Source organism: Triticum aestivum, chromosome 2A (genome assembly GCF_018294505.1).
Source record: "Triticum aestivum cultivar Chinese Spring chromosome 2A, IWGSC CS RefSeq v2.1, whole genome shotgun sequence".
In the NCBI taxonomy this organism is placed as follows: Eukaryota; Viridiplantae; Streptophyta; class Magnoliopsida; order Poales; family Poaceae; genus Triticum; species Triticum aestivum.
The window spans coordinates 354,765,760-354,837,848 of record NC_057797.1 but is presented as its reverse complement, the minus strand read 5'-3'; the positions used below and the strand labels follow the sequence as shown (position 1 = coordinate 354,837,848).

General features: G+C 41.8%; 1 long non-coding RNA gene across 3 annotated transcripts; it reads left to right on the top strand.

The window, feature by feature from the left end:
• Window positions 1–61,000: 61,000 nt before the first annotated feature.
• LOC123185273 (uncharacterized) lies at window positions 61,001–65,039 on the top strand. Of its 3 annotated transcripts, none has more exons than XR_006493282.1 (4): window positions 61,001–61,307; window positions 61,682–61,797; window positions 61,967–62,208; window positions 63,593–65,039. It is a non-coding gene; the product is annotated as an uncharacterized lncRNA (long non-coding RNA). The 3 variants fall into 3 exon arrangements; XR_006493280.1 differs by having other exon boundaries at window positions 61,003–61,307; window positions 61,986–62,208; window positions 63,593–65,038; XR_006493281.1 differs by having other exon boundaries at window positions 61,003–61,307; window positions 61,986–62,208; window positions 63,668–65,036.
• The last annotated feature ends 7,050 nt before the right edge of the window (window positions 65,040–72,089 follow it).

The window sequence follows — 72,089 nt, the reverse complement described above, 5'->3', positions numbered from 1 at the left end:
ACCACACCTAGAGATTAATTATTTGCAACAATATGATCAGTGGCAAAGTAATATGACAGTATTGATAGTAATAGTAGTAGCAATTGTAACAGTAACGGTGATAACAATGATTTTGTAGCAATTGTAACAATAACAGCAGCAGTAGTAACTTAGCAAGAACAATATAAGAGAAATTCGTAGCCATTGGATCGGTGGATTCGTTGGATGATATTCATCATATAACAGTCATAACGTAGGGCGATACAAAACTAACTCCAGTTCATAAATATAATGTAGGCATGTATTCTATATAGTCATATGTGCTTATGGAAAGAACTTGCATGACATATTTTGTCCTACCCTCCCGTGGCAGCGGGGTCCATATGGAAACTAAGGGATATTAAGGCCTCCTTTTAATAGAGAACCGGAACAAGCCACTAACACATAGTGAATACATGAACTCCTCAAACTACGATCATCACCGGAAAGTATCCCGAATACTGTCACTCCAGGGTTTACGGATTCTGACACGTAATAGGTGAATATAACTTGCAAGTTCGGATCTAGAACATAGATATAATGGTGATAACATAAACGGTTCAGATATGAAATCAAGGCACCCGGGCCCAAAGTGACAAGCATTAAGCCTGGCAAAGTCATATCAACATCAATCTCAGAACATAGTGGATACTAGGGAGCAAACCCTAACAAAACTAACTCGATTACATGATGAATCTCATCCAAATCCTCACCAACTAGCAAGCCTACGAAGGAATTACTCACTCCCGGTGGAGATCATCATGGAATTGGCGATGAAGGAGGGTTGGTGATGACGAAGATCGAAGATGCCCCTCTCCGGAGCCCAAAACAGACTCCAGATCTGGCCTCCTGATGAAGAACATGAGGTGGCAGCGGCTCCGTATCGCGAAACGAGATAATTCTTCCTCCCTAATTTTTTTGGGGGAGAAATAGGTATCTATGGAGTTGGAATCAGGGTCTACGGGGCCACCAGGTGGGCACAACCCACCTGGGAGCGCCTGGGGGGCCCCTGGTGGGTTGAGCTCACCCAGGGGCCCCCTCTGGTGGTTTTTGGCTCCAATATTTTTCATTTATTATGAAATAATTCTCCCAAAAGTTCAATTCCAATCCGAGAACTTTTATTTCTGGACAAAAACAACACCACGGTAGTTCTGCTGAAAACAACGTCAGTCCGGGTTAGTTTCATTCAAATCATGCAAATTAGAGTCCAAAACAAGAGAAAAAACTTTAGGAAAAGTAGACACGACGGAGACGTATCAGCCCTCTGCACCATCACTCCGCCATCCTCGTCTGTGCCATGTCCATTCTCAGTGTTCCTCCTGATTGCACTGACGTCGTTGTTACAGTCACATGCTCGTCGCATATTTGCTTCTTGGGCGGGCGGTCGACACACAACAAAGTGAAAGCACAAGTGCTCCCTGGGTGATTTTGGCAATTAATGTCAACATATCTCTTGTTGGACTAATACTTCTATCTAGTATATTTCATATAAGTTCAATAGTGGAGTGGCTTGGATAAGAGGATGTGGAACCCCTTCAAAATGCTAAGGACAGAAGGTTGGAAAAAGCTCAAAAGCTCGTGACTCTACATTTTCATTTTAGTGATCCAAGATCATATTGAGTCCATAGGAAAATCCAATACTATTAAAAGGGGATGAGGTGTTGCGTAATGACTTGCTTGCTCAAAGTGCTTAGTGATATGCTCCAAAGCCCTCAATCACTTTCTCATTTCAATATGTCCCAAACCAAAAGTCAAACTCGCCCCCACCGATTTGATCTATCCAGCGCCACCGAGTTCATTTGACATAGCCATTGCCAGAAACCCTAATTAGTTCGGTCTCACCGATGGGATCTCGGTCTCACCGAGATGGGCTTGCAAACTCTCTGTTACATGTTCATAGAGGCAAAGGTGTCCCGTCTCTCGATGAGATGGTGGCTATCATTTTAGAGGAAGTCGACTTTAACAATCTGACTACGAACGTGCGAGGACGTCGCGCATTAGCAATCGCTAAACCAACTCCGAGGGGTTATTGACCATGCTGGAGCACGATCAACCTGACCACGAGGGCCTGTTTCCTGTGAGCAAACGAAGAACAAGCAAGAAACTGAGATTGCAATCTGGATATTGCGAATATAAGATGAAAGCTTTATTGATCAAGGTGGGGTTCTGTGACATCTTGGTCTGGTCGTTGGACACAAACGAAGTACGCGGAGTTGCAGCTATGGCGAACTTTTAATCTAAACAAAACCCAAAGTCTAAACGATGCCCTAAGGGCTGTATATATGGAGGAGAGAGGGGGAATTTCGTGGCCCTTGGTGGAGGGGTCCGAAACCAACCCTAACTCTTGTTTCCCCACACATACGGACTCTAAAAACAACCTATACTTAAGTATTTCGAAAATACATGGGCCTGGCCCAATAATAAGGTGACGCAGCACCTAGAATAGCCTCTGGACGAAATTTATGAAGTGGCATCTTGTATATTTCGTCCCATGCTTCATGCACTCATTATGGTGGCTTCAGAGTCCTGGAATCATCACTTGTAACTCCGTTCTTGTTCCCCTTGCGCATGCCATCATCTCCATGCTTGAACTTGCTCCAAGGTTCATCTTTCTTGTCCAAGCTAGGCCCTTCATTTGTAAGCAAAACAAATGTATCCAACTTAGGCAACATCATATTCACATGAACATTAGAATCATTACCAAGAAACGAAAGTACCTGATAATTCAATTGGCGTGCGCGAGCTCTAGTAATTGGTCCAGTATGTACAACAACAGGGGCTGTGGGTGTAACAATGGTATTGATGTCCTCGTCACATGTTGCAATAATTTCGGTCTCACCGAGATATGCAATCAGTCCCATCGAGTTTGCTTGACCAACTCTCTGTTTTGCTTATTACCAAAATCAGTCTCACCGAGTTTGTGTAATCGGTCAAATGGAGTTAAGGTTTTACCCTAACCCTAGCACATCGGTCCCACCGAGTTGATCATATCAGTCCCACCGAAAATCCAAACGTTCACATTTTGAACTAAATCGGTCTGACCGAGTTTCTCGATTCGGTCCCACCAAGTTTGGTGAATTGTGTGTAACGGCTAGATTTTGTGTGGAGGCTATATATACCCCTCCACCCATCCTCCATCCATGGAGAAAGCAATCAGAACATGCCCACACTTCTACCATACATTTTCTGAGAGAGAACCACCTACTCATGTGTTGAGACCAAGATATTCCATTCCAACCACAAGAATCTTGATCTCTAGCCTTCCCCAAGTTGTTTTCCACTCAAATCATCTTTCCACCAAATCCAAATTTGTGTGAGAGAGTTGAGTGTTGGGAATACTATCATTTGAAGCACAAGAGCAAGGAGTTCATCATCAACACACCATCTATTACCTTTTGGAGAGTGGTGTCTCCTAGATTGGTTAGGTGTCACTTAGGAGCCTCCGTCAAGATTGTGGAGTTGAACCAAGGGGTTTGTAAGGGCAAGGAGATCGCCTACTTCGTGAAGATCTACCCAAGTGAGGCAAGTCCTTCGTGGGCAATGGCCATGGTGGGATAAACAAGGTTGCTTCTTCGTGGACCCTTCGTGGGTGGAGCCCTCCATGGACTCGCGCAACCGTTACCCTTCGTGGGTTGAAGTCTCCATCAACGTGGATCTACGATAGCACCACCTATTGGAACCACGCCAAAAATCTTCGTGTCTCCAATTGTGTTTGCACACTCCAATCCCATCCCTTTACTCTCTTGCAACTTGCATGCTTTACTTTCCGCTGCTCATATACTCTTGCCATGCTTGCTTGAAATGTATTGTGAATGCTTAAACTTGTGCTAAAACTCCACCTTAACTTAAAGAAATTAAAAACTGCTACTTTTCTTTGTTGATGGTCTTATCACTCCCCTCTAGACACCTCTTCTCGATCCTACAATTGGTATCAGAGCATTGGTCTCCATTGCTTTGATTTAATCACCATTAGAGGAAGATGGATGAGTCTACGTTGGGGAGTCTTAGACGTAGAGTGCCTATACTTGATGGAGAGTTCTTTCATGAGTGGAAAATTGATATGCTTGAGATTTTCAATGAATATCACTTGAACAAGTACATTACTAGCCCTTGTGCACCCCTTCTTGACCCCTTGCATCCTACCCTTGATGAGTCTATTGACATGATCCGTAATCTTAGAACTGTCAATTTAATCACTAGAGGATTACCTAGAAACTTGATTGCTAGCTTGCCTGCCCTTGATTGTGCCTACACTATATGGAGATTTCTTGAGGAACAATTTCCAAACTATTCCTTGCAAAACTTAGATGAGATTATTTACAAGTCTATTGCTTTGAGTAAGATGAATTCCAATGATCCTAAGTTTGGTGATTGTTTATTTGAGCTTAGCAACCTCATGCGTGCCAAAGGATATGTCCGAATCATTAGCAATATCATCTCCGAAGCCATTAGAATTCATAAGAATGAAAATTGTGATGATCACTTATCTAATGAATCACTCTCTCTAGGAATTGATCAATAACAAGACGATGTTGAACATGGATACTATGATGAAGATGATGATAGTGACTTTGATCTCGATGAGTCTATGAGACACTTTGGTCTTATGGCTAATCTTCGCTGTACATGGCTGGAGGAAAGGAATGGGTTCTTGATAGTGGATGTACCGATCACATGACCGGAGACAAGGACATGTTTCGTGAGCTTGCTGAAAACAACGGCCCTCGAAAGCATGTTACTTTTGGTGACAACTCAAAGGGTAAGGTGGTTGGCCTTGGTAAGGTGGCCATCTCACATGATAGCTCCATACAAAATGTTATGCTCGTTGAATCTCTTGGCTATAATTTACTTTTCGTATCTAGACTTGCTGACTTTGGCTTCAATGTCCTATTTACTAAAGTATATTGCCAAGTGTTTTGTAGAGATAATCATAATATGGTCTTTACCAGTATACGTAGAGGTGATCTATACATTGTTGATTTCACTAAAAAGGCTCAACCTAGAACTTGCTTAATTGCTAAATCTTCTAAAGGTTGGTTGTGGCATAGAAGGTTAGGTCATGTGGGCATGCAAAATCTTGATAAGCTTATTAAAGGTGATCATATCCTTGGAGTAAAATATGTTATATTTGACAAGGATAGATTGTGTAGTGCTTGTCAAGCAGGAAAACAAGTTGGAGGAAGCCACCCCGTGAAGAACATCATGACCACGAGAAGACCGCTCGAGCTACTTCATATGGCTCTCTTTGGTCCCAATGCCTATAGAAGTCTCGATTGAAACTCATTTGGTCTAGTCATAATAGATGATTTTTCAAGATTTATGTGGGTGTTCTTTCTTGATGATAAATCGCATGTCCAAAAGATCTTCAAGAACTTCGCTAGGAAGGCACAAAATCAATTTGAAGTGAAGATCAAGAAGGTTCGCAGCGACAACGGAACGAAGTTCAAGAACGCAAATGTGGATATCTTTCTTGACGAAGAAGGGATTTCACACGAGTTCTCGGCTACATACATGCCTCAAGAAAATGGAGTTGTTGAGAGGAAGAACATGACTCTTATTGAGATGGTGAGAACGATGGTTGATGAGTACAAGACGCCAAAACACTTTTGGGCGGAAGCAGTTGAGATAGCTTGTCATGCAACAAATCGCTTATATCTTCACAAGTTACTCGGCAAGACGGCATATGAGCTTCTCATCGGTAACAAACCCCAAGTTGGATACTTTCGAGTATTCGGCTCCAAGTGTTACATTCTTGGTAAGCATCATCGTTCTAAATTTTCTCCTAAATCTCATGAGGGTTTCCTACTCGGTTATGGCTCAAACTCTCACACCTACCATGTCTACAACAATTTCACCTGAAAGGTTGAACAGACGGTAGATGTGAAGTTTGATGAATCTAACGGCTTGTAAGTAGAGCAACTGCCAATTGATGTAGGAAACAAAGACCCTTCGGAAGCAATCCAAGACTTGTTTATTAGCAAGATTCGTCCAACGGAGGTGAAGGAGAGTACCTCGTCCGTCGAAGTGGAAGCTTCTACCTCACGAAAAGGTGAACCAAGAGTTGACATGGAGGCATCCACAAGTGGGACATGCCAAGATGAAGAAAACGAGGAAGTAAACCAAGATGAACCTCATCAACCTCCTTCTACACCTCAACAAGAGAATGGCAATGTCAACAATGAAGAAGGCCAAGAGGAAGAACAAGATGATGAAGAAGATATTCCACCCGACCCAAACAAAATCTCTCACGAGTTAGAGCAAGAGTCACAAGATAGCATCTTGTCGAGCAAATCTTCAATGATATCCAAACCGGGAGAATCACTCCCTCTAAAACTCATTTGGAAAATTTTTGTGAACATTATTCATTCATATCTAGCATTGAACCTATGAAGGTTGAAGAAGCATTGGAAGATCCGGATTGGATAAATACCATGCATGAAGAGCTACACAACTTTGAGAGGAACCAAGTGTGGACATTGGTCGAGAAGCCCGACAACAACCACAACATCATCGGTACCAAATGGGTGTTTCGCAACAAGCAAGATGAAGATGGACAAGTCGTTCGCAACAAAGCATGACACATTACCCGAGGCTACACTCAAGTCGAAGGTATGGACTATGGTGAGACATATGCCCCCGTTGCTAGACTTGAGTCCATCCGCATCTTACTTGCCTATGCTAATCACCACAATATTATCTTGTACCAAATGGACCTTAAAAGTGCTTTTCTAAATGGTGAAATTGAGGAGGAAGTTTATGTTAAACAACCTCCCGGCTTTGTTAATCCTAAGAAACCCAACCATGTTTACAAACTTAACAAAGCTCTTTATGGTCTTAAACAAGCTCCTAGAGCATGGTATAAATGCTTGACCAAGTTCCTTATTGAAAAATGCTTTGAGATTGGAAAATTTTATTCTAATATTTTTACTAAAAGGGTTAATGGTGAATTATTTGTGTGCCAAATTTATGTTGATGATATCATATTTGGTTCAACTAACCCTCATTTTAGTGAAAATTTTGGAAAGCTAATGTCGGAGAAGTTTGAGATGTCTATGATGAGTGAACTCAAGTTCTTTCTTGGTTTCCAAATCAAGCACACTGAGGAGGGTACCTTTGTTTCCCAAACAAAGTATACCAAGGACCTATTCAAGAAGTTCAACATGCAAGAATGCAAAGGTATGAATACACCCATGCCTACTAGTGGACATCTTGACTTGACCAAGGATGGTGAGCCGGTTGACCAAAAGGTTTATCGCTCTATGATTGGTTCATTGTTATATCTATGTGCCTCCTGTCCTGATATTATGCTAAGTGTGTGCATGTGTGCACGAAATAAAGCGGCCCCCGAAGAATGTCATCTTAAGTCTGTGAAAAGGATAGTGATATACTTAATTCATACACCAAATTTTGGCATTTGGTATCCTAAGAGGTCTTCTTTTGATCTTTTTGGCAATTCCGACTCGGACTATGCCGGAGAAAAGGTTGATAGAAAGTCCACTTCGGGTACTTGTTAATTTCTTGGTAGATATCTTGTGTCTTGATCCTCCAAGAAACAAAACTCGGTGTCCTTATCTACCGTCGAAGCGGAATACATTGCTGCCGGTTCATGTTGTGCTCAGTTACTTTGGATGACCCAAACTCTTAAAGTTTATGGGATCTATGTGAAACATGTTCCATTGCTTTGTGACAATGAAAGTGCTATTAAGATTGCTCACAATCCCGTGCAATATCCTTGAACTAAGCATATTGAAGTTCATCATCATTTCATTCGAGATCATGTTGCAAAAGGGGACATTGATCTTAAGCATGTTCGTACCGATAAGCAATTGGCGGATATATTCACCAAACTGCTTGATGAGAAAGTATTTTGCCGTTTGAGAGGTGAATTGAACATCATTGATGCTTCAAACTTGGAGTAGAAACTCCATTTGGATACATGCAAGGCATGAGCCTTTGACTAATCCTTGATATTTGTCTTATGATGATGATCATATATCTTGGATATATTTGCACCCTTGCGTGCTATCTAACCCTTGTAGGTACTTGGATGAATCTAATTCTATGAGATTGCCGCTCACTCACATCTTAGGCAATCTCTACATCACCAAGTCTCTCAAATATGGTGGTTGAAGACAAGGAAGCATGAAACCTTTTCAACATATCCTTTGACAATTTCTCTATATCAACCTTCATTTGATATCAAATTTCACGATTGTCATTTTGGATACACAAGTGCTCTTCCTTGCAAGACTAACCCATGTAGGTAGATGAACTCAAAACTACGAGTGGTTCTCCCAACTCTTGATGAGATACATCAACCTTGAGCATCCCACACAAGTTCAACTAGATGATCAAGATCAACACCACCACCCAAGGTATGTTATTCCATCTTAGAGAAGCTTTACCCCAAGTCATGGGTCAAAGCGGCTCAACAAGATGTGAATACATCAAAATGCGTAAACGGAAAATGGTAACCCCATTTTGAGCTTAAACGACGAGTATGACCTACAATCAAGTGTTCTCACTTGAATCCTCAGTCAATATACTCTAACATAGGTGAATTTGTCGCCGACCAATTCTAGATGAAGTTCTCTAGTGTTTCTCTGAGTTCTTGCATTTGTCTCTTTCACATTTGTTCCCCTTCTTTAATAAAAAATTTTCATCTAGATTTCTTTAATTTCTCTGTTCATTTCTGCATTCCCTGCATCCAATTCATTGCAAATCTTTCAGTTAATTCCTTGCAAATCTTTGTGAGATCTTATTTGCCTAGTGAGCTTAGATGACAACTGTTTTCTCTCTATATTGAACTCGACTTCACCGGTTTCTCTTTTCGGTCTAACTGAACTACTTCGGTGCCACCGAAGAAAACAACACGGTGTTACCGATTTCAATGCCGAGGAGACACTTTGACATTTGCATCCTGCATATTTGTTCCAGCTCCACTCAATGATTCTTGTCCTCTACCCGCATCACATTCTATATGTTGGTTTGTCATGTGACTCAAGGACCAAACCTATTCGACTCACACTCCAGAAGATCCCTTCTTGGAAACTGATGTCAAAGGGGGAGAGAGAGATCACATCAAAGCTTAATCACATTGAAGGGGGAGAGTGCTCAATCACATCAAAGGGAGAGAGACCCCAGATGCCTGGTATTCAAGAGGAGAGAAGTCACATGTCTTTAAGAGGGGAAAGGCATGTTAGTATGTGTTATGACTGTGTCGATTGTTATGTTTTTCTTGTTTTGCTCTGATTTTCTTTTTCCTATCTTCTCCCATTATCCATATAAGATTCATGGGGAGAAAGACATCCAAGGGAAGGAAACCTTCGAATTCATTGCATATCTTAATTCTTTGGGGACATGTCTATATGCTACCTCTTGAGCATGCGTTGGTTTTCCCTTGAAGAGGAAAGGATGATGTAGCAAGGTAGCGTAAGTATTTCCCTCAGTTTTGAGAACCAAGGTATCAATCCAGTAGGAGACAATGCACAAGTCACCTAGTACCTGCTCAAATAATCAAGAACCTTGCAACCAACGCGATAAAGGGGTTGCCAATCCCTTCACGGTCACTCGTAAAAGTGAGATCTAATAGAGATAGTAAAGTAAATATTTTTTGTATTTTTGTTGTATAGATTGGAAAGTAAAGATTGCAAAATAGTAAATGAGATATGATGTAAATAAAAGAGATGTAATATAATAGGAAAGAGACCCGAGGGCCATAGGTTTCACTAGTGGCTTCTCTCAAGATAGCATGTATTATGGTGGGTGAACAAATTACTGCCGAGCAATTGATAGAAAAGCGCATAGCTATGACGATATCTAAGGCAATGATCATGAATATAGGCATCACATCCGTGTCAAGTAGACCAAAACGATTCTGCATCTACTACTATTACTCCACACATTGACTGATATCCAGCATGCATCTAGAGTATTAAGTTCATAAGAACGGAGTAACACATTAAGCAAGATGACATGATGTAGAGGGATAAACTCAAGCAATATTATATACACCCCATCTTTTTATCCTCGATGGCAACAATACAATATGCGCCTTGCTGCCCCTACTGTCACTGGGAAAGGACACCACAAGATTGAACCCAAAGCTAAGCACTTCTCCCATTGCAAGAAAGATCAATCTAGTAGGCCAAACTAAACTGATAATTCAAAGAGACTTGCAAAGATATCAAATCATGCATATAAGAATTCAGAGAAGAAACAAATAATATTCATAGATAATCTTGTTCATAAATCCACAATTCATCGGATCTCGACAAACACACTGCAAAAGAGTATTACATCGAATAGATCTCCAAGAACATCGAGGAGAACTTTGTATTGAGAATCAAAGAGAGAGAGAGAAGAAGCCATCTAGCTAATAACTATGGACCCGAAGGTCTGTGGTAAACTACTCACGCTTCATCAGAGAGGCAATGGTGTTGATGTAGAAGCCCTCCGTGATCGATCCCCCCTCCAGCAAATCGTCGAAAAAGGCCCCAAGATGGGATCTCACGGGTACAAAAGGTTGCGGCAGTGGAAAAGTGGTTTCGTGGCTCTCCCTAATGTTTCTAGGGTATAAGAGTATATATAGGCGAAAGAAGTACGTCGGTGGAGCTACGAGGGGCCCACGAGTGTGGGGGCGCGCCCTCCTGCCTCGTGGCTTCCTCGTGGAGTTCCATACTTCGACTCCAAGTCTTCTGGATTGCTTTCGGTCCAAGAAATATCATCATGAATGTTTCATTCCGTCTGGACTCCGTTTTGTATTCCTTTTATGCAAAACTCTAAAATAGGAAAAAACAACAGAAACTGGCATTGGGCCTCCGGTTAATAGGTTAGTCCCAAAAATAATATATAAGAGCATATTAAAGCCCATTAAACATCCAAAACAGATAATATAATAGCATGGAACAATAAAAAATTATAGATACGTTGGAGACGTATCAAGCATCCCCAAACTTAATTCCTGCTCGTCCTCGAGTAGGTAAATGATAAAAAACAGAATTTTGATGTGGAATGCTACCTAACATAATTATCTATGTAATTTCCTTTATTATGGCATGAATGTTCAGATCTGAAAGATTCTAGACAAAAGTTTAATATTGACATAAAACAATAATACTTCAAGCATACTAACAAAGCAATCATGTCTTCTTAAAATAACATGGCCAAAGAAAACTATCCCTACAAAATCATATAGTCTGGCTATGCTCTATCTTCATCACAAAAAATATTTAATCATGCACAACCCTGATGACAAGCCAAGCAATTGTTTCATACTTTTGATGTTCTCAAACTTTTTCAATCTTCACGCAATACATGAGCGTGAGCCATGGATATAACACTACAGGTGGAATAGAGGGGTGGTTGTGGAGAAGACAAAATGGAGAAGATAGTCTCACATCAACTAGACGTATCAACGGGCTATGGAGATGCCCATCAATATATATCAATGTGAGTGAGTAGGGATTGCCATGCAACGGATGCACTAGAGCTATAAGTGTATGAAAGCTCAAAAAGAAACTAAGTGGGTGTGCATCCACCTTGCTTGCTCACGAAGACCTAGGGCATTTTGAGGAAGCCCATCATTGGAATATACAATCCAAGTTCTATAATTAAAAATTCCCACTAGTACATGAAAGTGACAAAATAAGAGACTCTCTATCATGAAGATCGTGGTGCTACTTTGAAGCACAAGTGTGGAAAAAGGATAATAGCATTGTCCCTTCTCTCTTTTTCTCTCATTTTTTGGGCCCTCTCTTTTTAGCCTCTTTTTTTATCTTTTTCGTCCGGAGTCTCATCCAGACTTGTGGGGGAATCATAGTCTCCATCATCCTTTCCATACTAGGACAATGCTCTAATAATGATGATCATCACACTTTTATTTATTTACAACTCAAGAATTACAACTCGATACTTAGAACAAAATATGACTCTATGTGAATGCCTCCGACGGTGTACCGAGATGTGCAATGAATCAAGAGTAACATGTATGAAAGAATTATGAATGGTGGCTTTGCCACAAATACAATGTAAACTACATGATCATGCAAGGCAATATGACAATGATGGAGCGTGTCATAATAAACGGAATGGTGGAAAGTTGCATGGCAATATATCTCGGAATGGCTATGGAAATGCCATAATAGGTAGGTATGGTGGCTGTTTTGAGGAAGGTAAATGGTGGGTTTATGGTACCGGCGAAAGTTGCGTGGTACTAGAGAGGCTAGCAATGGTGGAAGGGTGAGAGTGCGTATAATCCATGGACTCAACATTAGTCATAAAGAACTCACATACTTATTGCAAAAATCTATTAGTTATCGAAATGAAGTACTACGCGCATGCTCCTAGGGGGATAGATTGGTAAAAGACCATCGCTCGTTCCCGACCGCCACTCATAAGGAAGACAATCAATAAATAGATCATGCTCCAACTTCATCACATAACGGTTCACCATACGTGCATGCTACGGGAATCAAAAACTTTAACACAAGTATCTCTCAAATTCACAACTACTCTACTAGCATGACTCTAATATCACCATCTTCATATCTCAAAACAATCATAAAGAATCGAACTTCTCATATTATTCAATGCACTTTATATGAAAGTTTTTATTATACCCATCTTGGATGCCCATCATATTAGGACTAGTTTTATAGCCAAAGCAAATTACCATGCTGTTCTAAAAGACTCTCAAAATAATATAAGTGGAGCATGAGATATTAATAATTTCTATAAAATAAAACCACCACCGTGCTCTAAAAAGATATAAGTGAAGCACTAGAGCAAAATTATCTAGCTCAAAAGATATAAGTGAAGCACATAGAGTATTCTAATAAATTCCGATTCATGCATGTCTCTCCCAAAAGTTGTGTAAAGCAAGGATGATTGTGGTAAACTAAAAAGCAAAGACTCAAATCATACAAGACGCTCCAAGCAAAACACATATCATGTGGTGAATAAAAATATAGCCTCAAGTAAAGTTACAGATAGACGAAGACGAAAGAGGGGATGCCTTCTGGGGCATCCCCAAGCGTAGGCTTTTGGTTGTCCTTGAATTTTACCTTGGGGTGCCTTGGGCATCCCCAAGCTTAGGCTCTTGCCACTCCTTATTCCAAAATCCATCAAATCTTTACCCAAAAACTTGAAAACTTCACAACACAAAACTTCAACAGAAAATCTCATAAGCTTCGTTAGTATAAGAAAATAAACCACCACTTTAAGGTACTGTAATGAACTCATTCTTTATTTATATTGGTGTTAAACCTACTGTATTCCAACTTCTCTATGGTTCTTACCCCCCGATACTACTCATATATTCATCAAAATAAGCAAACAACACACGAAAAACAGAATCTATCAAAAACAGAACTATTTGTAGCAATCTGTAGCTTTCGAATACTTCTGTAACTCCAAAAATTCTGAAAACTTAGGACGGCTTGAGAAATTTGTATATTGATCTACTTCAAGTGGAGTAGGTATTTTATCGCTTTTTGGTAAAAAATTGAAAATTAATTTCGTGAGCGTAAAAGTTTTGTTTTCAGCAGGATCAAATCAACTATCACCGTAAGCTATCCCAAAGGTCTTACTTGGAACAAACACTAATTAAAACACAAAAAAATTATCTAACCAGAGGCTAGATGATTTATTCAAAGAAAAACTGACCAAAAAAGCAAGAACAAAAATAGAATTGGGTTGCCTCCCAACAAGCGTTATTCTTTAAAGCCATTAAGCTAGGCATCTTTAATTTTAATGATGCTCACATGAAAGATAGCAATTGAAACACGAAGGGAGCATCATGAAGCATATGAAAATCACATCTAAGTCTAACATACTTCCTATTCATAGGCATTATACAAGCAAACAAATTATCAAGACAAGCAAAAACTAGCATAACGAGAGGTAATTTAGTGACACGAAAATTTCTACAACCATATTTTCATCTCTCATAATAATTATATGTAGGATCATAACCAAATTCAACAATATAGCTATCACATAAAATTTTCTCTTCATGATCCACATGCATGCAAAGTTGACACTATTCAAAAATACTGGGATTATAATAAAATAAAGTCATGACCTCTCTGTACCCACTTTTATCAAAAACTTCATAACATTGAATGTTATCCAATGTGGGATCTAAAGTTGACACTCTTCCAAACTCACTTTCAATATTATTGCAAACATTATTATCAATCTCATATTCATCATGGGACTTAAATAAACTTTTAAAATTATAAGAAGAATCAACACAATCATGATCATTGCAACAAGTAGTAGACATAACAAAATTAGCATCCCCAAGCTTAGGGTTTTGCATATTATTACCACAATTGATATTAAAAGAATTTATAATAACATCATTGCAATCATGATTTTTATTCAAAGATCTATCGTGAACCACTTCATAAAGCACTTCATCACAATTTTCAGATTCATGGATTTCAAGCAAAACTTCATAAAGATAATCTAGTGCACTCAACTCACTAGCAATTGGTTCGACATAATTGGATCTCTTAAAAAGATTAGCAAGTGGACGAGGATCCATAAGTTTTGGTTCTGATTTGCAATAAACACACAATTATACCAAGCAAACGAGCAAACAATCCAAGTAAGACATAAGGGCAAACGAAAAAGACGAATGAAAGAGAGGCGAAGAAAATGCGAAGGTTTTCAAAAATCGTTTTAGAAGTGGGGGAGAGAAAAATGAGAGGCGAATGGCAGATAATGTAATGTGAGGGAGAAGAGTTTATGATGGGTACTTGGTATGTCTTGACTTGGCATAGATCTCCCCGGCAACGGCGCTAGAAATACTTCTTGCTACCTCTTGAGCATGCGTTGGTTTTCCCTTGAAGAGGAAAGGGTGATGCAGCAAAGTAGCGTAAGTATTTCCCTCAGTTTTGAGAACCAAGGTATCAATCCAGTAGGATACAACACACAAGTCACCTAGTACCTGCACAAACAATCAAGAACCATGCAACCAACGTGATAAAGGGGTTGTCAATCCCTTCACGGTCACTCGCAAAAGTGAGATCTAATAGAGATAGTAAAGTAAACATTTTTGGTATTTTTGTTGTATAGATTGCAAAATAGTAAACGAGATGCGATGTAAATGAAAGAGATGTAATATAATAGGAAAGAGACCCGGGGGCCATAGGTTTCACTAGTGGCTTCTCTCAAGATAGCATGTATTACGGTGGGTAAACAAATTACTGCTCATCAATTGATAGAAAAGCGCATAGTTATGGAGATATCTAAGGCAATGATCATGAATATAGGCATCACGTCCGTGTCAAGTAGGCTGAAACGATTCTGCATCTACTACTATTGCTCCACACATCGACCGCTATCCAGCATGCATCTAGAGTATTAAGTTCATAAGAATGGAGTAACGCATTAAGCAAGATAACATGATGTAGAGGGATAAAATCAAGCAATATGATATAAACCCCATCCTTTTATCCTCGATGGCAACAATACAATACGTGCCTTGCTGCCCCTACTGTCACTGGGAAAGGACACCGCAAGATTGAACCCAAAGCTAAGCACTTCTCCCATTGCAAGAAAGATCAATCTAGTAGGCCAAACTAAACCGATAATTCGAAGAGACTTGCAAAGATATCAAATCATGCATATAAGAATTCAGAGAAGAACCAAATAATATTCATAGATAATCTTGTTCATAAATCCACAATTCATAGGATCTCAACAAACACACCGCAAAAGAGTATTGCATCAAATAGATCTCCAAGAACATCGAGGAGAACATTGTATTGAGAATCAAAGAGAGAGAATAAGCCATCTAGCTAATAATTATGGACCCAAAGGTCTGTGGTAAACTACTCATGCTTCATCGGAGAGGCAATGGTGTTGATGTAGAAGCCCTCCATGATCGACCCCCTCCGGCAGATCGCCGGAAAAGGCCCCAAGATGGGATCTCACGGGTTCAGAAGGTTGCGGCAGTGGAAAAGTGGTTTCGTGTCTCTTCGCGATGTTTCTAGGGTACAAGAGTATATTTAGTCGAAAGAAGTACATCGGTGGAGCTACGAGGGGCCCACAAGGGTGGGGGCGTGCCTACCCCCCTGGGCGCACCCTCCTGCCTCGTGGCTTCCTCGTGGAGTTCCAGACTTCGACTCCAAGTCTTCTGGATTGCTTTCGGTCCAAGAAAGATCACCACGAAGGTTTCATTCCGTTTGGACTCCGTTTGGTATTCCTTTTCTGCATAACTCTAAAATAGGCAAAAAAACAGAAACTGGCAGTGGGCCTTCGGTTAATAGGTTACTCCTAAAAATAATATAAAAGAGCATATTAAAGCCCATTAAACATCCAAAAAAGATAATATAATAGCATGGAACAATAAAAAATTATAGATACATTGGAGACGTATCACTATATCCAATAGAGTACCTAGTACTCACCCTCTACATGTCATCCCAATCTTGGTACTCTTGTGGTATGTTGTTCTTGCTCTGTTTAGTAGATGTTTCTGTGTAATCTGACCTTGTTTACTCAGGTTCATCTCTTCCAAAGCCAGCTTAAGACCACAAGATAAGTATATGCATCACACTCATGTCCATGATGATCTCTTGCTGATGCACATATTGTTTGCAAGAAGGACTCATGAACATGAAGGTACACTTCTTAAATCCACACCATTTGCTCTGATGCATATAGCCAAGATACATGTAACTCATTGCTTGCTCTGTCATGGTTATGCATTCACATGATCTTATGTTCTATATTTACATGATTGCATACATGTAGGGGGAGCCTATGCATGTTACATGTCCTTCCAAAGCTTTACTTGATATTCTCTATATCCTTATATAAATCTTTGATGTATGTTGTCATCAATTACCAAAAAGGGGGAGATTGAAAGCACAAGTGCTCCCTGGGTGATTTTGGTAATTAATGTCTCTTGTTGGACTAATACTTCTATCTAGTATATTTCAGATAAGTTCAATAGTGGAGTGGCTTGGACAAGAGGACGTGGAACCCCTTCAAAATGCTAAGGACACAAGATTGGCAAAAGCTCAAAAGCTCAAGACTCTACATTTTCATTTTAGTGATCAAAGATCACATTGAGACAATAGGAAAAGCCAATACTATTAAAAGGGGATGAGGTGTTGCTTAATGGCTTGCTTTGCTCAAAGTGCTTAGTGATATGCTCCAAAGCCCTCAACCACTTTCTCATTTCAATATGTCCCAAACCAAAAGTCAAACTCGGCCCCACTGATTTGATCTATCCGGCGCCACCGAGTTCATTTGACATAGCCACTGCCAGAAACCCTAATCAGTTTCGTCTCACCGATGGGATCTCGGTCTCACCGAGATGGGCTTGCAAACTCTTTGTTACCTGTTGCAATAATTTCGGTCTCACCAAGATATGCAATCGGTCCCACCGAGTTTGCTTGACCAACTCTCTGTTTTGCTTATTACGAAGATCGATCTCACCAAGTTTGTGTAACCGGTCAAACCAAGTTAAGGTTTTACCCTAACCCTAGCACATCGGTCCCACCGAGTTGATCATATTGGTCCCACCAGAAATCCCAACGTTCACATTTTGAACTAAATCAGACTGACCGAGTTTATCGATTCAGTCCCACCAAGTTTGGTGAATTGTGTGTAATGGCTAGATTTTGTGTGGAGGCTATATATACCCCTCCACCCATCCTCCATTCGTGGAGAAAGCAATCAGAACGTGCCTACACTTCTACCATACATTTTCTGAGAGAGAACCACCTACTCATGTGTTGAGACACAGATATTCCATTCCAACCACAAGAATCTTGATCTCTAGCCTTCCCCAAGTTGCTTTCTAATACGTCTCCAACGTATCTATAATTTTTGATTGCTCCATGCTATATTATCTACTGTTTTGGACTATATTGGGCTTTATTTTCCACTTTTATATTATTTTTGGGACTAACCTATTAACCGGAGGCCTAGCCCAGAATTGCTGTTTTTTTGCCTATTTCAGTGTTTCGAAGAAACAGAATATCAAACAAAGTCCAAACAGAAAATTCCTTTTTGGAACATGATTTTCTTCTCGGATAAGACCCAGGAGACTTGGACCCTACTCCAAGAAGTACCGGAGGCGGTCACGAGGGTAGGGGGCGCCCCCCCTACATGGCGCGCCCCCTGCCTCGTGGGCCCCTTGGTGCTCTACCGACATACTCCTTCCTCCTATATATACCCACGTACCCCCAAACGATCAAAACAGGAGCCAAAAACCTAATTCCACCGCTGCAACTTTCTGTATCCACGAGATCCCATCTTGGGGCCTATTCCGGAGCTCCGCCGGAGATGGCCGTCATCATGGAGGGCTTCTATATCATCATAGCCCCTCCGATGAAGTGTGGGTAGTTTACCTCAGACCTTCGGGTCCATAGTTAGTAGCTAGATGGCTTCTTCTCTCTTTTTGGATCTCAATACAATGTTCTCCCCCTCTCTTGTGGAGATCTATTCGATGTAATCTTCTTCTTTTGCGGTGTGTTTGTTCAGACCGATGAATTGTGGGTTTATGATCAAGTCTATCTATGAACAATATTTGAATCTTCTCTGAATTCTTTTATGTATGATTGGTTATCTTTGCAAGTCTCTTCGAATTATCCGTTTGGTTTGGCCAACTAGATTGGTAGTTCTTGCCATGGGAGAAGTGCTTAGCTTTGGGTTCGATCTTGCGGTGTTCTTTCCCAGTGACAGAAGGGGCAGCAAGACACGTATTGTATCGTTGCCATCGAGGATAACAAGATGGGGTTTATTTCATATTGCATGAATTTATCTCTCTACATCATGTCATCTTGCTTAAAGCGTTACTCTGTTTTTAACTTAATACTCTAGATGCATGCTGGATAGCGGTCGATGAGTGGAGTAATAGTAGTAGATGCAGAATCGTTTCGATCTACTTGTCACGGACGTGATGCCTATATACATGATCATGCCTAGATATTCTCATAACTATGCTCAATTCTGTCAATTGGTCAACAGTAATTTGTTCACCCACCGTAGAAAACTTATGCTCTCGAGAGAAGCCACTAGTGAAACTATGGCCCACGGGTCTATTCTCATCGTATCAATCTCCAGCACTTTTATATTGTTTTGCTATTTACTTTGCTTTTACTTTTTACTTTGCATCTTTATATCAAAAATACCAAAAATATTCTATCTATCAGATCTCACTCTCATTAGTGACCGTGAAGGGCTTGACAACCCCTAATCACGTTGGTTGCGGGTAGCTATCGCTTTGTGCAGGTACGAGGAACTTGAGCGTGGGCTCCTACTGGATTGATACCTTGGTTCTCAAAAACTGAGGGAAATACTTACGCTACTCTGCTGCATCATCCCTTCCTCTTCGGGGAAAACCAAAGCAAGCTCAAGATGTAGCGAGAAGGATTTCTAGCGCCGTTGCCGGGGAGTCTACACAAAAAGTCAACATACCAAGTACCCATCACAATCCCTATCTCCCGCATTACATTAGTTGCCATCTGCCTCTCATTTTCCTCTCCCCCACTTCACCCTTGCCGTTTTATTCGCCCTCTCTCTCTATCCTCCCTCTCTTTCTCTATTTGCCTCTTTTTGCCCGTTTCTTGTTTGCTCGTATGGTTGGAATAGTTGTTTATTTATTACTAAACAGAGAACTTAAGATCTATGGATCCTCATCCGCTTGCCAATCTTTTTAAGGGATCCAATTATGATGAACCAATTCCTAGTGATTTGGATGCACTAGATTATCTTTATAAGCTTTTGCCTGAAATCCGTAAATCTAAAAATCGGGATGAAGTGCTTTATGAAGTGACTCATGATAGATCTTTGAATAAAAAGCATGATTGCAATGATTTTATTATAAATTCTCTTGATGTCAATTGTGCTAATAAGATGCAAAACCCTAAGCTTGGGGATGCTAGTTTTGCTATGTCTACTACTTGTTGCAATGATTATGATTGGGGTGATTCTTCTTATTATCTTGAAAATTTATTTAAACCCCATGATGAATATGAGATTGATAATAGTGTTTGCAATATTATTGAAAGTGGGTTTGGAAGAGTGTCAACTTTAGATCCCACATATTTGGAGAATGTTCAATCTTATGAAAATCTTGATAAAAGTGGGTTTGGAGAAGTCATGACTTTAGTTAATGTTAATCCCACTATTTTGGAAGAGTGTCAACTTTGCATGCATGTGGATCATGTTGAAAATATTGTATGTGATAGCTATTTTGTTGAATTTGCTTATGATCCTACATGTAATTACTATGACAGAGGAAAATATGGTTGTAGAAATCTTCATGTTACTAAATTACCTCTCGTTATGTTGAGATTGCTATTGTTTCTTTCCTCTTCCTTGCATATGCTAGTTTTTGCTTGCCTTGATAATTTGTTGGCCTATAAGATGCCTATGCATAGGAAGTATGTTAGACTTAGATGTGTTTGTCACATGATTTATGATGCTCCTTTTGTGCTTCAATTCTTGTCTTTCATGTGAGCATCATTAAAATTATGAATTTCTAGCTATAAGGCTTTAAAGAAAAGCTCTTGTTGGGAGTCAACCCAATATTTATCCTTCCTGTTATTCAATAAATAAATTATTTAGCCTCTGTTTTGGTTGTGTTTTTTGTGTTTAATTAGTGTTTGTGCCAAGTAGAACCGTTGGGAAGACTTGGGGAAAGTCTTATTGAACTTGCTGTAAAAAACAGAAACTTTAGCGCTCACGAGAACTGCTGTAATTTTTATTTGAAGAGTGATATTTAGTTAATTCTTTTTGCAGATGATTAATAGATAAATTAATCACGTCCAACAATTTATTTTAGAATTTTTGGGGTTCCATATTGTGCGTTAGCTACAGATTACTACAGACTGTTCTGTTTTTGACAGATTCTGTTTTTCGTGTGTTGTTTGCTTATTTTGATGAATATATGGCTAGTAAAATAGTTTATAATCCATAGATAAGTTGTAATACAGTAGTCTTAACACCAATACAAATAAATAATGAGTTCATTACAGTACCTTGAAGTCGTCTTTTGTTTTCTTTCGCTAACGGAGCTCACGAGTTTTCTATTTTGAGTTTTGTGTTGTGAAGTTTTCAAGTTTTGGGTGAATTCTTTTGATGGATCATGGAACAAGGAGTGGCAAGAGCCTAAGCTTGGGTATGCCCATGGCACCCCCAAGATAATCCTAGGACACCAAAAAGTCAAAGCTTGGGGATGCCCCGGAAGGCATCCCCTCTTTCGTCCACTTCCATCGGTAATTTACATGGAGCTATATTTTTATTCACCAACATGATATGTGTTTTGCTTGGAGCGTCTTGAATTATTTGTGTCTTTGTTTTTTAGTATGCTACAATAATCCTTGCTGTACAGACATTTTGAGAGAGCCATACTTGAATTGAAATTTGATAGAATACTCTATGTGCTACACTTAAATCTTTTAAGCTATGTAGTTTTGATCTATGCACTTCACTTATATCTTTTGAGCGTTATAATTTTGCTCTACGTGCTTCACTTAGATCTTTTAGAGAACGGTGGTGGTTTGTTTTAAAGAAACTATTGATCTCTCATGCTTCACTTAAATTATTTTGAGAGTCTTAATAGCATGGTAATTTGCTTAATATAAATATGCTTGGTGTTCAAGATATGTGAAATTTTCTTTTGAGTGCGTTGAATACTAAGAGAAGATTGAAGCATGATAATTGTTTTGAGATATGGAGGTGATAATATTAGAGTTATGCTAGTTTATTAGTTGTGAATTTAAAGAATACTTGTGTTAAAGTTTGTAATTCCCGTAGCATGCACGTATGGTGAACCGTTATGTGATGAAGTCGGAGCATAATTTATTTATTGATTGTCTTCCTTATGAGTGGCGGTCGGGGATGAGCGATGGTCTTTTCCTACCAATCTATCCCCCTAGGAGCATGCGCATAATACTTTGCTTTGATAACTTCTAGATTTTTGCAATAAGTATATGAGTTCTTTATGACTAATGTTGAGTCCATGGATTATATGCACTTTTTCCCATCCTTCCACCATTGCTAGCCTCTCTAATACCGCGCACCTTTCGCCGGTATCATACACCCACCATATACCTTCCTCAAAACAGCCACCATACCTACCTATCATGGCATTTCCATAGCCATTCCGAGATATATTGCCATGCAACTTTCCACCGTTCCATTTATTATGACACGCTCCATCATTGTCATATAGCTAGCATGATCATGTAGTTGAAATCGTATTTGTGTCAAAGCCACCATTCATAATTATTTCATACATGTCACTCTTGATTCATTGCATATCCCGGTACACCACCGGAGGCATTCATATAGAGTCATATTTGTTCTAAGTATCGAGTTGTAATTGTTGAGTTGTAAGAAAAATAAAAGTGTGATGATCATCATTTTCTAGAGCATTGTCCCAAGTGAGGAAAGGATGATGGAGACTATGATTCCCCCATAAGTCGGGATGAGACTCCGGACGAAAAAAAAGAGGCCATAAAAAAAAGAGAAAAGTCCCAAATAAAAAAATGAGAGAAAAAGAGAGAAGGGACAATGTTACTATCCTTTTACCACACTTGTGCTTCAAAGTAGCACCATGATCTTCATGATAGAGAGTCTGTCGTTATGTCACTTTCATATACTAGTGGGAATTTTTCATTATATAACTTAGCTTGTATATTCCAATGCTGGGCTTCCTCAAGTTTCCCTAGGTCTTCGTGAGCAGGCGAGTTGGATGCACACCCACTTAGTTTCTTTTGATGAGCTTTCATATACTTATAGCTCTAGTGCATCCGTTGCATGGCAATACCTACTCACCCACATTGATATCTATTGATGGGCATCTCCATAGCCCGTTGATACGCCTAGTTGATGTGAGACTATCTTCCCCTCTTTTTGTCTTCTCCACAACCACCCTTCTATTCCACATAGTGCTATGTCCATGGCTCACGCTCATGTATTGCGTGAAGATTGAAAAAGTTTTGAAAAAGTTAGAGTATGAAACTATTGCTTGGCTTGTCATCGGGGTTGTGCATGATTTAAATACTTTGTGTGGTGAAGATAGAGCATAGCCAGACTATATGATTTTGTAGGGATAACTTTCTTTGGCCATGTTATTTTGAGAAGACATAATTACTTTATTAGTATGCTTGAAGTGTTATTATTCTTTATGTCAATATGAACTTTTGTCTTGAATCTTTCTAATCTGAATATCCATACCACAACTAAGAAATTTTGCATTGAAATTATGCCAAGTAGCACTCCACATCAAAAATTCTCTTTTTATCATTTACCTACTCGAGGATGAGCAGGAATTAAGCTTGGGGATGCCTGATACGTCTCCAACGTATCTATAATTTTTGATTGCTCCATGCTATATTATCTACTGTTTTGGACTATACTGGGCTTTAGTTTCCACTTTTATATTATTTTTGGGACTAACATATTAACCGGAGGTCCAGCCCAGAATTGCTGTTTTTTTTGCCTATTTTAGTATTTCGAAGAAACAGAATATCAAACGGAGTCCAAACAGAAAAATACTTTTTGGAATGTGATTTTCTTCTCGGATAAGACCCAGGAGACTTGGACCCTACTCCAAGAAGTACCGGAGGCGGTCACGAGGGTAGGGGGCGCCCCCCCCTACAGGGCGCGCCCCCCTGCCTCGTGGGCCCCTCGGTGCTCCACCGACGTACTCCTTCCTCCTATATATATACCCACGTACCCCCAAACAATCAAAACAGGAGCCAAAAACCTAATTCCACCGCCGCAACTTTCTTTATCCACGAGATCCCATCTTGGGGCCTGTTCCGGATCTCCACCGGAGAGGGCCGTCATCACAGAGGGCTTCTACATCATCGTAGCCCCTCCGATGAAGTGTGAGTAGTTTACCTCAGACCTTAGGGTCCGTAGTTAGTAGCTATATGGCTTCTTCTCTCTTTTTGGATCTCATTACAATGTTCTCCCCCTCTCTTGTGGAGATCTATTCGATGTAATCTTCTTCTTTTGCGGTGTGTTTGTTGAGACCGATGAATTGTGGGTTTATGATCAAGTCTATCTATGAACAATATTTGAATCTTCTCTGAATTCTTTTATGTATGATTGGTTATCTTTGCAAGTCTCTTCGAATTATCCGTTTGGTTTGGCCAACTACATTGGTAGTTCTTGCCATGGGAGAAGTGCTTAGCTTTGGGTTTGATCTTGCGGTGTTCTTTCCCAGTGACAGAAGGGGCAACAAGACACGTATTGTATCATTGCCATCGAGGATAACAAGATGGGGTTTATTTCATATTGCATGAATTTATCTCTCTACATCATGTCATCTTGCTTAAAGGGTTACTTTGTTTTTAACTTAATACTCTAGATGCATGTTGGATAGCGTTCGATGAGTGGAGTAATAGTAGTAGATGCAGAATCGTTTTGATCTACTTGTCACGGATGTGATGCCTATATACATGATCATGCCTAGATATTCTCATAACTATGCTCAATTCTATCAATTGCTCAACAGTAATTTGTTCACCCACCGTAGAAAACCTATGCTATCGAGAGAAGCCACTAGTGAAACCTATGGCCCCCGGGTCTATTCTCATCGTATCAATCTCCATCACTTTTATATTGTTTTGCTATTTACTTTGCTTTTACTTTTTACTTTGCATCTTTATATCAAAAATACCAAAAATATTCTATCTATCAGATCTCACTCTCATAAGTGACCGTGAAGGGCTTGACAACCCCTAATCGCGTTGGTTGTGGGTAGCTATCGCTTTGTGCAGGTATGAGGGACTTGAGCGTGGGCTCCTACTGGATTGATATCTTGGTTCTCAAAAACTGAGGGAAATACTTACGCTACTCTGCTGCATCATCCCTTCCTCTTCGGGGAAAACCAACGCAAGCTCAAGGCGTAGCACTTTCCACTCAAATCATCTTTCCACCAAATCCAAATTTGTGTGAGAGAGTTGAGTATTGGGGAGACTATCATTTGAAGCACAAGAGCAAGGAGTTCATCATCAAGACACCATCTATTACGTTTTGGAGAGTGGTGTCTCCTAGATTGGTTAGGTGTCACTTAGGAGCCTCCGTCAAAATTGTGGAGTTGAACCAAGGGGTTTATAAGGGTAGGAGGTGGCGGCGGCTCTATATCGTAAAACACGATGAATCCTTCTCTCTGATTTTTTTCTCCCTGAACATGAATATATAGAGTTGGTGTTAGGGTCGAGAGGTCTCCAGGGGACCCACACGGTAGGGGGCGCGCCCAGGGGGTAAGGGCGCGCCCTCCATCCTTGTGGATAGCTGGTGGGTCCCCTTTGATTGATTCTTTCGCCAATATTTTTTATTTATTCGAAAAATATTCTACGTAAATTTTTAGGTCATTCCGAGAACTTTTATTTTTGCACAAAAATAACACCAAGGCAATTCTGCTGAAAACATCATCAATCTGGTTTGTTCCATTCAAACCATGCAAATTAGAGTCAAAAACAAGGGCAGAAGAGTTTGAAAAAGTAGATACGATGGAGACGTATCATGCTGCTGCAAAGTAGAGATAAGTATTTCCCTCAGTTGAGAACCAAGGTATCAATCTAGTAGGAGGAACGCACAAGTCACCAATGGTTGCACCTAAACAAATAAACAAGTACTTACACCCAACGTGATAAAGGGGTTGTTAATCCCTTCATGGTTACTTGCAAGGATGAGATTTAATGGTGATAGATATAAAAGATAAGTAAAAGTGCAAAATAAGGTAAAGGTAAATAAATTGCAGCAAGGTATTTTTGTGTTTTTGATTTTGTAGATCTGAAAATAATATGATAAAATAGACCTAGGGCCATAGTTTTCACTAGAAGCTTCTCTCTTGAGAGAACACATACGGTGGGTAAACAAATTACTGTTGAGCAATTGATAGAAAATCACATAGTTATGACAATGTCTAAGGCAATGATCATGAATATAGGCATCACGTCCGTGACAAGTAGACCGACTCTCCTGTCGGTGGAAACGACACCTATGGAATCACTGCGAGCCCTTCTATGGTTGACGGGCGCGGGATTGTGCAAAGAGCGGGTCTAGTAGCAACACAAAGATTGTTTACCCAGGTTCGGACCACAAGGATGCGTAATACCCTAGTCCTGCTTTGGTGTATATTTGAGTGTTATTGAGCTTTCGAACTAGCTGCGGTGCGTGCATAGTCCAAAAGATCGGAATCCTTCTCCCGTACGCCTCGGGCCTCCTTTTATAGTCAAAAGGGGTCGCCACAGTGGCACACAGGAGGTGGAAAGGTATACAGTGTACAAGCTTATCGCCTGTCATTACGGGACAAGGCACATTAAATGCGCTCCTTAGGTGTCCCGTTGCTTTATTGGGGACGATAACGAGGCCCGTCCCGTCCGTCGCCGTTCCACCTCGCTCCGACACGCGTCCAGGCCAACGAGGCATGCAACGCCAGGTGAGCTGGCAGGTTGCTGAGATGGTGTGGTGGTAGGGTCTCCATGAAGATCTGCATGCCACCACACAGGTGCTTGACTAGCTGGATTAGCATCCACGTACTGCCACGTGGGTACTAGCCTTAGTTGGTGGGTCGGTCGCTGAGCTGGGGCAGTGACGGGGCGCCAAGGTCTTGTCGCTGTCCCGCGTATATTCCCGGCAAGGGTCTTGCCGAGGTCTTGTGATCGCCCTCGGCAAGAGTCTTACCGGGGAAATGCGAGTGTTTTCGGCAAGGAGCCTTGTCGGGGCCTCGAGGGCATCCTTGGCAAGGGGGTTTGCGATTGTCTTGTCTTCTGGTCATCGTCTAGTCTTGTGGGCTCTTTGTCTTCACAAAGATTTGTGTGTCACCATGGAGGTGCCTCCCAAGCCTTGGTTCCAATGTGGTTGATGGTGTTGGAACCCTTGGGCTCAAGGGTGGCGTGCTCTGCTGGCATTGGGCAAGTTGCCCCGGCAAGGCTCTTGCCGGGGCTGCGGAGGCCACCCCGGCAAGGGTCTTGCCGGTGGAGTCCACATCGCCCTCTTTCTCTTTGTGTCTCTGGTCTTGATGTTGTTCTGGTTGTCTCGTGCTTTTGCTTCCTCTGCCCCGCTAGGTATGGCCGCAGGCGCGGCTCTAACTGTCCGCGCACAAGTAAAGGGGTACAAAAGAGAGCCCCTACTTTTGTGCACCGACACCTCCCTGCATCGACTACTATTACTCCACACATCGACCGCTACCAACATGCATCTAGTGTATTAAGTTAACAAGAACAGAGTAACGCCTTAAGCAAGATGACATGATGTAGAGGGATAGATCCAATCAATATGAACAAACCCCATCTGTTTATCCTTAATGGCAACAATCCAAATACTTATCATGTCCCTTTCTGTCAGTAGGAAAAGATTGAACCCATTACAAAGCACCTCTCCCATTGCAATAAAATCAATCTAGTTGGCCAAACCAAATCAATACACTGGAGTGAAATACAAAGATATCTTAATCATACATAAAATAGTTTATAGAAGACTTAAATAATATCCATAGATAATCTGATCATAAACCTACAATTCATCGGATCTCAGCAAACACACCGCAAAAGAAGATTACAATCTCCAAGAACATCAAGGAGAACATTGTATTGAAGATCAAAGAGAGAGAAGAAGCCATATAGCTACTAGCTATAGACCCGTAAGTCTGTGGTAAACTACTCACACATCATTGGAAGGGCAACAAGGTTGATGTAGAAGCCCTCCGTAGTTGAATCCCCCTCCGGCGAGTACCAGAAAAGGCCTCCTGATGGGATCTCACGAGGACAGAAACTTGCGGCGGTGAAAAAGTATGTTTGGTGTGCCCCTGGTCTACGGGAAATATATGGGTATTTATAAAATAAGAATTAGGGTTAGAGGGGCTACGAGTGAGCCACAAGCTTGGGGGACGCGCCCTATGAGCTTGTGGCCACCTCGTGGCTCCTCTGGCCTCCTCCCGAAGCTTCTAGGGTGTCTTGTGGTCCATGAAAAATCGTCAATAAGTTTCGTCCCATTTGGACTCCATTTGGTATTGATTTTTTCTAAAGGCAAAAACAATGAAAAAAACAACTGGCACTTAGCACCAGGTTAATGGGTTAGTCCCAAAAAATGATATCAAAATAGCATAATAATGCATATAAAACATCCAAGATGGATAATATAATAGCATGGAACAATAAAAAATTATAGATACGTTGGAGACGTATTAGAGTCGCATGTTGGACTGTGCTATGGTTTCAGTCTGTGAGGTTGAAACGGACTAAAACCTATTGGTCTGAACCAAATATATCCAATAATTCCTAGAGCCCAAACCACACTAAATTACTTTAGCACAATCCATTTAAATCCATCCAAAGGCATTCCACTATAAAAACCAAATTGAAATTGTGCTTGGAAACCAAACTGCTCCTAGGTTTAGCCGGGAGACATACAAGATCGATGAGGTAAGACGTCTTTCAATTTTCTATATAATAATTTGATTAGTCTAGTCTATGATTACTTCAAAGTCGTGAATCTGGGAATGTTGTTCAACATGCGTGTGTGTTTGGTTGTGTGTTAAATATTTGTGTTGGGAGTTTTCATACTTGCTTGGTGTGTTTCCCTCGCCTCGACCCTGCACTAATCATACTCGCAAATATGGACGATCAAGACCAGAGACTCATGGGAAGATATCGCAAACAAAAAGCTTTGTATTACAAGTCAGGGCCATGAGGACCCAAATACATAGGTCAGTGAAACCAACAATATCTGAGTATAGACATAATTAAACGCGATGAATCCTTCTCTCTGATTATTTGTCCCCGAACGTGAATATATAGAGTTGGAGTTAGGATCGGGGGGTCTCCAGGGGACCCACAAGATAGGGGGGCGCGCCCAGGGGGGTAGGGTGAAAGTGCATTATATCGACTAGAGGGGGGGTGAATAGGCGATTTTTATGAAATTCTTCACCGAGGAATTTGCTGGTGAGGAAATTCCTTAGCGAAGAACTACCAGCAGCGGAATGAGTACTCAAAAGTAAACATAACAGAATACAAGCATAGTCATCATGATGAAATGAAGACACGCACAGAGTATAGAAGCGTAAACACAGGATAACACAGGATGAAGACAAACAGACTGAAGAAATTGAACTGAGGAAATTGAGAAAGTCTTCAGTCAAAGTCTTCAAACATAGATATGAACAAGCACACAACACAGTTATGAGGAAATGAAAGAGTTGAGGAAATAGAACCAGTAAGCTTGGTGAAGACAATGATTTGGTAGACCAGTTCCAACTGCTGTCTCAGTTGTACGTCTGGTTGGAGCGACTGAGTAATTAAACTCGAGGACACACAGTCCCGGACACCCAGTCCTGAACACGCAGCTCAGGACACCCAGTCCTCACCGTATTCTCCTTGAACTAAGGTCACAAAGACCTCGTCCAATCACTCGTGGTAAGTCTTCAGGCGACTTCCAAACCTTCACAAACTCGGTCACTCGGCGATCCACAATTCCTCTTGGATGCTCTAGACCATGACGCCTAACCGTCTGGAAGAAGCACAGTCTTCAAAGGTAACAAGCGTTGGATCCACGCAGGATCAATCTCTTCAGTGATGCTTAATCACTTGGGGTTTGTAGGTGTTTGGATTTTGGGTTTTTGGTTTTTCCTCACTTGATGATTTTCGCTCAAAGTCCTCGGAGGATGGGTTGCTCTCAAATGACAAGTGTCAGTTTCTCTCGGAGCAGCCAACCAGCTAGTGGTTGTAGGGGCGGCTATTTATAGCCTAGGGAGCAGCCCGACATGATAAGACATAAATGCCCTTCAATGATATGACCGTTAGGTGGATAGATATTTTGGGACAGCTGGCGCATAGCACAGCAACGGTCGGAATTTTGAGTAGCAAAATCCTCAGGGCTATTATGTTCCTCACTGTGTAGGAAATCCTCACTGGCGAATTCCTAACTCCTCAGTCAGAACAAATTCCTCAGAGACCAGAAGAACTTCGTCTCTGTCACTGAAGAATATGACTGGACTGTATGAGATTTCCAATGGCTTCACTCGAAGGGATTGGTAGGTGTAGGATTTTGAGTTGAGCATCACATGGAAATTTTTCCTTAGTATTACCTCGACCCCCTTTAACAGTATGGTGTTTCCTATGACTCAAGAAAGAGAAAATGAAACTCTGAAAACAAAAGTCTTCACGCTTTATGTTCCTCGAATGAATACCAAGTCTTCAAGGTCACACCATTTTCTTCACTTTCAAAGTCTTCAGAATACCAAAGTCTTCAGACGAAGAACTTCATTTTTAGGAGTCGACTTTCTCTGTAAATATCAAACTCCTCATAGACTTATAGACCTGTGTACACTCATAAACACATTATTCCCTTAACCTATAAGTCTTCAATACACCAAAATCGCTAAGGGGCACTAGATGCACTTACATTCTCCCCCCTTTTGGTTATTGATGACAATATATGTTAAGTTTTCAACGGGGATAAACATATGAAGTGTAACTACTAATATTGAGGAATTTGATTGCAAGATATAGAAGAACTCCCCCTGAAGATGTGCATAGTGAGGAATTTTCTTTTGAAGCAATGCACACTTGAAAAGTTGAATCATGGAGATCTCCCCCTATATCTTGTAATTCATACACGCATTTGATATATCACAGTGAAGAGTTTGAAATGCATGATGAAATATGGTGACTGATGTAATTCAGCATGCGTGCATTAGCATATATGAGGAATAAGCATGCAGAAAATCATATCAAAAGTATCAGAGCACCATCGGGTTTAAGTTTACAACTCGATCCAATAAAGTCTCAGAAGAACGAGAGTTGTAACTTAACAAAAAAACGCCCATATAGAAAGACCCGCTTGAAGACTAACTCAAAATTCTCCCCCTTTGTCATCAAATGACCAAAAGGATCGAATATGAGGACTAACGCCCTTGAAGAATATCAAGTTGATGAAGGAGTGCCAGCGTTGTTGGGGTTGTTTGTCGTAGTAGGGCCTGCCACAGTGTCGTCCAAGTCTTCATTTTCATCAGTGTCGCGCGATGAAGAATATGAGCTGGCCACCAGAGAAGGAACCTTGACCTTCTTGAATTTCTTCGGTGGAGGTGCAGACCAGTCAAAATCTTCTTTGAGACCCATGTTCTTTAGATCTTCTTCACCATACAGATGTGACAGGATTGCCCAAGTGCGACCGAAGACTTGATGGAGGTAGTAATGGGTTTTCTTCACTGCATTGTGTGTAGCAGTCATGTTGTGAAGAAGTGAACCAAACTGACACTTAACCCATTTGTGATTTCGATCCACCTTCTGGTGAAGACTAAGCAGAAGTTCACGGTCAGTCATCACGCACGGAGCAGTGGCTTGAGGAGTGGACTTGGGTGCATTGGCAGAGTCATGTGTGGCAGAGTCATCATTGGTGGAATAAGATGTAGCTTTGCGAAACTGACCATCCAATGGACGAATGCCTTCATCTATTACAGCTGGTGCCTTGACCTTTCCATCAACTAAGGAATATGTCTGCTTGAGGACTTCAATTGGGGGCAAGTAGCTGAGGTGATTCTGGAAATCAGCTTTGTAGTTGAGTGAAGCCCTTGTCCTGAGGAATCTCATAATCCAAGGTGCATAAGGTTTCAGGTCAAACGGAGACAGTGCAACATTGGCCATAGTCCTCACGAAGAAATCATGATAATTGACAGGAATGCCATGAACGATGTTGAATACCAGATTCTTCATGATGCCAACAATTTCCTCATCAGATGAGTCATGGCCTTTGATAGGACTGATTGTCCTCGTAAGAATACGATAGACAGTTCTGGGCACGTACATCAATTCCTTCATGAGGATTTGGTTCTTGGTGCCTGACTTGGCTTCAAAGGTTTCATCAGCACCTGCATGTAATGATGTGTGAGCTCAGGTTCACTGTAGATGCAGCGAGCTTCTTTAAGGGGAGGACTGAGTGGTAGAGCATGAAGCAATTCAGAGGCTGGTGCAGTGTAGTGAGTGTTTTCGGACATCCAGTCCAACACCCAGGAATTCACATCTTCAACATCTCCAGTGATGTGCAGCGTTGCATAGAATTGAAGAATCAGTTCTTCATTCCAATCGCAGATGTCAGAGCAAAAGTTTAGCAGTCCAGCGTCGTGAAGAACACTGAGGACTGGTGCGAAGCACGGCAGAGATTCCATATCCATGTGAGGAATATGCTCATGGTAGAAGATCTTCTCCTTGTTGAACAACACTGAGGAATAGAAATTGGCTTGACTAGCAGTCTAGAAATGCCTCTTCCTAATGCGAGTAGAGTTATATGGGTTGTAATCTTCAAAGAATACATGCTCACGGAAGAAATCATCAGCCTTGAACTTTTGCTTGCGTGAGAATGGGTCCTTTGTCTTCGGCAGAGGAGTGTTAGTGAGTTGCATCACGACCTTCGGAATCTCAATCGCAGGTTCTTCAGGCTGAGGAATTTCTGGTGCCTCCTCAGTGACAGTCTGTGTCATTGGTTGTTCAGCAGCAGTAGTTTCTTCAGCGCTAGTGGCTGGAATTTCCTCATGGACAGATGCAGTGGGATGAGTTTCTTCAGAGCCCATATGTATAGTTTGTGTGGGGGACTAAGGAATTTGCTATAGAGGGGTGAACATTGGTGAGTTTGGATGCTGACTTTCCTAGAATTCATCACTGATTACGGATGTGGAGCAGCCAATGTCCACATCTTCATCTTCCATTTCTTCAATGCCAGCCTCTTCAGCTGTGAACTGAGGCATAGGCGAGGAGATGATAGGTGTTGAAGGGATCGCATCCACTTCAATTTCTTCATCCAATGGTTTAGACGAAGCAGCAGAAGAAGTTTCTTCATCAGATTCGCTGGGGATCACATATTCTTCATCAAAAGGAACAAGGTCCTTTGATGGCCTGGTTGAGATGGGAACAGCATCAATCGGATTTGCAAATGAACTTGTCATAGGCTTCATTTTCTCCGGAGCTGAAGAATCTGAAGCAGCTAATGCTTTCCTTTTCTTCACTACAGCATGCTCTGCAGCCTTGGTCTTCTTCACATCCGATGCAGATGGAAGGATTGAAGTTGAAGTTGGTGCAGGAGCAGCTGAGGAATCTGGTTGATTTTCTTCAGGCACAACTGATGCAGTTGCCCTGAGTTCTCCAGTTTCTTCAGGCGGACCACTAGTGGGTGCCCTGGCAATTTCTTCAGTGGCTGGAATGCAGTCATCAGCCCTGGAACTCACATTTTCTTCAGTAGCCTGATTGTCATCAGCGGTGCTGGCATTTTCTTCAGTAGGCTGAGCAGATGCTTCAGCCTAAGGAATTTCCTATTGCGTTGGGGCTGCAACATTGGAAGTGAAGTTATCCGCAAGTTTCACAAAACGAACCTTGGCTCCAAGCCAATCAGCGCGATATGCGTCAAAGTCATCACTAAGTTTCTTAATCTCAGTCTGAATAGTGACAAGTTCTTCAGTTGTCATAGAGAAAACGTTTTTCTTCAGATAGCGCTCTGTCTTATACTGTGCTTTCTTGATCTTCCTGGCCTTCTCAAATTTCCACTTTTCTTCTTGAATGAAGTGGGTCAGCATGTGACTCTGGCCAGGAGTTAGCTTGAAGTCAGGCAAGGGAGTGTTGGGGTCCTTGTGCCAGACATCAATGTAGTCGAGGATCAACTTGGGATCCAAAAGCAGTGGCACCTCTAATCCTTTGGCTCTAGCAGCCCTGACTTGCCTGTCTCTGATGATTTCTGCAAGTTCATCATCATCAGCTTCGTCTTCTTCAGATGGTACTTGGAAAGCGACTTGTTTCTTTTGAGGACTTGGGCGAGGACCTCGTCCAGCAGTGGCCTTTGTCTTCAGCAGTGAGGGGCTAGCTGAGGAACTTGGTGCAGCTGAGGAACTAGCTGAGACACCTGAGGCAATGGAGATGCCTGCAGTCCTTTGGCACGAGGCGAGATGCACATGTGCTGAGGATTTAGTCGGAACAGCTGAGGGCTTTGGCGGAGGAGCTGAGGACTTTGGAGGAACAGGAGCAGCATGAGGAATTGGCCGCGAGGGCTTTGAGGATTCTAGCCGTGAGGGCATTGCTGAGGAACTTGGTGAAGCACTTGGCTTGCGCGCAGGCTTCTTTGACATAGCCTTCTTTGGCTTGGCAGCAGGGGCCTCAGCAGAGGCAGCAGCAGCAGCAGAGTTTTCATTGAATTTCCTCACTGCTTCTCTGGCTTGCTTAGCCAATTTGGCTTGGCGCTTGACCCACTCGTCGGGATAGTCCTCACCGCGCTTGAGGCCGGTGGGATCTGCTATTTGGCCAGGTGCCAATGGAGCTCTTGGGCATGGAGGATTGAGTGTGAATTTCTTCATGTACTTTGGAGTTACATACCTGTACTCCCTCCATTCTCTTACCCATCTCCTTTCTATCCTCTGTATGCGCACCTTGCGCTGATTTTTGTCCTCTTTTCCAAACTTGGCCTCATCAAGAGTGCATTAATCTTTGTATATGTCCTCAGGGATTTCAAAGGCAGTCATGATGTAACACCCCAGATATGATTTACCCAATATGTAATCCAACTCTTGCCGTTTCCGGTGTTAAGTTATTTTATTTCCTCGAGTTCGGGTTTTTGTCTCGTGTGTGTTGTTGTTGTTGTCATGCATCTCATATCATGTCATCATGTGCATTGCATTTTCATACGTGTTCATCTCATGCATCCGAGCATTTTCCCCGTTGTCCGTTTTGCATTCCGGCGCTCCGTTCTCCTCCGGTGGTCATTTCTACCTTTCTTTAGTGTGTGGGGGTTAAACATTTCTGGATTGGACCGAGACTTGCCAAGCGGCCTTGATTTACTACCGGTAGACCGCCTGTCAAGTTTCGTACCATTTGGACTTCGTTTGATGCTCCAACGGTTAACCGAGGGACCGAAAAGGCCTCGTGTGTGTTGCAGCCCAACACCCCTCCATTTTGGCCCAAAACCCACCAAATCCCTCTCTATCATCTAGAGCGTTCGATCACGATCGCGTGGCCGAAAACCGCACCTCATTTGGAGCTTCCTAGCTCCCTCTACCTCTATATATAGACCCCTCCTCGAAAATTCCGGATCCCCTCTTTCCAAACCCTAAAAAATCTCATCGCGCCACCGCCGGACACGTCCGTCCCGGGCGGAAGAAATCGCGCCGCCGCCCCACACCAATGGTGTAGCGCCACATGGCGCCTCACCGCCCCCGCGCCGCCGGCCCGGGCAAGCCCATTGCCGGCCCCCGAGGCCCGCGCGCCGCGCCACGCCGCCTGGCCTTCGCCCCGCCGCCCGGGTCCTCCCTCCGCCGTCTTGCCGGGCTCCGGCCACCTCCGGCCGGCGCGCCACCAAGTCCGGCGAGCTCGAGCCGCCGCCCGCCACACCGGTTCCCGCGCCTCTGCCGCCGCCAATCGTCGTCGCCTCGCCGCGCCAAGTCCCTCTCCTTGCCGGCTCCTTCCTCCCCCAAGTCCGGCGACCTCGTTCCTCTCCGGCGAAAAAAGGACATTCCCGACGAACCTCGAAGTCCGTGCAAGCTACAGTGGATCTGGATCTGAAAATATCTCGGTTGACTTTTTGCCTCAAACCCTAACTATTTTGCTATGTTCGTCGTGTCGTAACTTTGCATCCGTAGATCCATTTTGGGCATATAGCATATCACAATGTTCGTCTCAGAGAGCACATCATTTCATCTCATTGCATCATTTTCATTTGAGTTCATCTTGATGACTGAAATGCTGTTGGAAGAATGCTATTTGAGATAATTGTCAGATCTGCTGCTCCAAATAGCTATTTGTCATTTTTGCCATGATTATTGTGTGCATGATATGCCTATGAGCTCTACATATATTTTGTTATATGCTTTGTCATCTTTCTAGAGGTGCCATCCATGTATTTTTGTGATGTGTGTGGTGACTAGCACAAGCTTGCAAAGTGGTGCATTCGTTAATGCTGATTTCAGGGACTTAGCAATTCCACTAAGTCCTTGAGCTGTTCTTATCTATATGCCATATGTTCATGTTGTTTCCTAGTGATTCGTGCCTCTTTTGAGTATGATCAGTAAGGATGTTTTGCTAATCTTGTAGTGCTCTATCCATCCATGTCTTAGTTTGCAATTATGGAGCAGCCTAGCTTGAGTCAATCGAGCTCTACTTTTGCTATTTCGTGAATCTGGGCAGATTGTCTACTTGTTAGCGATTTTGCCGAGGATGTTGTAGTTGATCCCTGCATGCTATGTTATTGTTCTTGCCATGTATAGCTTGTATTATGTGTATTCTTGATGGGTGCATGCTTAGATTGTCATGCCTTGCTCTGTAGTGAGTGCATCGAGCTCGTAAACATTCCTACTTGATATCTGTTTTGCATGTTCCAGTTTTTCACTAAGTCTGTGATCTGATTATGTTTTTGCCATGTTCACATGCTTGCAAATGTATATTCTGATCCCTTTTGGCTCAAGGTCACTAAGGGATTTTTGTTAAGCTCTTTGAGTAGATCCATGACATGCTTTACTTTGCCATGTTTAGGTCCTATAGCATATAGTTTTCACGCTCCGAAGAGTGCTATCTGATCTGAAATTCCAGACAAGTGTTAATTTCACTAAGTCTGAAATCTGTTTACCATATGCACTTTTGCCATGCTTGTTTGGACCTGTTAATGGATAAATTGGCCGTAGCTCAGTGTTCCTGTTTTATTAAGAATCATGAATGGGTCCCTGCCATGTATTTTGTTGCCATGTTTGAGTGCTGTAGCATGTTTGTCTTGTTGCATTTAGATGGCTACTTGCTGTATATCGCAGACCGGTGCCATATTTGTTTTGCTTGCCATTTCCAAACCGTGTCTCCGATACCGGCGTTCTTTATATCGTTTTCAAGAGGAATCATATCACCTTTCCAGTGGCACACTTGGATTACCAAGTTGAGGCCAGGTTCATTCATTCCTTGCCAAATCTTGCATATGCATCCCATATCGCATCCCGCATAGCATACCATGTTTGCATCATGTTGTTTGAGTTGTGCACATGGTTGATTGCGTTCCTTTTGCTTGTCTGTCTTGTTTGGGTAGAGCCCGGAGACGAGTTCGCTAACGAGGAGCCCGTTGAGTTTGCTTTCGAGGATCCAGTCAACTCTGACAACTTTGCAGGCAAGATGATCATACCTCGAAATCACTTCTATCTTTGCTTTGCTAGATGCTCGCTCTTTTGCTATGCCTATGATACGATGCCTACCACTTGCTTATCATGCCTCCCAAATTTCCATGTCAAACCTCTAACCCACCATATACTAGCAAACCGTTGATTGGCTATGTTACCGCTTTGCTCAGCCCCTCTTATAGCGTTGCTAGTTGCAGGTGAAGATTGGAGATCGTTCCTTGTTGGAAAATTATTTACTTGTTGGGATATCACTATATTATCTTGTTATCTTAATGCGTCTATATACTTGGTAAAGGGTGGAAGGCTCGGCCTTTTGCCTAGTGTTTTGTTCCACTCTTGCCGCCCTAGTTTCCGTCATATCGGTGTTATGTTCCTGGATTTTTGCGTTCCTTACGCGGTTGGGTGATAATGGGAACCCCTTGATAGTTCGCCTTGATTAAAACTCTTCCAGCAATGCCCAACCTTGGTTTTACCATTTGCCACCTAGCCTCTTTTTTTCCTTGGGTTTCTGGAGCCCGAGGGTCATCTTATTTAAACCCCCCCCCCCCGGGCCAGTGCTCCTCTGAGTGTTGGTCCACCTCGTCAGCCGCTGGTGGCTACCAGGGGCAACTCTGGGCTGGCCTACCGGAAGTTTAGAAAATCTGAGTGTGCCCTGAGAACGAGATATGTGCAGCTCCTATCGGGATTTGTCGGCACATTCGGGCGGTGTTGGTGGATTTGTTTTAACTTGTCGAAGTGTCTTGTAGTACCGGGATACCGAGTCTGATCGGAATGTCTCGGGAGAAGGTCTATTCCTTCGTTGACCATGAGAGCTTGTCATGGGCTAAGTTGGGACTCCCCTGCAGGGATTTGATCTTTCGAAAGTCGTGCCCGCGGTTACGAGCAGATGGGAATTTGTTAATGTCCGGTTGTAGATAACTTGAACCTTAATTTAATTAAAATGAATCAACTGTGTGAGTTACCGTGATGGTCTCTTCTCGGCAGAGTCCGGGAAGCGAACACGGTGTTGGAGTAATGCTTGCCGCAGGTTGTTCTCTAGTTATTCGTTGGTGCTTTGCCTTCTCTTCTCGCTCTCTTTTGCGAATAGGTTAGCCACCATAGATGCTAGTCGCTTGCTGCAGCTCCACATATTTTACCTTGCCTTTCCTATAAGCTTAAATAGTCTTGATCGCGAGGGTGCGAGATTGCTGAGTCCGTGTGGCTCACAGTTTACTTCCAAACCAGATGCAGGGCCAGACGACTCCGTTCCAGATGACGCGTTAGAGCTCAAGTGGGAGTTCGATGAGGACTCACGCTGTTACTATGTATCTTTCCCTGATGATCAGTAGTGGTGCCCAGTTGGGGTGATCGGGACCATGTCGCATGTTGGGTTGGTCTTTTATTTTGGCACCGTAGTCGGGCCATGAGTGATTGGATGATGTAATGCTATTTATGTACTTTGATTGACATGGTGAGTGTAAGCCAACTATGTTCCTTCCCCTTTTATTATCTATATTACATGGGATGTTGTGTAGATTGCCTAACTTGCGACATTGCTTTCAATGCGGTTATGCCTCTAAGTCGTGCCTCGACACGTAGGAGATATAGCCGCATCGAGGGCGTTACACATGACCTCAGGCTTCTTTCCTCCATTCTGTGGCCTTTTATCATCAGCCATTTTCTTCAGTTGAGGAATTTGAACAATCGAATTCTCTGAAGAAGTATGCAACTTTTCTTCGAGGAACACTGCAAATGAGTTAAGTTGATGAGAACCTAGTGATTCAGCAGCTGACATGAGTACCTATGAATAGAGTATAGTTGCGAGGAATTTGGAGAGGTCATATGCGTTCTCAGAAGGTTTTGTAAAAAGAACAAGTTAGAGGAATTTGACCAGATGAGTCTTGAAGAATTTCACTAAGTGTTCTTTGTCTTAGGTTCCAGAGATGTGTAGATTAAAAATCCACACATTTGAGGAATCTTGAAGAAAAACATGGCTTAGAGAAATGAATCAAGAACAGATGACCTGTGAGGTGTTTAGTGTGTGAATCTATGAAGAAAAACACCTTTGAAGATTTTGAAGATAGTCATTCGAATCAACGAGGGTAGTAAAAGTAACTTTTAATTACCCTGGACGAAGAACACGACGAACTGGAGTGAGGAGATGTGAAGTTCGTCTGTGCAGATCTTCCACGCCCTAACTTGGCGGAGGAAGACGGCTACGGCGGCGGCGGAGTGAAGATTTCCGCGGTCGGCGCGAGTACGTCGGCGACGAGGTCGAGGCAGTGAAGCTCTTCCTCACTGGCAGCGATGAAGTAGCGATGGCGGTAGGGTTTGAGAAGCTCGAGCTGGAGAGAGATCGAGCGGAGTAAAAGAAGTGAGGAAGGGAAGGAGGGGTATTTATAGCCACGGTGAAAAACTGCTCGCCTGAAGAAATTGGACGAACGTGCCCCTGACCCTTCTCATTCGCATGACATGTGTCACCCACGTAGTGAGAGGTGGAGATCGTGTTAGATCGTGGGTGAGTGGATAAGTGTATCGTGGGATGCGGAACGGTTTGAGCGGCAAAGACAAAAATTTCGATAAAATAGGTTTTAAAGTTCCGTTCGCAATTTCTTCAGTTGACAAGGACACAGTGAAGATTTTGAACAAGTTTCAAATAGAACGCACATGAAGAATTTGTGAACAGATTGGGTTGAGTATAGCATAGAGGGGAAGGGTCCGATCACATTCACTTAGCAGAAAACCAACTTGAAGAAATAGCAATAAGTGAATGCTGTAGAGGACATAAACTCATATATATATATATATAGCCAATGAAGAAAAACGACGGAACCAGTGAAGACTATGCAAAGTTGAAGAATATGAATAATTTGAGGAATTTCAACTTTTGGTGGTGGCGTGATCCACCGTATAAGAATGATGATTTCAGACACCGCGTACAATTATCGTAGGGTTCTGAGAATCAAATTCTTCATTAATTTCTTCACACTAAGAGTGTTATTCTTCATTGATTGAAGAAAAACGTTTCTTCATGTTGCACATCTAAGTCATCAATTTTGCATAAGTGTTAGGATGGGTGTCCTTGTCAAAGAACATTCGAAGATTCTAGGATATTTAGCTCACACTGCAACTTGCTAAATCTATTCTCATCCAAGGGCTTTGTGAAGATATCGGCTAGCTGTTCTTCAGTCTTCACGTGCTCAATAGAAATGTCGCCCTTCAACACATGATCACGAAGAAAATGATGACGAATCTGAATGTTCTTTGTCTTTGAGTGCTGAACTAGGTTGTGAGCAATCTTGATGGCACTGTCATTGTCACAGAAGAGAGGCACATTCTTCATGTTGACGCCGTAGTCCTTGAGAGTTTGCTTCATCCATAGCAATTGGGCACAGCAAGAACCAGCGGCAATGTAATCAACTTCAGCAGTAGATAGTGATACGTAGTTCTGTTTCTTCGAGGACCAACAGACCAAAGATCGTCCGAGGAAATGACATGTACCAGATGTTGACTTGCGGTCCACACGATCACCAGCATAGTCAGAGTCAGAATATCCAATGAGATCAAAAGCCGAGCCCTTGGGGTACCATAATCCAAGTGTTGGTGTGTGAGCTACATATCGAAGAATATGCTTCACAGCCTTATGGTGTGATTCCTTCGGTGTAGCTTGAAATCGGGCACACATGCAAACACTAAGCATTATATCTGGCCTAGATGCACATAAGTACAATAAAGAACCTATCATGGAGCGGTATACCTTATGATCGAAGTCAATACCATTTTCATCAGTGCACAAATGGCCATTTGTGGGCATAGGAATTTGGACGCCTTTACAATCTTGCATGCCGAATTTCCTCAGTACATCCTTGAGGTATTTCTCCTGAGATATGAATATGCCATTGCGTTGTTGACGAATTTGAAGACCTAAGAAGAATTTCAACTCTCCCATCATAGACATTTGATATTCTTCACTCATCATATAGGCAAATTCATCACTATAATGTTGGTCAGTACAGCCAAAGATAATATCATCAACATATATTTGGCACACAAACAATTCACCATCATAAGATTTAGTGAAAAGGGTAGGGTCGAGTGAACCGGGTTTGAAGCCTTTCGTCATGAGGAATTCCTTCAAAGTATCATACCAAGCCCGTGGGGCCCGCTTGAGGCCATAGAGGGCCTTGTTGAGTCTGAAGACTTTGTCAGGATTCTTTGGATCTTCAAAACCTGGGGGTTGAGCAACATATACTTCTTCCTCAAGCTTACCGTTGAGGAATGCACTTTTCACATCCATTTGATATAAAGTGATATCATGATGGTTATCATAAGCAAGTAATATGCGAATAGCCTCAAGTCTAGCAACAGGTGCAAAAGTTTCATCAAAATCAATTCCTTCAACCTGTGTGTAGCCTTGAGCTACAAGCCGTGCCTTATTCCTCACCACAAGGCCATTTTCATCTTGCTTGTTGCGGTAGATCCACTTTGTGCCGATGATATTGTGCTTGCGAGGATCTGGACATTTGACCAGTTCCCAGACATTGTTGAGCTCAAACTGATGTAATTCTTCTTGCTTGGCCTGAATCCACTTAGGCTCCAGAAATGCTTCATCTACCTTAGTGGGCTCTGTAATAGAGACAAAAGCATAGTGCCCACAAAAGTTAGACAAATGTGAAGCTTTTGAGCGTGTGAGAGGACCTGGCGCTTTGATGTCATTGATGATCTTTTCAACTTGCACTTCTTTTGCAATGCGAGGATGAGCTGGTTGTCATTGAAGAATTTTATCAGCGTTTTCTTCAGAACCATTTTCTTCAGCATTTTCTTCAGGTGCATTAGCTCGACGTTCTTCATGTTCTGGAATGAATTCTTCAGCAGATTCTTCAGTAGGAATGACATCCTCAGTAGCCTTGAACTTGATAGTTTCCTCAGGTGCTGGTTCATCTATCAAAGTAGGTAGGTGCTCTCTTTGCGAGCCATTAGTTTCATTGAACCGCACATCTACAGTTTCAACAACTTTGTGAAGAACGTTGTTGAAGACTCTGTAGGTGTGCGAGTCCTTTTCGTAACCAAGCATAAAACCTTCATGTGCTTTCGGTGCAACTTTTGAGTTGTGATGAGGATCTCTAATCCAACATTTAGCACCGAAGACTTTGAAATAACTTACATTGGGTTTCTTATCAGTGAGGAGTTCATAGGCAATCTTTTTGAAGAATTTGTGAAGATATATTCTGTTGATGATGTGGCACACAGTATCAATTGCCTCAGTCCAGAAACGATGAGGCGTTTTGTATTCATCAAGCATAGTGCGAGCCATCTCAGCAAGAGTCCTGTTCTTGCGCTCCACGACGCCGTTCTGCTGAGGAGTATAAGGAGCAGATAACTCATGAGTAATACCAAGTTCATCAAGATAGTCATCGAGACTAGAATTCTTGAACTCAGTGCCATTGTCACTTCTGATGTGCTTGATCTTCACACCAAAGTTGGTTGAAGCCCTCGAGGAAAATCGTTTGAAGACTTCCTGCACTTCATGTTTGTAAGTAACAAGGTGTACCCATGTGTAGCGAGAATGATCATCAACAATAACAAAGCCATATTGAGATGCTTCATTTGAAATAGCAGAATAATGATTAGGACCAAAGAGATCCATGTGAAGCAATTCAAATGGACGAGTGGTGGTCATGATAGTCTTCGCTGGATGCTTGGCCTTGGTCATCTTCCCAGCTTCACAGGCTCCGCATAGGTGATCCTTGAGGAATTTGACATTCTCGACGCCAATGACATGCTTCTTCTTCGCAAGCGTGTGCAAATTCCTCATGCCTGCATGACCAAGTCGTCGATGCCAGAGCCAGCATTCTGAAGCTTTTGCAAGTAAGCACATGGCTGGTTGTGGTCCTGTAGAGAAATCAACAATATACAGGTCTCCTCTCCTAAAGCCTTCGAAGACTTTGGAATTTTCAGCTTCCATAACCACAACACAACGGTACTTGCCGAAGACAACAACCATATCAAGATCACAAAGCATTGAGACAGACATAAGGTTGTATCCTAAGGACTCAACAAGCATGACTTTGTCCATGTGTTGATCCTTTGTGATCGCAACCTTACCTAGACCCAATACCTGACTTTTGCCTTTGTCAGCAAAGATGATATGCTTCATATGCGACAGAGATAATGGAGCATCCATCAATAGATTCTTGTCACCAGTCATGTGGTTTGTACATCCACTATTGAGGACCCACTCAGTGGCTTTGGGTTGATCATCCTGCAGATGAATTAGTACAACTTACAAACTCATATACTTCATTAATGAAGAATATGACATCAATTCATCAGATCAATTTCATCAAGTAAAAGAACTGATAAAGCAATATGAGGACGTGAGAAATGAAAGTTCATTTCTTCATGATTAGCCTGCGTCCTATCAGGCATACTCAGGTCTCCAGCAAATTCTTCAGACGATTATGTACGTTTGGAGACCTGACCCTACAGAGGAGATTAGTTCTTTTTCTTCACCACCCACATCTGAAGGGGTGGCAAAGAGTTCATCATTCTGCGAGCTCCATACGAGAAGGATGGCATAGAAGCCAGTCCATTCCGTTTCACATAAGAGGGGTTAGAGTAAGCATAAGAGTATGCAGAGAAATTCTTCGAGGAATTATGGACATAATGATTTGAATAATAATGCACATATCCATAATCCTTAGATCTTCCCTGCGAAACAGACGGGTTAGCATGATGATGTTTATATGAGGACTTTGATCCATATGAGAAATTTGGTCCATATGAGGACTTGAATCCATATGAAGAATTTGGTCCATATGAAGAATTTGATCTGGGGTTCCTATTCTACACAGGTGGCATCATGATGACATTCACCTGAAGATTTTCAAGGCATCTTTTGGGAACCCAGATTTTCTTCATAGGGGAGTCGTTCCTGCAGTTAGTGCCAACATATCTAGCAAATACTTCACCATTTTGATTTTTGAACAGTTTATAGTTGGAGTCAATTGACTCATCATCAGAATGAGGAGATTCACATGCAAATCCAGATAAGTTAGATGGATCAACTGGAGGTCCCTTTGCAGCAACCCATGTAGTTTTGGGGTACTGCTCAGGCTTCCAATATGTACCGTCAGCATTGAGTTTCCTCTCAAAGGCGATACCCTCTTTCCTAGGGTTCCTGTTGAGAATCTACTTTTTAAGCACATCATAAAGAGCCTGATGCCCTTTGAGGATTTTGTACATGCCTGTCATGTACAATTCCTTCAGCCCTGCATCGTCAGTGATACTAGCAATATCCTCAGATGAGGAATTAGTGATAGCAGAGGCATGTGAAGAATTTGAAACATTAGTAGCATTTGAACATTCAGGTGAAGAATTAGCAGATTCACGTTCAATGCACTTCAAGCATGGAGGAACAAATTCTTCCTGAGAAGCGTTGATATGTTGAGCAAGTAATGAATCACGCTCCTTCTGAAGATCCTCATAACTCACTCTTAGCTTCTCAAGGTCTTGCTTTCTTTGAAGAAATTCATAAGAAAGCTTCTCATGATCGGATAAGAGAGTGTTATGATGACTTTGAAGATTGTCAAACCTAGTCTGAAATCTCTGAAGATTTTCAGTCAGGGCTTTAGTGCGATCCAATTCTTCACCCAACATATCATCACTTTTGTCTAGCATGTTTTGAACCTTTTCTAAAGCCCTTTGTTGTTTTACAGCAATCTTAGCAAGTTTAGAATAGCTGGGCTTAAGATTTTCATCAGATTCATTCTCACTTGATTCAGATGAGGTATATTTGAGTACCTTGGCACCCTTTGCCATGAAGCAGTAGGTGGGAGCGTAATCATCATACCCTTCATCAGCTTTGTTGGTGAGGTTATTTTCTTTAGTGTTGAAGATAGACTTGCTCATGAATGCAGTAGCGAGAGCTAGGCTCGCCACTCCGGATTCGGACTCCTCAGATGACTCCTCTTCCTCATTTTCTTCAGATTCAGCCTCAGAGTCCATTTCCTTGCCAATGAATGCCCTGGCCTTCTTGGAGCTGCTCTTCTTGTGATATGAAGGCTTTGAGGATTTTGATGATGAGGATTTTGTGGATTTCTTCTTTTTCTTCGCATCATCAGAACTGCAATCCTTGTATTTCTTCTTCTTTGATTCCTTTTCCCATTGAGGACAATCTTGAATGTAATGTCCAGGCTTCTTGCATTTGTGGCAGAGCCTCCTCTTGTAGTCACTGGATGAGGAATCACTGCTCCTTGAGGGTCTTCCAAGGCGACCACGTCTTGAGAACTTTTGGAACTTCTTCACAAGTAGAGCCAGATCATGGCTTAGTTCTGCAGGATCACCAAGGTTGCTACCAGAGTCTTCATCTTCGGACTCAGATACTGCCTTGGCCTTCAGTGCACGTGTTCTGCCATAGCTTGAACCATAGAGATCTCTCTTTTCAGCATGTTGGAACTCATGAGTATTTAGCCTTTCGAGAATATCAGCGGGATCAAGTGACTTGTAATCAACATGTTCTTGTATCATCAATGCCAGAGTGTCAAATGAGGAATCAAGTGATCTCAGCAATTTCTTCACCACCTCATGGTCGGTGATGTCAGTGGCACCAAGTGCTTGAAGCTCATTTGAGATGTCAGTGAGGCGATCGAAGATTTGTTGAACATTTTCATTATCGAGTCTTTTGAAGCGGTTGAAGAGATTGTGAAGAACATCAACTCAAGAGTCACGCTGAGTTGAGACTCCTTCATTCACTTTGGACAACCTGTCCCAGATAAGCTTCGCTGTCTCCAAAGCACTCACTCTGCCATACTGTCCTTTGCTCAGATGGCCACATATGATATTCTTCGCTTGAGAGTCGAGTTGCTTGAATCTCTTCACATCAGCAGCATTCAGAGAAGGTGTGACTGAGGGAACACCATTTTCCACAACATACCAGAGATCGTTATCAATTGCTTCAAGATGCATTCGCATCTTATTCTTCCAGTAGGGGTAGTCCGTCCCATCGAAGGTAAGACACCCAGCAGAGACCTTGATCATACATGCGGTCAACATAACTAAAACTCCAGGCGGTTAAACCAAAATCACACAGAACAAGGGAGTACCTTGCTCTGATACCAATTGAAAGTGCGTTATATCGACTAGAGGGGGAGTGAATAGGCGATTTTTATGAAATTCTTGACCGAGGAATTTGCTGGTGAGGAAATTCCTTAGCGAAGAACTACCAGCAGCGGAATGAGTACTCAAAAGTAAATATAACATAATACAAGCATAGTCATCATGATGAAATGAAGACGGGCACAAAGTACAGAAGCGTAAACACAGGATAACACAGGATGAAGACAAACAGACTGAAGAAATTGAACTGAGGAAATTGAGAAAGTCTTCGGTCAAAGTCTTCAAACACAGATATGAACAAGAACACAACACAGTTATGAGGAAATGAAAGAGTTGAGGAAATAGAACCAGTAAGCTTGGTGAAGACAATGATTTGGTAGACCAGTTCCAACTGCTGTCTCAGTTGTACGTCTGGTTGGAGCGGCTGAGTATTTAAACTCGAGGACACACAGTCCCGGACACCCAGTCCTAAACACGCAGCTCAGGACACCCAGTCCTCACCGTATTCTCCTTGAACTAAGGTCACACAGACCTCGTCCAATCACTCGTGGTAAGTCTTCAGGCGACTTCCAAACCTTCACAAACTCGGTCACTTGGCGATCCACAATTCCTATTGGATGCTCTAGACCATGACACCTAACCGTCTGGAAGAAGCACAGTCTTCAAAGGTAACAAGCGTCGGATCCACGCATGATCAATCTCTTCAGTGATGCTCAATCACTTGGGGTTTGTAGGCGTTTGGGTTTTGGGTTTTTGGTTTTTCCTCACTTGATGATTTTCACTAAAGTCCTCGGAGGATGGGTTGCTCTCAAATGACAAGTGTCAGTTTCTCTCAGAGCAGCCAACCAGCTAGTGGTTGTAGGGGCAGCTATTTATAGCCTAGGGAGCAGCCCGACATGATAAGACATAAATGCTCTTCAATGATATGACCATTAGGTGGATAGATATTTTGGGACAGCTGGCGCATAGCACAGCAACGGTCGGAATTTTGAGTAGCAAAATCCTCAGGGCTATTATGTTCCTCATTGTGTAGGAAATCCTCACTGGCGAATTCCTAACTCCTCAGTCAGAACAAATTCCTCAAAGACCAGAAGAACTTCGTCTCTGTCACTGAAGAATATGACTGGACTGTATGAGATTTCCAATGGCTTCACTCGAAGGGATTGGTAGGTGTAGGATTTTGAGTTGAGCATCACATGGAAATTTTTCCTTAGTATTTACTCGACCCCCTTTAACAGTACGGTGTTTCCTATGACTCAAGAAAGAGAAAATGAAACTATGAAAACAAAAGTCTTCACGCTTTATGTTCCTCGAATGAATACCAAGTCTTCAAGGTCACACCATTTTATTCACTTTCAAAGTCTTCAGAAAGTCTTCAGAATACCAAAGTCTTCAAACGAAGAACTTCATTTTTAGGGGTCGACTTTCTCTGTAAATATCAATCTCCTCATAGACTTATAGACCTGTGTACACTCATAAACACATTAGTCCCTTAACCTATAAGTCTTCAATACACCAAAATCACTAAGGGGCACTAGATGCACTTACATAGGGCATGCCCTCCACCCTTGTGGACAGCTAGTGGGTCCCCTCTAGTTGATTTTCTCCCCAATTTTTTTATTTCTTCCAAAAATATTCTCCGTAAATTTTCTGGTCATTCCGAGAACTTTTATTTCCGCACAAAAATAACAGCAAGGCAATTCCGCTGAAAACATCGTCAGTCCATGTTAGTTCCATTCAAATCATGCAAATTTGAGTCCAAAACAAGGGCAAAAGAGTTTGGAAAAGTAGATATGATGGAGACGTATCAACTCCCCCAAGCTTAACCCATTGCTTGTCCTCAAGCAATTCAGTTTACAAACTGAAAGTGATAAAGAAAAACTTCTACAAACCCCGTTTGATATTGTTGTTGCAAATATGTATAGCCAACATTCAAGTTTGCAGAAAAGATTATGAACTAACTATATTCATAATAACATTTAGGTCTCACATTTACTCATATCAATGGCATAGTCAACTAGCGAGTAATAACAATAAATCTCGGATGACAACACTTTTTCAAAACAATCATGATATGATATAACAAAATGGTATCTCTCTAGCCCTTTTTGAGAAAGCAAAACATAAATGAAGAGCACCCCTGAAGATCAAGGACTAATTAGACATTGTAATTCATGGTAAAAGAGATCCAGTCATAGTTATACTCAATATCAATCAATAGCGATGCATACAAATGAAAGTGGTGCTCTCTAACTGGTGCTTTTTATAAGAGGATGGTGACTCAGTAATAAAAGTAAACAGATAGGCCCTTCGCAGAGGGAAGCATGGATTTGCAGAGGTGCTAGAGCTCGAGCTTTTTGAAACATAGATGAATATAATTTTGAGCGGTATGCTTTGATTGTCAACATAACAACCAAGAGATCTCGGTATCTTTGATGCTAGATACATTATAGGCGGTTCCCAAATAGAATGGTATAGTTTTTACTCCCCTCCACCAACAAGCATACTCCACGGCTGGTCCGAAACAATGGATACCGTCCATACCAACAACAGTCATGTGGGAGTTTTGTTTGAAATTATATTTTGATTTGATTTGAGCATGGAACTAGGCATCCTGAATACCCGCTGATTTCTCATGAATGGCAAGTGAATCAACACTCATCATGAGAATAACCCACCTAGGATGGAAGATACTGACAGCCCCCAGTCGCTACATGAGCGATTCGGGCATACAAAATAGATTATTATTTGAACGTTTGGAGTTTGGCACATGCAAATTTACTTGGAACGGCAGGTAAATACCGCATATAGGTAGGTATGTTGGACTAATATGGAACAACTTTGGGTTTATGGAAGTGGATGCACAAGCAATATTCCCGCTTAGTACAAGTGAAGGCTAGCCAAAGATTAAGGAGCGACCAACTAGAGAGTGACAACAGTCATAAACATGCATTGAGATTAACCAACATTGAGTGCAAGCATGAGTAGGATATAAATCACCATGAACATAAATATCGTGGAGGCTATGTTGATTTTGTTTCAACTACATGCGTGAACATGTGCCAAGTCAAGCCACTCGAATCATTCAAAGGAGGATACCATCCTATCATACTACATCACAACTATTTTAAAAGCATGTTGGCATGCAAGGTAAACCATTATAAACTCCTAACTAATTAAGCATGGCATGAGTAACTATAATCTCTAATTGTCAATGCAAACACGTTTCATTCATAATGGGCTGAATCAAGAATTATGAACTAATCATATTTACAAAAAAATAGGTCGAGTTCATACCAGCTTTTCCTCATCTCAATCATTTCATCATATATCTTCATTATTGCCTTTCACTTGCACGACCGAAGGGTGTGAATAATAATAACAGTGCACGTGCATTGGATTAAGCTGGAATCTGCAAACATTTATTCCAAGGAGAAGACAAGGTAATATGGGCTCTTTGTTAGATCAACAATAATGCAAATGAGAGCCACTCAACATTTTCATCGTGGTCTTCTCCTCTCGACCCAAAGAAAGGAAAAGAAATTCAAAGAAACACACTAAATTTTTTTTGGAGTTTTTGTTTTTCAGAAGAAAGTAAAATAAGAACGAGAAAAACTATTTACACGTGAAAGCTCCCAACAAGCAAAAGAAGAACAAGAATCACTTTGGATTTTCTTTTAATAGTACTACTAAATAAACATGGAAAGGAAACTAAAAAGAAGCTACGACTATTTTTTTGGATTTTCTCAAAGTTTTTCAAACACACAAGAAGAAAGCAAGAAAAAGAAATAAACTAACATGGATTATACAATGAAAAAGTACGAACACCAACAATTGAAATGAGTGTGTGAACATAAATGTAATGTCGGTGAGAAATACGTACTCCCCCAAGCTTAGGCTTTTGGCCTAAGTTGGTCTATGGCCATGGCTGGCCTAGCGGATATCCAAAGTTGTAGTCGGGGTTGTACTGGGATGCGACAGCTACCGCCTGAAGGGCTGCAGTGTGGAGGCGAGTGGCCTCCACCTCTCTCTCATACTCATATGCCTCCTCCCTGGTTATGAAGTATCTCCATTTTCCTGAAAGTTAAAGAAGGTTGAAGCGGGAAGCGTAATATGGACAACCCGCTACCTGTCAAAGATCAGTCGGTAAAGGAGGGACTGCTCATTCCTCACAAGAAACTGGTAGCGTACCAAAGCATTATAATAAAGGAAAACAGGTGGTAACTCAATGTCATTCCCCCTTATGGGTACTTATAATCCCCAAGTGCAAGGAATCATCGTAGCAATTTCCAAAGGTGGAAGTGATAAGTATGGAGTGTCGAACCCATAAGGAGCTAAAGGTAAGATCAATATTCTCTCAAGTCCTATCTGCCAAACGTTTGCTTCCATCTAGAAAGTCATAGCAACATCAATCTCAGAACATAGTGGATACTAGGGATCAAACCCTAAAAAAACTAACTCGATTACATGATAAATCCCATCCAGCCCATCACTGTCCAGCAGGCCTACGATGGAATTACTCATGCACGACGGTGAGCATCATGAAATTTGTGATGGAGGAAGGTTGGTGATGATGATGGCGATGAATCCCCCTCTCCGAAGCCCTGAACGGACTCTAGATCTACCCTCCCGATGAAGAATAGGAGATGGCAACGGCTCCGTATCGTAAAACGCGATGAATCCTTCTCTCCAATTTTTTTCTCCCCATGCGTGAATATATAGAGTTGGAGTTAGGGTCGGGGAGTCTCCAGGGGACCCACAAGGTAGGGGGCGCGCCCAGGGGTGTAGGGCGCGCCCTCCACCCTTGTGGAGAGCTGGTGGGCCCTCTCTGGTTGATTCTTTCGCCAATATTTTTTATTTATTGGAAAAATATTCTCCGTAAGTTTTCAGGTCATTTCGAGAACTTTTATTTATGCACAAAAATAACACAAAGGCAATTTTGCTGAAAACAATGTCAGTACAGGTTAGTTGAATTCAAATCATGCAAATTAGAGTCCAAAACAAGGGCACAAGAGTTTGGAAAAGTTGATACGATGGAGACGTATCATGATGCAGCAAAGTAGAGATAAGTATTTCCCTCAGTTGAGAACCAAGGTATCCATCTAGTAGGCGGAACATGCAAGACACCAATGGTTGCACCTACACAAACAAACAAATACTTACACCCAACATGATAAAGGGGTTGTTAGTCCCTTCATGGTTACTTGCAAGGATGAGATCTGATAATGATAGATCTAAAAGATAAGTAAAACTGCAAAATAAGATAAAGGTAAATAAATTGCAGTAGGTATTTTTGTGTTTTTGATTTTGTAAATCTGAAAATAATATGATAAAAATAGACCCGGGGTCATAGTTTCTCTCTTGAAAGAACGCATACGATGGGTAAACAAATTACTTTTGAGCAATTTATAGAAAAGCACATAGTTATGACGATATCTAAGGCAATGATCATGAATATAGGCATCACGTCCGTGACAAATAGACTGACTCCTCCCTGCATATACTACTATTACTCCACACATCGACCTCTATCCAGCATACATCTAGTGTATTAAGTTAACAAGAACAGAGTAATGCCTTAAGCAAGATGACGTGATGTAGAGGGATAGATCCAATCAATATGAACAAACCCTATCTTTTTATCCTTAATGGCAACAATCCAAATACGTGTCATGTACCTTTTTGTCACTAGGAATAAGCACAGCAAGATTGAACCCATTACAAAGCACCTCTCCCATTGCAAGAAAAATAAATCTAGTTGGCCAAACCAAATCAATACACCAGAGAGAAATACAAATATGTCTTAATCAAGCATAAAAGAGTTCACACAAGACTCAAATAATATTCATAGATAATTTGATCATAAACCCACAATTCATCGGATCCCAGCAAATGCACCGCAAAAGAAGATTACAATCTCCAAGAACATCGAGGAGAACATTGTATTGAAGATCAAAGAGAGAGAAGAAGCCATCTAACTACTAGCTATAGACCCGTAGGTCTATGGTAAACTACTCACACATCATTAGAAGGGCAACAAGGTTGATATAGAAGCCCTCTGTCATGGACTTAACATGGCAGATGCCCTAGCAAAAGGACTTAGGTGTGGAGCCATCGCAACTAGGTTAGCTTGAAGGGGTTAAACAGGACAAAGGACACAAAAAGTTTACCCAGGTTCGGGCCCTCTCAACAAGGTAAAAGCCTACTCCTGCTTTAGGTTGTATTGCTTGGGTTTCGATTACCAGGGAGCGAATAAGCTTGACCTAGTTCTCGATGAGTTGTTTGTTGAGTTAACCCGCTGCCGGATCACCCCTTTATATACAGGTTGATGCCCGGCGGCTTACAAAGACCCGGCCGGCTCATACAAACTTGACCGACTCGATTTCTAACTAAGCTTGCCTTACAGTACAAGTTAAACATATGGCGGCTCACACCCGTGGGCCCCAAGTCGGCTTCGGGTCTTAGGCCTTCAATTGGCTTGCTCTATGAACCGCCATCTTCATATCTTGGACCTTATCGGGCCTCTTCATCTTTAAGCCGCCAGTCGCATGACCCGGCCCCTCCTGGGCGGGTCTTACCTAGTAGTCATATCCTCGACATTAGGCCCCAGGTTGATTTGAACTAGTTCACATCAATCTTCATTACTTGACTTAGCAGAATATTCCTTTATCAATTCCTTGTAACCTGCCATGACGTCTCATCTTAGAATCGTGTTAACCCGCCATGACATCATTGCGCATTAAATTCGCACAAAGACTAGAATATCTCAACATATCCTTATTTTAATGGACCTTCGGAAATCGAGGCATCCATGTAGCCACATAATCATTTTTTCGGCCTCCTCGATTCCCGCGCATGTCATTTATCCACTTCCTTATAAATAGGGACATGGGTCCTTCTTTTCACTTTTTACCCTTGCCTCGTCGTTTTTCTTCCTCCTCGCAAAGCCTCTACAAACCCGAGCTCCGCCACCGTCGTATTCTTACAGCGTCATATAGGGTAAGCCGTCGTACTGAAAACGTGCGGGCGGCTTATAGGTAAGCTGTAATCTGCCAGATAGCATTAGTCCCCTTGTTAAGCCACCAGTATATGTTCACAATTTGTACAACCCAGCATTGTCTTCCGGTTTAACCATGCTGATCTTTATAACACTTATTCTTGTGCCTATGAACTGGCCTTGCATAACACACTTATTTTTTGATCACTGGCCGGCTTAACAGCATAACCTTAAACCAACAATATCTTTCTTTTTAGGCTTTTATCAACAAAATGACCAAAACTGTTACCTCATGCAATTGGGACGCCTCCTGGGTTACCGAGCAAACACCAAGCGAGCATGTACAAATGGGCGTCTTAGCTGCAAAGGACGTCATCCATTGGAGGGCCCCGGGAACAGAGACCACTCCTGACCCCAAAGAAGGCGAAGTCATTGTATTTACTAACCATTTGCTCTGGGGGTTTACCCCACCTGGCTCAAAATTCTTTCGTGATGTGCTACATTTCTTCAAGCTTCATCCTCTAGATATCGGACCCAATTCTGTTTCAAACATCTGCAACTTTCAAGTGTTTTGCAAAGTGTACCTTCAACAGGAGCCCACGGTCGAATTGTTCAGGGAATTCTACTACCTGAACCGCCAGACCGAGTTCATGGACGGGCCCAGCCTAGAGCTAGGGGGCATTTCAATTCAGAGGCGAAAAGAAGCCACATTTCCTGCTGCCGCACTCCCCAGCCATCCTAAGGACTGGAACCGGACTTGGTTCTATTGCAAAGACACCTCTCTAGAAGGTGAAAATCCTCTGCCAGGCTATCGTGAAAACCGTCTTAGAAACAGACATCCTCTCCCAGACCGGATCAACACAGAAGACGGGCCAAATATATGCCCATATTTTCAAAGATCAAAGCCTTGATGGCGAATGGTTTGACAGAGTCGACCTGGTTAGTTGCTGGGTCGCATGAATAATCTTGCCCTCAAGTCACCGATCCGGCTTAATGTGATAGTATACCGGAGATGTTAAAGATCCGCTGCGTTACTCTCCAATCCGTCTGGATGAGAAACAAATCAATGATATGACAAAGACTCTTCTCAATGAGAGTCTAGATACTTGCAGCAAAGCGGGGCCGAACCCCTTCTACACCCTCAACAAGCCGCCAGCTGTAAGTATTTTTAACAACTTTCACTAAATCATTATTTGTCAATCTTCCTTCTCATTATTACTTGAACTTCTGCAGGCTGATTCCCCCTTCTGGAGCAAGAAGCTTTAGGAAAAACCGGCCAAGAAAACCAGGACAAAAAATAAGGCTCCTGAAAAGCCCGCCAAAAAGAAGTCAAATGCAACTGATCTTTTCGCTCTAGATACTGAGTCGGAGGTAGAACTTGACTCCTTTGGCTCATTATTTGTTCATCTTATTGACATTGATTACTATCAGGATGACGCGGAAGGCAGCCATGCAGATGGTGAAGAGTTAACTATACTTTCCTCCGACTCAAAACCTCTGCCAAGACAGAAAGTTCGTCAAGCGAGCCGGAAAGTAAGGTTTTCTCACCCTTTAGCTTACTTGGATCCCAACTTTATTTTGAAGAAGCAGTAGCATGAAGTTCGCCGCACAACCCGGAACAGTGGCGGTGGGATTCTCTCCTCTAGCTTACCCAACACGTCGGCTCCTCGCAAGCATCGAGCAGAGGTTTCGCAGATTCCCAACTTAGCTTTTCCAAAGGCGGGCCTTATTCGACAACCCCTTAACCCTTCTGATTCAAACTATCAGGGAACTTCTCACTCTTCTTCCGACGACTCAACTAGAACCCAGATTCCTCTTTTCAAAACCGCACCCGAGTGAGAACATTAAGCTTGTTTTCTTTAACACTTACTCAATTGATATACTAATTCCGTCATGTGTCTTATTTTCAGTGCTATAGCCAAGCCCGGCAAGAAGCTGAAGGTGAATAAACCGACTGAAGATCCCAAGGTTGCTGACCAGAAGAAGTAGAAATTATCCGAATCTTTGCATCAAACCTCTGAAGCAGCCCTTGGTGATCCACCACCAGAAGAGCACCCTGTCACCATGGACTCCATGGATGTTAACCCAGCTCATGCTAAACCGCCTAGTCCCGCTCAGCTGGCTCAAGAAGCTGAAGACATAATGGTTACTGGGACGACTTATACAGCACCAGGCAACCCGACCGTCTTGTCTAAACACAACACCAAAGAAGAAATCTGAGCTGCTGACAAGGGCAAGTGGGAACTAGATCTGGAGAGCTATGCCTAGTTCAATGCTCATGAGATTCATGTGGGTTATCTAAACAGCCTTCATACCAGCCGTGATTTTGATGCCAGCCTGGTTAACCTCATGAAGTAGCGCTTTGAGGTAAGCATTAACAAAACTTCTCATATCAGTATATCGTTTCCAGTCGCCAAGTCTACTGAAATGATAGAATTGAATATGATGTAGACTTAGATATCCTCTTTGATCTTGTAGCTAGGCCATAGCATTTGATAACTACTGAATCAAAATGAGTAGTCCCCAAGGGCCGGCTTAAACTGGAAAGTTAAGCCGAGACTTCAAATTGCAGTGCTCAATTTTGCATATGTAGCCCCCAAGGGCAGGTTTAATCTGCATGGCTACGCCCAGACTTTTCACCATGTTTATGAACAAATCCAAATATCTAGCCCCCATGAGCCGACTGTAGTTGAAGAAACTTAGCCAGGTCATTAAAATTTGTCTTCAAAAAAGAGCAATGTACATTAGCCCCCAAGTGTCAAGTAAAATACTCGTATTATGCTTGGGACTTCAAATAAGGTGATTATCATAACCACATATTGCTGCTTAATCAATTTATCTTGCAGGATAAATTAAATATGAAAGAATCCCAAGTGGCGGATCTGCGGCAAAACATCCAGTCCCAACAATCACAAACTTCAAAGGCCAAAACAGAGCTGAAAACCGCCTTAGAAGAGATTAAAAGGTTGAAAAGGGATTTTAGTGCTGATAGAACCGGCTGGGACACCGAGAAGCACTACAAAAAAATACACTTCTGTTATGATACGTGTTTGTCACAGTAGGTCACGTTTTCTGTCATGCATGTACATCCATGACAATTTTATGACAGAATCAATATAGTCATACCTGTGCTGTGGTTTCCATGACATTACCAAAATTATCATCACAGAAGTGTCCACTTCCATGACGATAAATAGCGTGTCATGGAAGTGCTTTCGTCAAGGGTAACTAACACGTGGCATCCACCGTAACGGGTCGCCGTTAAGCTACCGGGTCCGGTTTTGGATCCGATAACCCGCTAACAGCCACGACCAATGCCAATTTTCCACGTGTAAAATTCTCATTGGCTGATGGAACCACGTGTCAGCTCCGCGTTGGCACATGTGTCACTCATCCAATGGGCGAGATGCGCCTGTGATATGTTGACACGTGGACCGGCCCAAAAGTGGTCCATAAAGATTAAATGGGCCGGCCCAACTAAAGGCCCAAAAGATTTGGCGGACCATAATGGGCCGGCCCAGCTAAAGGCCCACAAGATTTTGCAGACCATAATGGGTCAGCCTAGGTAAAGGCCCAACATTCCTAGTTAAGGCCCGTACGGGTGGTGTCAAATCAGCCCGTCAACGACCTATCCTAAACTTGTCATCATCGCGGCCCATGGTCACTTCTGGCCGTTAAGAGTCCGCTAAGTATTTTGGACAAATTACGGCCAAGTGTGTTTCAGCCTGTTAAAGGTCCTTCTTCATTTGGGCCCATTTATAGGTCATTGAAACTTTTGGCCTATAAACGACCATGAAGGATTTGGGTCATATTCGGCCATGCCTGACATTCGACCCATTAGAGGCCCACTATAGATTTGGGCCACTTTCAGCCTGTTGTGATTTTGGGCCTGTTAACGTCAGACGAAATTCATGGGCCACATGTGGCCCAACGTCACATCGGGCCTATTAACGGCCCATATAAAACTGACACTAATCAAGCCCGACCGAACTTCCGGCCTGTTAAAGGCCCGTGTAGTAGGTCGAGCCATTTATGGCCCGTCTAAATTTTGGCCTGTGAATGATCCGCATTGTAAATGGGCCACCATTTCGGCCTGCTAATGACCAGTGGGTTATTTTGCACAATCAGGGCCCAATCTCACTTTCGGCCTATTAAAGGCCCATGTTTTTTATGGGCTCAAGATATTTACACCTGTAAATGCCCCATTGTTACTGAGGGCCCAAATTATGTTTAGGCATGTTAAAGGCCCACTATGGGCATAGGCCTACCAGAAAAATATGAAAGCTTATGCTGATTTAGGCCCAGATATTTTTAGTGGACTACACGCAAATTATGGCCCATAATCGCTTTTAGCCCAATTGGAATGGGCCCGGTGAATGTTGGTATGTTGGGCTCCTATGAAGCTTTCGGCCGAATACATTACTAAGATAAACCTACACTATAGAAAAATAGCACCGTAATTACTGCAGCCGTTGGCAACATCATAAATGCTCTATCACAACAAAATAAAGTCCAACCATACAACAAAAGGCCTGTTGGCATAGAGTTTACAGTCCTTGCAGATAAAAGCACCATCAGATGTATAGAAGCACATATCATTTGACCCGAGTACTAATGTTTTAGGCTGTAGAATCTGATGGAGCAGCATGATCTTACCCTTTTTCCGCCATTCCTCTTGAACAACGAAGCAAATGCCTGGTAGTCTGGTTTCAAAACCATTCATATCTTGATGACATTTGTCAACCACTATTCTTGTTTCCGAAACAATGTCCATTAGGGATTGGACTTGTGTCTGGAGCACCGATATATCACTCTCTCTAGCTGGAAGATTTTTCTCAGTAGGCGATTTGGATGAGGTTACCTTGACAACCAACCCAGAATTACGCAGGAAGGCGCTTTTCGCACTGTTAGTGGAGAGATACTGATGCACTGCAGCAAGAGGTGACATTGTGCCTGTGGTAGCCTCTTCACCTTGAGGTGGTTGTGGCCGTTGAATCATTTGTTCCATAGCTTGCTGAAAGTTTGAACTTGTAGATTAGTGTACCAGATAAGTTACTAATGAGACAAAAACAAACAAAGTAGGTTTCACGTTTATACAAAACTTGTTTTGGTGAACTACTGTAATGCATTAGCATGTATTGTAGTGCCAACTACATAATAAAATCACTTTCGGAACATATGTCCATGTAGCATGCCTATTGTATTGTCTATTTCCTCACATTCATTGACATATAAGGATAAAAAGACATGGTTTAAAGTAGGATGAACACAGTATGACATCATTCATATCATGGGCAAACAGATATAAAACAAATAGGCCATTGTATCATTTTGTGCGCACGTGAATATCACAACTAGATTACAGATCAAGACCAAAAGAATATCCTTCATCTCTTTTAAACCATGTAAGGTAAAATGATACGTTAAGACAATTGTGCATAAAAGTGAACGGATCAAGACCAAAAGAAGGGCTTTCCTCTGTATTTGGAATAAGTCAATATAGATACGATAATATGGCACAGAAAAAAGAAGGAACTTAGCTATTTACAAGAGCCTTGCAATGTGCAATATAGCTACGAGATCCTGTTGTCTGTTGGAATTTCACTTTAGAACGGTCGGTCTTATTCTTCAAACAGTTAGCCTAGAAGAAGATACACTTCTAAGGCACATACATAAATACAAGTTCAATATGTGGTCTGATCAAATACATATACACTACCTGATACTCTGGATCAGACTAGTGTTTAACAAGGGTTGTCCAGTGTTCATCTGTAATATATTCCACTGGAGATGTTTGGGCGATTTCATTGTTAGCCTTGCCTTCAAAGTGAGATTTTCTAAGGTGGTACCGATACTGTCGCAGAGCAGACTGAAAAACATGAGTGCATGCTTGTTTAGTTGCATCATCTTTCAGATCCAACTTGGTCCTCATTTGTTGAAAAAAGAATGTGAGTCTTATTAGGAGGAAGCTAGAAAGTATGGGACAGAGCAAGACAATATTACAAATTGCGATGAATAACATTACTTACAGATAAATGGTCAAGGAAGGTGTTAAACTGGGTATTGTCTTTCTCATTCCTATGTTGGATCCACGTTGGGAGGATACGTGCATGACACCTAACGGCAACGGCTGCCTCTGATACTAACTTGGTTGACTCTATAGCATCACGTGGCCTTTTTAAACCTGCCTCAAAATGGATCTCCATTCTTCCTCTAGATTTTGTTAATCTGTCAAGCATTATCCCTGATGTCTATTTCCGCTTGCACCGTGGTGCTAGTTCAACAACGAATATGGAAAGTGTTAGTGCACATCGAACCGTGAGAGTACATATAAAGGAGCATGCAACTGCAACTTGAATCGGTCAGGTACCATCTTGGTGTTGATGCTCATGAGGTTCATCTGATCTTGCCAAGTCCTGTTGTGTTAGCAGTGCTTTGGAAGTAGTGTTAGGTGTGAAGGCAGCTTGGGAACTGGCCAGTTCCAGAGCAAACGAACGAGTAACTCGTTGAGATGCTGGTACAGTTGAAGCAGACGCTGCAGGTGGTGGAGCAAGTGATACTGTGTTTGTAGATTTAGCTGGTGGACTTGGACCTTCTACTGCACTATAAGTACTAGCAGAATCTCGAGGGCAGATCCTTTTCCGTTTCACCCGACGAGTAACACCATTCCCTACTATATTCTTTTCCTTACTCTTTTTTGACTTTGCCATGTCAAGCCGTACCCACAACACAAAAGAATAAAATTGCTCTTCAGAACACATTGATGAATGATACAGACAAGCAATACTTTGATGTAAAACAACCGGATGAGGATGGAATATGTAAGAAAAACAGGACGGCGTGACATATTCACAGCTACGATGTGTAAACTAAGCAGAAGGATTTTCAAGAAAATAGAAGTAATGAAAGCTAGACACCATATGAAAGATGCAACCAATATCACTTTACCAAGTTAAAAGTGTCTTGCCATAAGTGGCATCTCGAAAAATTAGAAGCAGTACAATGTAGAAATCAATGCAAAATGCAACTACTATCAAACTGCCATGTTAAAAGCGTCCAATCATGAGTGACTGATGGGGAATACAGAACAACAGTACTTTGATGTAAGAACATGGTATGATAGATAGATGCAGTGTATTGTAGACACAGAAAGGCATGTCATATGCACATGTATAACATGTAAACTCGGCAAGTGCAATTTAATCAAAATATAAGAAATACAGGCTAGACAACATATGCAACATGAAACTAATTATCACACTGTCAACTTAGAGTAAGCACCTGTGATGGTGGAGTATGAGAGATGAACTCATCATGTAGACTTGGGACTTCAACTTCATTACCAATAGCAGTGGCAAATCTAGAGAGTCTCTGTTTGTGTCGGTCCAGAGGACCACCAACATCCCCTAACTTACTCTTTTCCTTCCTATTTTCTGATATTGCCTTATGAAGTCAAAACCACAAGAAGATGAATAAAATTAGCTTTGCATAATTGGTTGATGCATGATACAGATGAACACTACTTTGATTTAAGGCAAGCTTAGGATAGGAGGATGGAATATTTAGATATATTAAAACTGAGCACCCTCCCAGTCCTCTCAGACCATCAGCATTTCTAACCGTTAGATCATCACTTTTAGTCGTTTTTGGCCATCTCACTTTTAGATCGTCACTTTTAGTCGTTTTAGTCCCACCTAAATCTCGTTCGCAGGGCTAACTCGCGTGTCAGGCAGTGCTGGCCTTTTCGGGCCGCTGCTCCGGTGGCTTTTTTGGGTGTGTCACATTCAATTGGCCTACTGGCCGGGCCTCAAACCCTAGCGAAGGGTCTCTCCACCCCCGTCCCCATGGCTGCAGTTCGTCCCCATCCCTTTCGCTCTAACCCCGCCAAAGCCGCCGCTCCTGCAGTCCTTCGGCGTCATCCAATCTCACGGCAGACTCCCGCGGTAGGAGAGGAGAGTATGAACGATGTTCCTTGCAGCGGCAGGGATGAGGAGCCCTTTCTGTTTCCATCTCCTTTCTTTCATGGATGTCGTGTCTTCTTTGCCCGTCAGAGCCCAGATCTGTCTATTGTTTGTACTGGTGAGTCCCTTTTGAACGCCCCCTCCCCCTCCTTTCCATCTCTTTTATGGGATGTTCAAGCGCTCATATTTCTTAGATCATCGTTCGAGAGAAGAGATGGGAAGAGCTTGATTCCTGCATTAAAAATCTGTCCAAAGACACTAAGATTCGTTTCTGTATTGAGATCTTTTCTTTAGTTATAATTGAATTTTCCCAAGAGCTCCTTTTGTAATTTATGATGTCAATACCCAAGAAATTTGAACCTGAGTTTTCATACTTTAGTAACTGAATTTCATTGATCCAAATGATAATATTGTAATCTGTACAAACTTCCTGTGATTTCTGGCCCAACTCATCTCTATACAGACGTCCTGACTGGTGGTGATTCTGTTCAGGGAGAAGAAAATATACAATTCATTGTGGCACTGTTAACGCTAGCATCAGGAGGTTGTTCATGTCATCAAAATGTGCAACCAGAATGAAAGTGCAACTACACTGCATCTTCTTTGAGGTATGCAGAGTATGTCCTCTCATACACCTTGTTCTTAATCTGTCAATTATATCCTAAAGATATGGGTTCACCAGGTACAAAGAACATCTTAGTGGGATTTAAAAAAAAGTTCAACTTATCAATGTTAGCTCCCTATTTTATTCTCCATGGAACCCTCTCCTTAATTAAGACAGGGTATCCTTAAAAAGAAATGTAGGACGAAGGAGGGTAGAGGAGATCGAGGAGGGAGGGGGCCGTTGCGAGGAGATAGTTGGAGGTCAAGCATCGGCACTGGAGACGAGGACCCGCGAGCGGGAGAGGCGACGCTGGGCTAGCCATTTCCACTGCGTCGGCAGAAGCCAGCGGAGTGAGCTCGTCAGCATGGCATCAAACTATACAATGAAGTCAGAGTCCGGCCAGATCGTTTGCAAGGTGTGCATCCTGAAATCCATCTCCTTCTTTACTCCCTTTGATTTCAATTTCCAGCAAGAGCTTTTCGGCCAACTAGCAGCGAACTATCCGTCCAAGTCAACATGATAAACCCCCTTCCCTTCTTGAGATTGTTATCTGTATTGTTTGATTATTTTTATTCACTGCGTCTGGACATGATGTTGGCAAATACAGTAGAGATCATGGGCTGAGACAATCAATAGAGATCATGTCGAGGCTGGAAATTTTGCTTTTTATAAAAGCAGGACAGTTAAAAAAACTTCTTACATTTTATTCTTCATTTATATATCAGTTAAAGAAACTTTATACATTGGTTCCTAATTTGATGCAAATAACCAAACTGAATGAACATTATTTAGCATCCAAGCACGGTGCGCAGCGCACCAGATCTGAGGCGACACCGCCACCTGCAACTTGTCCACCTTTGTCCGATTCTCCACCCTGCATCCCCCAAAACCTCATGAGATGCATTTATGTAATGATAAGATCAGTACAATGAAAGTCCAAAATTTGTATAGAAACAAACTGAAAAGGGACAATGTACTACGCCCGTAATGTTCAGGCAAGTCTCTCAAAAGAAAACAATTCAATCCTAAACTGTATATTTGGTGAAGCGGTTAATATAGACTTGAAATTACAAGTTTAGAATTCGCTTCGGACTTTCTAATTTAGAAGTATTGAAGTTTAAATTCAATGAACATTATTTAGCATCCAAGCACGGTGCGCAGCGCACCAGATCTGAGGTGACACCGCCACCTGCAACTTGTCCACCTTTGTCCGATTCTCCACCCTGCATCCCCCAAAACCTCATGAGATGCATTTATGTAATGATAAGATCAGTACAATGAAAGTCCGAAATTTGTATAGAAACAAACTGAAAAGGGACAATGTACTGCGCCCGTAATGTTCAGGCAAGTCTCTCAAAAGAAAACAATTCAATCCTAAACTGTATATTTGGTGAAGCGGTTAATATAGACTTGAAATTACAAGTTTAGAATTCGCTTCGGACTTTCTAATTTAGAAGTATTGAAGTTTAAATTCAATAAGAATTCTGAACTGCACACACTGTAGAATGTTATTCAAGAAAGGATTATTTACATCTAAGCAGACCACTTTGATGCAATATGGATTGTAAATAACCTGTCAGCAACATTATCTGTTATTACCTTCTTGAAGCTAGCAACATGGTGTTCCTTTTATTGGCCCATATTTATTCTTATAGCCTTTGGTTCTTCACTTGTGCCAACCGGTTTCTTATCTTCAACCTCTGCTTATTTGCATATGTCCTTAATGTTGCTTCCTTTTCCTGGAGAGGCTAGACTTCATTTTTTTTGCCACTACAACAATGTATTTTTTTACTATGCAGTGAAATAAGGAACCGACAACTGAATATTTTTATGCCAACACACTTCTTGCTGGTGTGTCCTTTTATCAATAACAGGCCTGCTTCTCAAGAGATGCAAACTGTACCCGATTAAGAATGAGAACAACAACCTTTGCTTCTACTAGGTACTTTCATTTATTGACATTCACCTGTTTGTGTTGTTAACTTTAGTTCCATCTATCCATTAATTAGATATTATTTTTTGTATATTTCAATTAAGCATTGGGGAAGAGTAGCAAATCATAAATTTGAAACATGTATCCTCGCATCTGTGACTGTCTTATAGTCCATGCATAAATAGTTACTACTTCATTGGCGCAGTATTATTTGCCGAAATCCCTTTGGGCCAATATTTGACATGTCTTTATTTCCTCCTTTCCCTTATACAATATTAAATTTTGGCCTGGGCTTATGTTTTTACTACCCCTATCAGATCATTATTTATTGTAATTTTTGTGCAATTTTCTATATCGCATGTTCTGATTGCACTAAAACTTTCTTCTGCTAACATAATTCTTTCATGTTATGAGGTTTATCTATCCATTTTTTTGCATGTGAAGATATAAATGAGATTTTTTAGATAAAAGGCTGAGCTCCGAGGAAACATGCCTTGAAAAGGTTCATGCATAGTTTGGAAAGCTAATTAGTTGAATGTTGTGTCCGATATTCTTAAGCATCTCCTCGGTTTTATCATTACCAATTTGAGACGATTTTCTCTGTCTCGGTTTAAGGCTATTTAGCCTTCAGTTTGTGACCAATCTCATAATTTGCTCTAAATGATAAGTTTTCACTACTCCAGTGGTTTGGCCTGTTAGAAACAGTTGTAGTGTACTCATTTGTTGGGAGTGTGAGTGCTCATCGCACTATGTATTGTAGAAATCTACCGGATTAGTCAACGGTATGCTGCACCGTTTGCTTCAAAACAATCCTGATATATTTACTGATTATACAGTTCTACGATTTCCATTGGTCATTTTTCTCTTTGTGTTCTCAACTCTATATGATATCTATTTTTCTTAAATTTTGTGCAGCAAATGGGTAAGAACTATTACATTGTACATGCTACTTATCACCTCCATTGTTGTGTTGTGAACAAAGTTGAACTGTTTGTGCTTGTGAAAAAGGTAGAAATTACTAATGCCATGTCATGAGATATGGCCTTTTTTAATGGCATACCATATGAAGATTCTTTTAGTCAGTAGAACTTCTATGCATGCCTTCAGCACATTACATCTTCATTCGGTGAAGGATGTCATCAAAAGTGAAGGATGGCATTGGAATTTTCTTCATTATTTAACCAAGTGAAGGATAGCATCACACAATGATGTAGTCTAGGATAGGGATACCTACATTTTTCTATTTTTGCACAACACATTGCAATATAGTATACATGATTTTAACTTGTACTTTTGATGAATTTTATCTCAAGTTCTTCAATGATAATATGTTTCTGCTTGTTGCTTAAAGCTGTTTCTCAAGCAAAAAATCTTCTATCTTTCGGTTTGTTTCCACCAATGTGTATTGTTAAATTATCTATGTTGCTATTATTTTGGAAATGAAGAGACTATATTCTTATGATATTGCTTAAAATACTATTTGCTAGACACTTCTACTTAGATGTATGGTTATAGTTGATACTAACATCTATTTTTTTATATTAGCGGTTCAGAAAAAACATTTATTTTTAAATTTTATTTTTGCGCCATGATATACCTGTCATTCTATTGCCATAATGGACGGGCGCGGCAACGCGCGCCATCGATGATCTAGTATACCAAAAAAGACAGCATTGCATATTCACACGTATGATAGGAGGATGGAATATGTATGAAAAATAGTAAGCAGAAGGCATTTCAACAAAATTATAAGAAATGAAAGCTAGGCACCATTTCAACATGCAACCAATATCACTCTATCAGGTATAAAGTGTCTCGTCGTAAGTGCCATTTCAAGAAATTAGAAGTAGTACAAGATATATGACAATGTGAAATTCAACCTACATCACACTCCCAAGTTAAATATGTCTTATGGGTAAGTGATAGTTGCAGGTATAAGTTGTAATCTACGCAGATGCAATTCAACAAAATCAAAAGCAATACAAACTAGACATCATACGGAACACGCAACCACATATAATAGTTCCAAGTTAGAGCAAGCACCTGTGATGGTGGAGTAGGGGAGATGTGCTCATCATCTACACGTATGTTCTAGAAACATGAACAATGAGTCATATTCATAGGCATTATGTGTCAAGTAAGCGGATGCAGTTCAACAAAGTTAGAAGCAATACAAGCTAGACATCATACGCAACATGCAACCACATGTAATTGTGCCAAGTTAGAGCAAGCACCTGTGATGGTGGAGTACGGGAGATGTGCTCATCATCTACACAGCTACGTTGACTGTCCAGCCTTGTGTTGTCTTGCGAATCTTATTGGGAGGATGGCGGAGTAGAATCTGTAGAGATCCTCTGTTTGAGTTGCTCCGAAGGACCACCATCATCCACAGCCAGACTAATTTCCTTCAGCTGTATTGATTTTGCATTGTGAAGTCAAACTGATAAGAAAAAGGAATACAATTTGCTCTTCTGAACTCATTCATGCATGATACTGACGAACACTACTCGGATGAAAGGAAAACACAAGATACGAGGATGGAATATGTACGAAAAACAGGAGGGCATGATATATTCACACCTATGATGTGGTAACTAAGTAGAAGGCATTTCAACAAATTAGAAGCACTGCAAGCTACACACCATATGAAAGATGCAACCAATATCACTCTGCCAAGTTCAAACTGTCTGCCGTTTCAACAAATTAGAAGCAATACATGCTAGAAATCATATGCAAGACACAACCAATATCACAATGGCGACTTAAAGGTGCCTTATCATAAGTGACTGATGCGGGATATGCAAGAACAGTAGTCTGATGTAAGAACATGGTGTGATCAGATATAGTATGTTCTAGAAACAGGAACACGTGTCATATTCACAGGCATTATGTGTAAAGTAAGCAGATGCAATTCAACAAAGTTAGAAGCAATACAAGCTAGACATCATACGCAACATGCAACCACAGATAATAGTGCCAAGTTAGAGCAAGCACCTGTGATGGTGGAGTAGGGGAGATGTGCTCATCATCTACACAACTATGTTAATGTCTAGCCTTGCGTTGTCTTGCGAATCTTGTTGGGAGGATGGCAGAGTAGAATCTATAGAGACCCTCCATTTCAGTTGCTCGGAAGGACCACCATCATCCAATGCATTACCAATTTCCTTATGCTTTATTGATTTTGCATTGTGAGGTCAAACCGACAAGAAAAAGGAATAAAATTTGCTCTTCAGAACTCATTCACGCATGATACTGACGAACACTACTCTGATGAAAGGCAAAGTTATGATATGAGGATGGAATATGTACGAAAAACTGCACGGCTTGACATATTCACACCTATGATGTGGTAACTAAGCAGAAGACACTTCAACAAATTAGAAGCACTGCAAGCTAGACACCATATGTGTGCAATCAATATCACTCTGCCAAGTTAAAACGGTCTCGTCATAGGTGGCGTTCATCAAACTAGAAGCACTACATGCTACAAATCGTATTCAAGACGCAAACCAATATAACACTGCCAACTTAAAGGTGTCCCATCATAAGTGACTGATGCAGGATACACAAGAAGAGTAGTTTCATCTAAGAACATGGTGTGATAGAGAGATATAGTATGTACCAAAAACAGGAAAGCGTGTCATATTCACATGTATCATGTGTAAGCTAAGCAGATGCAGTTTACACTAATTAGGAGCAATACAAGCTAGACACCATATGCAAAATGCAACCAGATATCCCACTGCCGAGTTAGAGCAAGCACCTTGGATGGTGGAGTATGGGAGTAGAGACTTGGAACTTGAAATGCACTAGCAGTAAACAGCCATATTAGACCAAATAGAAGTATTGTGCTAAATTTTTGAATTATTCCGGGTTTGTTTGGCCTTTTTATACATTAATTGAGTTTCTAGACATTTAATGTGCATATATTCAAATTTGAACTACAAGCACAGGCTCCAATGCACCAAAGTTTTTTGAAAAATCACATGTGTGTCCTTGGGTGAATTTCTAGGTCCCATGCAAGAGATGGGGCTGAAATTCAAACATCTGGGCGTCATGGCTCGGCCAGAAAGATTGAGAAACTTGGTTTTTAAATTCCTGTAATTCCAAAACACGCGTGAAAATCATGAAACTTGGCATTGTGTCATGACATGGCACGAACATGCTACGGTAATTTTTTTGGCCGAATTGGGACAAGCTTTGGTGTAAGCTTCTTACAAACCAGAGCTTCCCTCAAGAAGGCTTGTGGTTCCGAGAGAGAACGTGTCACCTCCGTGTGCGAAACGACATACGTACACTGCCTTCTCCCGCCTTAATTGTTTTACACAGCCAGATTAGACCAAATATAAGTACCATGCTAAATTTTGGAATTATTCCGGGCTCGTTTCGCCTTTTTTATACATTAATTGAGTTTCTGGGCATTTAATGTGCTTAATTCAAATTTGAACTACAAGCACAGGCTCTAGTGCACCAGAGTTGTTTGAAAAATCACATGTGTGTCCTTGGGTGAATTTCTAGGTCCCATGCAAGAGATTGGAGTGAAATTCAAACATCTGTGCGTCGTTGCTTGGCCGGAAAGATTGAGAAACTTGGTTTTTTAATTCCTATAATTCCAAAACACGCCTGAAAATCAAGAAACTTGGCATGGTGTCATGACATGGGACGAACATGCTGCGGTAATTTTTTTGGCCGAATTGGGACAAACTTTGGTGTAAGATTCTAGCAAACCGGAGCTTCCCTAAAGAAGGCTCATGGTTCCAAGAGGAAACGTGTCACCTCCGTGTGTGAAACGATATACGTACACTGCCTTCTCCCGCCTTAATTTTTTTAGACAACCAGATTAGACCAAATAGAAGTACCATGCTAAATTTTGGAATTATTCCGGACTCGTTTCACCTTTTTTATACATTAATTGAGTTTCTGGGCATTTAATGTGCATAATTCAAATTTGAACTACAAGCACATGCTCTAGTGCACCAAAGTCGTTTGAAAAATCACATGTGTGTCCTTGGGTGAATTTCTAGGTATCATGCAAGAGATTGGAGAGAAATTCAAACATCTGGGCGTCATGGCTCGGCCGGAAAGATTGAGAAACTTGGTTTTTTAATTCCTGTAATTCCAAAACACGCCTGAAAATCATGAAACTGGGCGTGGTGTCATGACATGGCACCAACATGTTGCGGTATTTTTTTTGCCTGAATTGGGACAAGCTTTGGTCTAAACTTCTTGCAAACCGGAGCTTCCCTCAAGAAGTCTCGTGGTTCTGAGAGGGAACGTGTCACCTCCGTGTGCGAAACGACATACGTACACTGCCTTCTCCCGCCTTAATTTTTTTACACAGCCAGATTAGACCAAATGGAAGTACCATGCTAAATTTTGGAATTATTCCGGGCTCGTTTCGCCTTTTTATACATTAATTGAGTTTCTGGGCATTTAATGTGCACAATTCAAATTTGAACTACAAGTGCATGCTCTATTGCACCAAAGTTGTTTGAAAAATCACATGTGTGTCCTTGGGTGAATTTCTAGGTCCCATGCAAGAGATGGGAGTGAAATTCAAACATCTAGGCGTCGTGGCTCAGCCGGAAAGATTGAGAAACTTGGTTTTTTTAGTTCCTGTAATTCCAAAACACGCCTGAAAATCATGAAACTTGGCATGGTCTCATAACATGGCACCAACATGCACTGGTAATTTTTCTGTCCGATTTCGAAGGTGCAGACATTAACAATCAACAAAGTCATTTTGAAACAAGTGCTGTCATGTTACAAATTCGAAACGCAAGTATTATTGAAACCATGGGAGTTCGACTTACCAATTACATGCGTCCACGCGTCCCTTTTTTATTGGCTAGGAGGTGCCGTGTGGGGTAGCTATTTGAGTACGGGAGGCGTGCGATCAGACCCCTACGCATGCTCATTGGGAGGAGAGCCCTTTTGACCGCTACCCGCCGCGCACCTCCCTCCCAATGTCTCCATTAATGGCGCCCGAGCACCTATTCTACAGCGCGGCTATATGTCTCACTGGACTGAAATTTAAGAGAGAAACATGAAAAATCTGAAAATAAAGTTTTGCACAGATCTTGATGTAAGATCCGACGGACCTATATAACATCGACTCCGACTTATAGCAAGCATGATGAATATAAGGACGATGACATTGGATAATATTTGTCTTACATATTTATAATCATAATTTAAAAAGACACATGCGTCAACGCCCGATATACACAAGGGCAAAAGAAGAAGTAAGCCACAGCAGGAACTTATCTCCGCGGCGGGCGGCGATGAGCTCTTTCTTGTCCTCAAGATGCTGGTTGAGAGCATCCACGGATTCCTCCACCAGCCTTCTGCGCTCGATGCGCAGCATGGCATTATCGTCCATAAGTTTCTGGATGATGATGCCGGTCCTCTTCAACAAGGCAGTGGTCTGCTCTTGCTGCTCCGCACTTGCGACGATCTTCGCCCTCAGCAGGTCACGCTCGGCCTGGAGCTTCGCATTGCTCTCATTTAGTTGCCGGATGACATTGGTAGACTGTTCAAACGAGGCTGACAGGTCATCCTACAACCTCACCCACCTGGAGATCTGATCCATCTGCCTGAGGACGAGGGCACACATGCGCCTGTAAGAGTCCTCGCCTGCCTGTGAGGCAATTTCCCTGGACGCCGCAGCATGGGAGGACATCTCTGCTTCATTCACGGCGCGGCAAGTGTCAGCAGAAAGGTCACTATGCAAACAAGTGATTCAACCAAAGGTGCCTTCCGCCTCCTCCTCCTGTGAGGTCTTCAAGCAGTGTAGTGGTCAAACACAATCCAAAGCATGCTAAGGTGAACATGATGAATGCATCTCAAGCAGAGGATTCTTCAGATGTGATCATGGGTAACCTTTCAGTTAACTCCATTCCTGCAAAAGTATTGTTTGATTCTGGTGCATCACATTCTTTCATGTCATACCCATTTGCTTCAGAGCACCATTTTGACACAAAGGTTTTGTCGAAAGTTATGCAAGTTGTTTCCCCGGGAAAGCTTATGACTTCTAGTTTGGTAGCTCCCGATGTCTCTATCAAGATGGGCAACTATAAATTCCTGGCTTCCCCAATTGTTCTCGGCGACTCTGATATTGATCTAATTCTCAGCATAGATTGGCTTTATAAGCACAAGGCCTTCCTTGATTGTGCTGCCATGGAGATTAAATTGACAGAATCTTCTGAGGATGTGATCATCTATGCCGCTCATGATGAAAACATTTGGTTGTTCTCTCTCAATGAGAAGGGCAAATTAGATGCTATCTCTCAGATTCCAGTTGTTTGCGAGTACCAAGATGTCTTTCCAGAAGAGCTTCCGAGTATGCCTCCTCACCGGCCAGGTGAGTTAGTTATCGATCTTGAGCCCGGTACTGAACCCGTTTGCAAGCGTCCATACATGCTTGGACCAAAGGAGCTGAAAGAATTGAAGAAGCAACTCAATGAACAAGAGCGTCTGGGTCTGATCAGACCGAGTTCATCTCCATGGGGTTGTGGTGTTCTTTTTGTCCAGAAGAAGGATGGCACAGACCGACTTTGCATCGATTACCGTCCATTTAACAAGAAGACAATCAAGAACAAGTATCCACTTCCCAATATCAATGAGCTATTAGAGCAACTAAAAGGTGCAAAGGTGTTTTCCAAGCTTGACATCCATATGGGTTATCATGAGATTCGCATTCATGAAGAAGATATCCCCAAGACAGCATTCAGAACAAGCTCTGGTTCTTATGAATATACTGTCATGTCTTTCGGCCTTGTCAATGCCCCTCCAACATTCTCTCGTATGATGAACTTCATCTTCAACCCCTGAACAAATGAATTCGTCCTGGTGTATCTCGATGATATCTTGGTGTTCTCCAAGAATAAGAAGGATCATGCCAAACATTTGCGATTGGTGCTTGACAAGCTTAGAGAGTATCAATTCTATGCAAAGTTCTCTAAATGTGAGTTTTGGCTTGATGAAGTTCTTTACCTTGGCCACATCATCTCCGCCAAGGGCATTGCTGTTAATCTGGAGAAGGTTTCTGCAATTGTGAACTGGGAGCCTCCTTAGAATGTCAAGCAGCTCCGCAGTTTCCTTGGGCTTGCAAGCTATTGCCGAAGATTCGTTGAGAATTTCTCAAAGATTCCAAAGCCTCTTTCTAACCTCCTCCAGAATCATGTCAAGTATTCCTGGACTCCTGAGTGTGATGTTGCTTTCAACACTCTCAAAGAGAAACTCGTCACAGCTCCTGTCCTAACTCCTCCTGATGAGTCCAAGCCATTCGAAGTTTTCTGCGATGCCTCATTGCAAGGTCTCAGTGTTGTGTTAATGCAAGAGAATAAAGTTGTGGCCTATAC